General features: G+C 55.4%; 1 protein-coding gene and 1 pseudogene across 6 annotated transcripts; both read right to left on the bottom strand.

The window, feature by feature from the left end:
- Nucleotides 1-18,855: 18,855 nt before the first annotated feature.
- RBM44 (RNA binding motif protein 44) lies at nucleotides 18,856-52,743 on the bottom strand. 6 transcript variants are annotated; one of them, XM_054700184.1, is made up of 19 exons: nucleotides 52,702-52,743; nucleotides 49,929-49,989; nucleotides 49,342-49,406; nucleotides 46,566-46,833; nucleotides 45,268-45,358; nucleotides 39,857-41,457; nucleotides 39,583-39,641; nucleotides 38,252-38,428; nucleotides 37,595-37,778; nucleotides 37,485-37,507; nucleotides 37,265-37,364; nucleotides 34,972-35,086; nucleotides 33,821-33,949; nucleotides 30,657-30,736; nucleotides 30,486-30,559; nucleotides 27,749-28,037; nucleotides 23,885-24,030; nucleotides 23,604-23,747; nucleotides 18,856-19,708 (listed from the first exon to the last, which is right to left on the bottom strand). In XM_054700184.1, the coding sequence occupies exons 5-18, from the start codon at nucleotides 45,338-45,340 to the stop codon at nucleotides 23,624-23,626; spliced, it is 3,174 nt and encodes a 1,057-aa protein (XP_054556159.1). In that variant the 5' UTR covers nucleotides 45,341-45,358; nucleotides 46,566-46,833; nucleotides 49,342-49,406; nucleotides 49,929-49,989; nucleotides 52,702-52,743; the 3' UTR covers nucleotides 18,856-19,708; nucleotides 23,604-23,623. The 6 variants fall into 6 exon arrangements, with proteins under 6 accessions (XP_054556159.1, XP_037380169.1, XP_054556162.1 ...); XM_037524272.2 differs by having other exon boundaries at nucleotides 37,280-37,364; XM_054700187.1 differs by having other exon boundaries at nucleotides 46,699-46,833.
- LOC119256337 (myosin light polypeptide 6-like) lies at nucleotides 41,469-43,738 on the bottom strand (annotated as a pseudogene).
- Nucleotides 52,744-54,609: the final 1,866 nt, after the last annotated feature.

The raw sequence follows: 54,609 nt of genomic DNA, 5'->3' as shown, positions 1-54,609 counted from the left end.
TCCTGTCGGGGTTCGCCCTGTCGCGGGTTCGCCCTGTCGAGGGTTCACCCTGTCCCGGGCTTCGTGCTCGCGCTCCACGCCCCGCTGCAGCCCCCCTCGCTCAGCAGAGGCCCCACACCGGCTGCCCTTCTGCCTCAGGACCTCTGCACACGCGTGCACGCTGCTGCCAGGCCTGCACCCCAAAGCCGCCTCTGCTCACCCCAAGGGACAGAGGGCCCTTCTGAGGCTTCAGCGTCACTGGTCTCCCTGGTAACGGGCTCCCTCACGGCCAGCCTCCCTGCACCCCACTTTACAACGGCCTTCTGCTCACCGCGGCCACCACACGGGCGCCGTGTTACGGAGCCGGGGGTGCGCCCAGCAGACGCAAGCGGGACCTGGGGCGGCCACCCCACAGGCGCAGCGGGGCGCCCCAGGCAGAGCTACAGCCGCACGGGCGAGGGGCGGAAGGGGTTTGCAGGGACCTGGAAAATGCTAAATAAACGTGACCCGGGCCTGGGTGACCGCCCGCGCCCGAGGCTCTGCTCCGCGGCCAGACTCCCGCGGCCCAAGGACACACGTCCCTCGGGGGGATGGTCAGCCGGGCCTCCCGGACCACACCGAGAGCTCGCACGCGAACGGGACAAGTGGAAAGGCCCCACAACAGGCGGGATCCCCGGCGAGGAAAGCGCCCACGGGGGGTGGACACAAGGCTAACACGGTCCCGACAGGCTGACGGGAAACGGCAGCGGGAAGCCAGGATGTCAGAGCTCCTGGGCCAGAACCAGAACCGGCACCAGCGACGCGAAAGCCCAGTTGTCAATCACCTTCGTGCTCAAGAGGAAGAAATGAAAATCAGTATCCAGATCCAGACACTTCTCCGGCTTAGAGAAAAGCAGGCCGCCTGCTCCCGCGGGGAGTCGCTGCGGGCAAGGCCGAGACACGCCGCGGGCAAACCACTCCGCGCGAGACCCCCGTGCAGAGAAAGCCACGCTGAGGAGTGGAGACGCCGTGACGCGCGGGAGACTTTGGGGAAACGATGAACTATCGACCTGGGAGGTGGACAACCTGGGAAGGCGGGAGATGTTCCCACTCTCACAGAAGGCGCCGGCCCAGGCGGCCCTTCCAGACACTCAAGGCCACAGAGGAAGACGTGGCGCTCCCCGGGTCTTCTGGAAAAAGGAACAAGACCCTGATCCCAAAACTCCTAGGGGGTGGGGTGGGGGGTGTGGCGGCCCCGCCCCCGACGCCCCAGGGACAGGCCGCTGGAGCAGCTCCGGGCCCGGCAGACTCAAGGGTCACTGTAACCCACGCGGCGCTTGCCCGGCCCCCCTCAATGCAGGTCCGCGAGCCAGGGGATAAAATCAGCCGCGGCCCTGACCAGAGAAACCCCGCCCTGTGACCACAGGAGGTTCCTCCTGCAGGTGATAAAATCTGGCAAACCGGCACGTCATTTCCAGGCCCCGCGAGGCTTCACAGTCCCGGGCCCGCCCCGCGCACTGCCTCCCCCCGTCACTTGCCCGCAGACCGAGTCCGCGTGCGGGGCGGCGGCCTGCCCGCGGGCGGCGCTGCTGTTTGCAGAAGGAGGGCTCCCGGATAGTTTGCTGGAAACCCTTTCCTGGCCTGGGGCGGGGCACCCCACCGAGCTCCCTCCGGGTTTGCGGCGGGGTGAGGCGGGCCCGCACAACCACCCTCCCGGACCCCGCCGGTGGACCACGTGTCATTAGTGGAGCCCGGGTCGGGCCCTCCGCGGTGCGGCAGCCAGGGCGGGATGGCCGCTCGCGGGGTCCCTGCGGCGGTTGCCTCCCACAGGCCAGACCTGGGGCTTCAGACACTGGGAGGGCCCGGGGTGCTGGCCAGGCCGCCCTGCCGGCCTCGGGGGCTCGCACCCACTCCTGGGTCCGCAAACAGTCTAGACCCCAGGACGGGCTCAGAGGAAACCCCACTGAAGGGGCAGCCTCCTGTCTGGGGTCCTACTCTGGCTAAACTCTCCACCCCCCACCCCCAGGGCACTGGCTGAGCCAGGCACCCCAACATTCCTGCCCGCGGTGAGGGACAACCTGCGAGGAGGCAGAAGCCAGGCGGCAAGCAAAGATGGGGACCCGCGCTCCAGGGCTACAGAACACAGACGGGTCGGCCTCCGGGGCCTAGGCTCCCCGCCCCCCACTTTCTGCTCTTTCAGTCTCTGTCCTGGCCCGAAGCCAGCCTGCCCGCCCCAGCCCAGACGTCCCAGGAAGGAAACAGGTGACGGGGCGTCCCCAGTTATGGCACAGACAAGGCCTCGGGCCTCAGGCCAGTGGCCGCAAAGGCTCTTCTCGTGTCCTCATTCCCCGCAGAACCGCCTCCATCTGCACCTCAGCACCCACTTGGGCCTGACCCGCTCCTTATCCCAGGGACTGGGAGGGGCCTCCCAGCCTCCTGCCCTGGAGGCGACTCCGCTTCCCCAGCCCCAGCAGGGCGGCCCAGCCCTGCGCCTCCAGCCCTGCCTGCGGGTAGACTCCCAGCCCCCACCGCCTCCCCGCCCTCCCGGCCACCGCGCCAGCCTGCTGACTGACTTCCTCAGGCCTGCTCGGCCCCTGCGCGCCTGGGCCCTGGCAAAGGTGCACAGTAGGGCTGGCGCTTGGTGGTGAGTGAGGAGGCTGGTGTGCCTGCATCACCAGCAGGGGACATCCCCAAGCCTGGGGTGGGGGAGCCCTGGGGCCATCTGGGGTTCCTGCCTGGGAGGGGTCTGCAGCAGGGAGCCCCAAGGCCCCCAGCTAACACGGCCCCCGGTCTACACACTCAGAGCCGCAGGGCCCCGCCGGCCCACACATCCTGCCTCGGATGCGCCCAGGAGGCGGCCCTGCGCAGACTACCAGCGGAGGGGACACCAGCATCGTCCTGTGTTTCTGTCTCCCTCGACCCATCCTGGGGTTCCGCAGGCTGGACAGGGTCAGGCCAAGCCGGGTGGGGGCACGAGTGGGCACTAGTGGGCAGACACGTCGAGGCCAGCTGCAGGACTGGTGAGGGGGTGCACACGGGTGAGGGGCCAGAAGCCCCAGCTCTTCTGCCAGGGACACCACTGGGGGCCTGCAGGGGCGTGGGCCAGAGTAGCCGTTCCCAGGGCCTCGAGCCCACAGTGCGCCTCTGGGCAGCACCCACGGTCCCAAGGTGCTTAAAGGGCAGACAGCACCAGGGACTTCGCCCTGAGACTCCCCAGGAGCCGGTGCTCAGCCCTCCTTACAGGCCAGTGTGACCCTGTGGGGGGGACCCCAAATCCCTCCATCAGCCCAGCTCCTGTGCCGGCATGGAGCCAGGGCCCCTCGCGAGGGCGCTGGGTGGGCAGCTGGGGGCGCTGCTCCTGGGGACGGCAGCTCACAGCGGTGAGGCCACAGTTTAAATTCCTTGGGGCCGCGGTTTGGGGTATCTGTGCCCACAGCCACCCCCTGGGACTAAGCATATGGGGAACCGAGGCTGCTCACCCTGCGGGGCCCTGAAGGCTGGGCGCGGCTGCGGCCCGGTGACACCCAGGCTGAGGAGGCCCAGGGCAGCCGGCCACACCAGGCCTCCTGGGGCTCCCAGCCTGGCCGGGTCCGGCCTGACAGCTGGGCGCTATATTTGGACGTTAACACCCCAGGGTTCAGCTGTCCGTGTGACGCAAGCCCAGGGCCGGGGGGATCGGCTTTCCCTCCAGTCCCCCTGCACCCCACCGGGTCAGCCCCTCCCCTGCTCTGCCCTGTGGCCCCGGTGGGCTTCCTGAGACCTTGAGGGTCCCCCCATGGCCCAGGAAAGCGCCCCTCCCACTTGTGCCCCCCAGCCCTGTGGTGTTGGGAGCCCCGAGTGTGTGGGGGGAGGGCAGGGCCGTGCAACCTTCCACGCTCGGAACAGGGGACTCTGAGCCGGGCCTCAGCGCTTCCACCTTTACAAGGGGCACAGGGATCTCAGCTGCCAGGGAGTGACCCGTCCACCCGCTGCTCTGCTCCCCTCCCACGGGCCCTGGCACCCGCGGCGTCGCTGACTGCACAGCTGGGGGGTGCTTCTCCTTGGGGTGCGGGAGGGAGGGAGGGTGAGAGGGCGCTTGGCTCCCGGCCCGCCAAGCAGCTGGGGCGGCCTACGCGGAGCAGGGCCTGGCTCCGAGCAGTTCTCAGAAAGAAACAGCAAGAGCCCCGCCGGAACTCGGCCTGCACGGAAAGCGCCGCGGAGAGGAGCCCAGGGAATGACCCGGGGCTGTTCTGGCCCTCCCTGGGGTCCCCGCCATGGAGTGGTCCCCCGCGGCCCAGGGGTGTGGCAGCACGGAGGGGTCACCCTGGCGTGGTGGGGAGCCGGGAATCCCCAGGGCCCTGAAGGTGACCCCAGGGGGGTGACAGTGTCCTGGGCCAGCTCTCGGCCCCTCCGGGAGGGGGCCAGCGGCGTCACTGTCCTCCCGGGGACTTGCCCGCGCCCTGGGCAGAGGTGCGCCGGCCAGCAGGGTGGTCTCTGGACAGGGCCCGGGGGGTGGCCCTTACAGTGGGCAGAGGGCTACAGCCGGGCCCGTGCCCTCCGACTGTTGGGGCTCCAACTGTGGGGCTCACCTGAGGGGGGTGAGGGGCTCCCCAGCGGCCATGGTGCTGGGGGAGGGAGGCCAGGCCTGGCCGGCTGAACCCCAGCAAACAGCTGCTGAAGCGAATGAGACATCTGGTTCTGAAGCCCTCGCCTAGCCCTTTAGCGAGCTGGACCAAGTGGGGGAGGGTAGCGCTTCCCACGTCACCCTGGCAAGGGAGAAGCTTCTAGTCACCACCGGGGCGTTTCTGGGATTCAGAATCCATGAACCCTGAGCAGCCCCAGGGCTGGGAGGATGGGACAGAGGAATAGGCGTCCTGGGGACCCCAGGACTCAGACCCGCTGGCCGCCGGGAGCGTGTGCACCCTCTGGTGCCGATCAGCCCGAGGGGCCCAGGCACGGGAGCGGCCCACACCCACCCCGGGTCCTGGCTGCGGGTCTGAGCATCCGTCTTGAGCTGCCCCGGGCCCTTGCACCAACCCCCTGCCGCCCCGCAGATGGCAGGTGCTGGGCCACGTCCTGTCCCCACCTTTGCCATCACTTCCCGGCCCCAACTCTAGCAACACGCCGAAACGGAGGTCACACCGGAAAAATAAATCAGCACCTCGTCCGCCTTCTCTGACGACAGGAGGAAAACCCAGAGACGGACAACAGCTCAGGCGCCTCGGAGCGCGGCTGCACGAGCGCTGCCCGCCCGCCGCCACGGCCCCGAGACGACACCGGGCCACGTCCAGGACCTGCTTCAAAGAGCGCGCGGAATCTGAAGACACACGTCACGGGAAGCAAGAACCTGACAGACCCCACAACTCGCTCGAATTATCAACCCTCTACAAAAACGCGCGCTGAGAACCCGCCGGAGCAAGGGGCGGTGCTGTCAGGGCCAGGCGGGGACGCAGCCCAAGCAAAGCCAGATGCAGGAGAGGAGGGCGGAGGAGGACGGCAGAGACTGGGGGGCAGGGGGAGCGGAGGGGAAGGGAGGAGAGGGGAGGGGAGGGCAGGGCAGACTAGGAACTCAGCAACCGGGGGCTCCAGCTCTGCCGTGGAGAGGGGCCCAGAGCACGTGCCGGGCAACGGGAGAAGCAAGTCCGGGGAGGAGAGCTTCAGTCCGTTTCGCATTCCACAGCTGGTTGGGTGAACAACAGCTGCTCCAGGGCCTCCCCGGTGGCGCAGCGGTTGAGCGCTGGGCTGCGAAGCTGCCGCAGCCTCTGCAGCGCCAGTTCGATCCCCGGCCGCCGGCGAGGGTCCCACATGGCGCGCAGACCTCTCCTGGCGCCTGCTGCTCCCCTCAGCAGTGTACTTGGTCCTTCTGCCTGCTCTGCTCCCCGCTCTGGCTCTGGTGAATCCTCTCACCCTCCCGCGCTTCTGACTGTACCCAGTGCTTGTGTAAATAAATAAATAAATCAAAAAAAAAAAAAAAAAAAAAAAAAAGAAAGAGAAACAGCTGCTCCACACGTCAGCCCCAGGGAGAGGGAAAGGGCGCCTCGCTGCATCTGGCAACAGGAGGGGAAGCGCGACAGGAAAGAATGAAGACAAAGCCGTCTGCGGGGGGCGCGGAGTGCCGGGGACGCCCCCTCCTTCCCGAGGGCCGGAGCGCCTCGCAGCCGGCCAGCCAGCAGGCCCTCGCCAGGGACCGCGGGGACAGGAGGGTGCGGGGGCTGCGGCGTAAGGACGAAGCCGCCCCGAGAAACACCGGGCTCGCGGGGCTGGCGCGGGACGGTCCCCGAAAGCAAAAGCTGCCTGGCGTGACGAGGAGAGGGCAGGCCACCTGCTGCGGGCGACGCGGCACGAGGGCAGGGAGGCCGCTGCTACGAGCAGCGAAAGAGACACAAAACGCACTGGGAGAAGAGCAGACGCGGCGGCTCCGTCCTCAGGCCTGAAAGACTCTCAGAAGCGCGTGAGGAGCCGCGCCCGGCAGGGGGGGTCCAGGCGGGGCTGGGGGTTCCGGGCAAGTGGACGGGCACCGCGGTCCAGGGTGTCGCGGGTCGGGCACGAGCGCCCCGAGGCGGCGGTACAGGCCCAGGAGGGGGGTGACCCACCCTGCGTCCTCACTGCGGCCGGGGAAGCGGATTCAGGAACCAAACCAACGAAACGGGGGAGCTGAGACCCAGTCCAGGACGGGCTGCCGCGGGCGGCGGTGAGGGACGCGGCGGCTGCCCAGGGATGAGGCAGGGGGAGGACGCGCGAGACGGGAGGTCCTGGGAGACGCCGCGGCTTTCACAGCCCTCGTCGTGGGAGCAGTGGCGAGAGAAGAGGACCCGGAACCTCGCGTGTGTCTTCAGAAAGAAGCAATTTTTTTTAAAAGGGAAAGAGAGGGAAGAGCAAGGGGCGGAGGCGAGGAGCAAGGGCTCCCAGGGCAGAGGACCCCGCCCCGCGGAGCGGCTGCGCCTGGACGCGCGCGGGCCCCGAGCGGCCAAGCCGGGCCTTCCGTGGACGACGTGGCGTCTGGACGAGAAACACGCCGACAACTGGGCTCCGCGGGGCACTGGCACCTGAGGGGCCCGCGCCCCGGCCCGGAGGACCAGGCATCTCGGGGTGACCCCATGACCGCGCCGCACAACGCGGAGATGAAGCCGGCAGGGGAAGCCACACGGGCCGGGGCGGGGCAGGAGGGGAAAGGCGCCCCGTCTCCCGGCTGGCGGCGCAGGGACGTCCACTCCAGCTCCCGAGGAGCAGGCGACCCCGGCCCCGCGCGAGCCCAGCCTCGACCCCACGGCCGGCAGGCACGGCCCGCACCCCGCTAGGCCGAGGGGACCCTGGCCCTGAAGCTCGGCTGACTGGGGAGGAAACGAAGCCCCGAGTCCAGGCTGGGGTGGGGTCGGCAGGACCGGTGCCCCGTGCCCAGGGGAGCCCCACTCCCGCGGGCAGCTTCGTCAGCCCTTTGCTAAAGGCGCCTCTGGAGGTCGCGCCCAGCCAGGCGGTGCCAGGCCTCGGGGCCCGGGCCACACGCCGCCCGCGGGGACGGTGCTCCCGGGACCCGACGGAGGATCTTCTCCTTGAACCTCTCAGCACGGCTTGCTCTGGGCTCTGGCAAGTGGCTCTGAATTGCTTTCGGAAAAATAGGCCGAAAATACATTCCAGAGAGTCAACCATGGTGCGGATTCCAGAGCAAGCGCCCCGGCCGCAGGGTCTCCTGAGCCGCGCGGGCTGCCGGGGGCGGCCTGGCCCAGGCGAGCGGCGGCCCCGGGAGGAGCCGGCCCGCAGGACACACAGGAACCCCGGCCCGCGGAGGGAGCACCACGCCCGTGCTGGGACCACCCCGGAGGATGGAGATCAGCTTTCATCCACGCCCTAACATGGTCAGGAGACAGATGTCATGGCAGGGCGCAGCGCAGCTGGCTGGAAACGGCAGGTCCCGCGGAGGCGCAGCGACAGGGGTGCTGCAGCGCGGCGGTCTCGGGGCCCGGGCGTGTGGAGCCGCGGCCGCGGGGCATAAACATCGCCAAAGTAAGCACCGGGGACCCCGAGAGAAAATATTTAGACTCAAATGACAAATGCTCGGCGGTACCATATTCAAGAGTTTATACAAGAAGATTGAAAACACCCCCAATGACCCCGAAGACCAGCAGCCGCCGTCTGGTCCGACGGCCGCACTTGAGAATAAACAACTCAAGCTGCAGGACGGACTGCGGCTCCCAGGGGCGGGGGTGGGGTGGGGTGGGGTGGGGTGGGATGGGTGTGTGCACAGCAGGGGGGCCAGGGCGGCTGGGGGCAGCTGCGGGGAGGGGTGCCGGGAGCGGCCGGGGGAAGGGGGGGCTCTCGATTTGCAAAAATCAAACCTCCACTCGCTGGACAGGCCTGAACCAGGGGGAGAGGCCTTTCAGAGGCTGCAGGCTCTCCTACCATGGCCTCCGGGGCAGCGTGGCTGCCTCCTCCGGGCCGGAAAGAAGGGGTGCCGAGGGAAGGCAGCGAGGGCCCTGGGGCGGCCCCCGGGGCGGGGGAGGGAGGGCCAGGGGACTGCACCCTGCTTCCAGCAGCTGCCCCACAAGGGACTCCTGACGCTGGCCTCCGCAGACCATTTTCCCAGGAGCTTTCTGAGAAAGAAAATGGGGTTCCTCCTCCCCCTCCCCCAGAGCCCCCAGCTCGATGGTCGATGGTCGGGCACCAACAGACCCTGTCCCGAGGGGCGCGAGACGTCCTCAAGGGCTTCCCATCCCCAGGGGGACGGTTCCGCTGGCAGGGGTGGGGGGCCGTGCAGCTGGGTCCGGCAGGGCCCCAGTCTTGATCTGGGGTGTCCCTTCCCCCAGGGACTTCTCTCTCTGCCACTGCTGCAGGGGCAGCCCTGGGCACGTGAGGAGGAGAGAGATTCCAGAACCGTCTTCCCTCTCACTTCCCTCTCTTCTCTGGGCACAGAGGGGGCCCAGCCCCGGACTGAGCCTTCCCTCCTCCTCCTGCAGGACCTGCCGCTGTCCCGGCCCTCACCTGCACCCCTGGCCTGGCCCTCACCTGCACCCCCTGCTGCGGGGCCAGGCCCTTTGGGACACTCTCCACGGGCAGCCCAGCCCCACAGGCTCTGCCGACGCCTTCCAGGGGGACTGTTTTGACTGGGCAGGGGCCGGGATCTCTGCACCCTTTTCTCTGCCCACCCAGCAAATGCCCACTCCGGTGCCTCCCGGCCAAGCCGAGGCCCCTGCCCTACGCCCTGCCCACTGCCTGGCAGCTTCATTGGCTTCGCCCCCACAGTGGGGCCTCCCTCCCCACTGCTGAGCCAGCAAGCAAGACCCTCCTGCCTCCCCATGAGCCCCGAGAAGGCCCGGGTGGGGGCAGAAAGGCCCGGCTGAGCGACAGGCCCTGGGAGCGCCCGGCAGGGGCCTGAGCCGGGCCTGGGCTCGCGGGGCTCAGGCTTATCTTGCCCGAGAGGTCAAGGCGGTGGTCAGCTTCCTGGTCAGCTTCCTGGGCTCGAGGGGCAGCTGGAGGTCTGGAGACACTGAAGGCCCCACCCCCACCCCAGGGCCCCGCGGAGGCACCGCCTGCTTCCTGTCCTGGACACAAATGTGGCCCAGCAGGCGTGGGCCTTACCCTGAGCCCACGGGGTCCTGGCAGCAGCGCCAGAGCGCTGGGGGGGCGTGGACAGGCGGCCTGGGCCCAGCCCTTCGGAGCCAGGGGAGATGGGCTGGCGTGGGGGGTGGGGAGGGAGGGCTGGCCTGGCCTGACAGGAAGACGCCTCCTCTCAGTTCCCCTTGGGAATCAAAACAAAGGCAGCTGCCCCAGGCTATGGCTGGGTTCTGGAGGCTTCCCTGACTCGGCTGGGCTCCTGGCTGGGCTCCCGTAAGGGACACAAACAGGCTCTTTGTTCTGACCACAGGGGCTGCTGCCGGCCGGGCCGGGCAGGTGCCGGGGGTCCGGATGCGCTGCCCAAGCCGGCAGTTCTCAGCAGCTGCAGCCGCAGGACTGGCGCTCGCCATGGTAGAACGTGCCGGCCCCTGGCCTTGCTGCCAGCCTTCCCTGCTGTGCTGCCCCCGTCTGCCCCGTGCCAGCCCAGAGCCCCAGAGGGCTCCCCAGGGAGACCCCAGCCCCTCGGGCTGAAGGCCATGTCACCAAGGTGCTGCCAGTGGACAAGGAGCGTGCACAGGTCTGGAAGCTTCGGGGCAGAGGGGAGAGGGGCTGACCAGGTGAGGGGGCTGCTGGATGCCTGCTGATGGCTAAGCAGGGGCCGACCCCCCGGGGGGCCCCTCAGAGCCTGCCCCCTGCAGGAAGGGCCCCTACACCACCTGGCATTGCTGCCTTGAGTGAGGAAGCCCCAAATGTACTTCAAAGCTGACCATTTTCTCGTGAGTTCTGGAAGGTTCCTCCTCCTTGTCCTGCTCTCCCTCCCTCATCTCTGGAAGGTCTCTGGAAACTCGCGTTCCTGATGACGCATCTTCCCATGCCCTCTCTGGCTCCGCAAATTAGATCACATTCCCGGCTAATACGCTAAACGATGCCGGATTCCATCAGCAGACCAGGGCAGCCCCACACGAGTCCCCCGGGGCTGGCAGCTGAGCCCGCAGGGACCCGGCGCGGGGTGGATGGGCAGACGCCCCACATATCCAAAGGAGATAGCACCCAGGAGTCCCCTCGCGCTGTCCCACGACAGCCCCACAGAGCCGGCCGAGAGTGGGGTGGCCCACACAGCCTGGACACAGGCGGGCGGGCAGCGCCGGCCACCACCAGGGGGATCTGCCGCCACAAGCCTTGACTGCTGGACAGCAGGGACTTGTGGGCTCCTGGCAGGCTCGGAATGTCCCTGCTGCCCCCCGACCTTAGCTGGGACCAGCCACAGCATCTCCCACTGGACACAGCCAGACGGCCCCTCAGCAGCGGCCTGTGCTCAGCCCCCGCCCCCTGGCCCTGGCGGTCAGGGACGTGGCCTCCTCCCGCCCCTCACCCAGGGGCCCCAAGGGTCCTCCCACCCCACCCCGGGGCCATTGGCGTCCCTCCCACAGCGGCCACCGGGACTCACGCGAAGGTCTCGCCCCAGTCGCACCACAGCGTCTCCCCGACGGTCTCCATGTCCAGCTGGAAGCGGGCGAGGCAGAACTCCCGCAGGAGGGCGCCGTACCTGTCGTCCTGGCAGGCGCTGGCCGCGAGCAGGTGGTGCGCTGCGGGAGAGGGGGCGTCACCGGCCGCCCCGTGGGCTCCAGTCCTCCCGCCTGCCCGCCAAGGCCCCCGCCCCGCCCCCGGGCCAGCGCTGCCCGCGCCCTGCGAGGTGCCCGTTTCTCCCCTGAACCCTGACACGGCGCCCCACACCCCTACTTCGCAGCCGGGAGACCGAGGCATCGGGGGACTCGCCGAGGCTGAACCTGGTCCTCGTCCGCTTGGCCACCAGGCTGCTCTGCCTGGGCACAGGGGGACGGACCAGCCGCCAGGCAGACCCCCTCCGAGGCCGCCTGTCCAGCAGAGGAGACCTCGGGTCAGAGCTCAGTGCCTGCGGGGGGCGTCCCTGCCCCGCTGCCTCCCCGTGGGCCGAGCCCACTCTCTGCCCCTGTGGGGGGCGCGTGGAGGGCAGAGCTATCCCCCAGGCCGCAGGAGACCTCTGCCCAGGAGCCGCGGCCCCACCTGAGTGCATGCCGCTCCCCAACAGCCCAGGCATCAGGGGCTCCTGGGCCCTGAGAGGGCGCCCCAAGACCAGCCCTGGGCGACCCCCACCCTGGAGTGCTTCTGCTCACTGTCGAGGCCAGCTTGGGAAGGGGCACTTCGACATCTGCCCACTGGGACGCCCTAAGAGCCCACCTGCCACCTGTAGAGGAGGCACCAGGGCTCCCCAGATTCAGGAAGGAGCCCCAAGTCTCCTGTCCAGCCTCGCTCAGGCCTCCACAGCTGCCCCGCCTCCCCCAGCCTCTGCCCTCTGGGCCCCTCCCGCTCCTCCTGAGGCGAGTCCCCCGCGGGCCCCGCCCTGCAACCCCACGTGTGTGCAGGCCACGGCCCGGGTGAGAGGAGGAAGGGGCAGCGGGGTCAGAAGCCGGGCCCTCCAGGGCCCCCCGGCCGCTTTGGGGCGTGCATCACGGCCTGGGCTCCCGGGTGCACACGGCTGGACCCCGGAGCGATGTGAGCAGTGGAGGACTCTGTGCAAGGACCTGGGGGACCCCCTCCCGTCCCTGGGGCGCAGGGGACACAATCGCTCAGCAGCCAGCGGGGGGGCAACAGGGGGCGAGCAGGTGCGGGACCATCCCCTCCCCGGCCGTGCCCAGGCTGGGCTGAGCTCTGCGCGGCGCGGCCCAAGGCTCTGACCCTCTGTCTGCGTGACCTGCCCGGGCCTGGCAGCTTCTGGGCTGAACCCGCCCCGTCCCAGCCGCACAGTCCCCAGGGCAGGGCCCTGCTGCCCACGCCCAGAGGCCCCCCTTTCCCTCCCGCCCCGGAGCCGCGGCAGACCCTTTTCTCCCGCCGCCTCTGTCGGGCCAGGCCGGGGGGTGTCGGGAAGGGCCTGGCTCCCGGGTGTGGGCTGCGCGAGGTCTGCTGCGCCGGCCGGCCAGGCTCCCACACCTGAGGAGTGGCACCCCCGCCCCCACCCCTCAACGCGGCATAAAGCGCCAGCCTCCGGAGGGCGCCCTGGGCCAGGGCAGGCGCTTCCCGGGAAGCAGGACTCGGGAAGGCAGGGCTCCCAGGGGGTGGTCGGAGGAACCCCGCTCCCCAGCGGGGGACACCTGAGGCGAGGAGCAGCCCCCCCAAAGGCAGGAGGGGCAGGAAGGGCTCTGGGCCAGGGAGGGCGCCCCGCCCGCCAACCGCGTGGGCCCGGCCTGGGCACAGGGCAGCTGGGCACCTGGGGCGGCTGCGGAGCCCTGGTCCAGACCTGCGCCTCGGACAGGGCGGCCCCGCGGCCACCGTCCACGCCACGACCGCCGGGAAGACCTTGGACACACGTCCTGCTCCCGGGCGAGGGGCCTGCAGCCCGCCTGCGGCTCTCAGGGACTCTGCGCCCCGCAGCTCTCGTGGCCCCCCGGGTTCCAGCTTTCGGGCCCACAGGCCGTGACCCCGGGGCGGGCGAGGAGCGGGGCCTCAGCCCTCGGGGCAGCCGCCCACCCCGGGGTCTCCAAGGGACTCGCCCTCAGCAGCTCGCAGGACCCCGGGGCCTGGCCTGCGGCCGCCGCGCAGACACAGAGGGACGCAGGGCGGAGGGCGCGCCCGCGGCTGGCGGCTCGGTCCCGTCGGGTCCACCGCCGTGGGCTGCGGGACTTGTGCCCGTCGCGGTTCGCGCCGCCCGGGCAGAGCTGTCTGAGACGCGGGTCGGCGGCTCCTTCCTGCCTCGGGCTCCCCTCTGCTCCCCGCGCCGCCGCCGAGCGCCACGTCTGTCCCCGGGCCTGCTCCCAAGAGCCATCTGCGTCCTTCCGGGCTCTGAATCACTGCCTGCCCCCACCCAGGGGCGCCCCTCAGCCAGAGCCAGGGGAGCCGCGGCCCAGGGCGGGCGACGTCGGCAGAGCCGGCTTGAACAGGTCGCCTCAGCCTTCCTCGGCTGATGCCAGACCCCAGGGACCCGGGCCCGGGCAACTCTGCTCACCCCGCAGAGCCACGCAGGCCTCACGTCCTCCCCCGCCGGGCGCCCCGCTCTCCCCAGGGCTGTGCTCCCCTCCACCCCCTTGAGCGCCTGCTCTGTGCTAGATGTGGGGGGCCCGCTAGCGTCCCCCTTAATCCATGAGAGAACGAGATGCCACATGAGGTGGGAGGGGAGTGGCATGGCGTGAAGCCTGGACGGCGGGCAGCGGTGGGCCTCTGGGCATGAGTGGGGGGCCGCCGACAGGAGGGGGAGCCCTGCAGGTCTGAGAGGGGAGAGCAACCCGGCCCCGGGGCACAGGCTGGAGCCCGGAGCCCGCAGCAGCTGGCGGGAGGCGGTGGGGCCCACAGTGGGGCACCCGTGCGGCATGAGGGGCGCTTGAGGGGCAGGCAGGGCCAGAGGAGGAAAGTGGGGGCCCTGGGTGGTGGGGAGGCGCCCCAGAGCTGCGTTCTCTGGACAGGGCGGGGCTGAGCAGAGCGCAGTGGCTACCAGCTGGGGCCGGACAGTGGGGTTCTGGCCGTGGGCCACGTGCACCCCGGGACGGCATGGGGGGCCACCCATACTCCGGGATCGTGTGTGTGGGTCACACGCACCCCGGGATTGTGCGGAGGGCCCCACGGGACACAGTCCGGCGGGAGAGGCGGGGGTGGCGCGAGGAGGCCCCTCCCTGCCCGGACGGCGCCGCTGTCCCGGGCTCTGCTCCTGCCCAGCCGCTTAGAATCCGCTTTGTAAACGCGGAGGCGACAACGAGACTCTCAGCGTTGGAGAAGCCCGAGAGGAAGCGGCCGGGGAGCAGAGCCTTTCCGGGAACAGTAACCCCTTATGCTGGCCTGAATGGGGACTTGTTCTGCGGCGCCTCGGGCTCTGCCTGTGTTGACTTAACCTCCCACTCAGGACCAGCGAGTTTTCTGGAAGTGCGGGGGGTGCGGGTCACCCGTCCCAGGGGAGGGGGCTGCGATGGGGGCAGCCCGCTGGGGGCTCCTGCGGTGGGGGGGCTTGGGGACCCCGCAGGAGGGGCCGCGGGGAGGTGCATCCCCAGGGCTGCCCTCCCAGCCCCGCAGCGCCGCTGCCAGGTGGAGCCGAGGCTCCCACGCCCCGGGCGCCCGCCGAGCACCCCCAGGCGGGACACGGCCAGCTCAAACCCTCCGGGCTCACCGGGGGAGGGAAACGCTTGTCCCCTCACGGGGCCCGGACAAGCCCCGAGGGGGGGGGGGCCCTGCCCTCCAGGGCCATCCTGGCGGGCAGCCTGGGGAGCGGCTGAGGAGACGCCAGCGCGCGGGTGGACCCGGGCCAGGTGGCACTTCGCCTGAAGGTTGGGGACACTGGCAGGCCAGCCCTCAGGGTCCGCTCTGGGCACCGGGGTTGAGTGGGGGCAGGGCCCACACCCCAGCCGTCGGAGGCCAGTTTTTGGAGCCTGTAGTTGGTTCATTCTGGGGGGAAATCAGGAGGAACCGACTCCCCGGCCCGCTGGGGTTCTCCTAAAGCCTCCCGCTGGCTGACCGCACGTAGGCACAGGGGCTGGCCCGGCTGGGGAAGGCAGACGAACACCCAGAAGTTCTCCCCACAGCACACACGCCGCGTCCACGAGCACTGAGCACCCCGGCGATTTGGGCCCCAGGACCAGAACCACCCCAGGCTGAAGACAGCAGGACCCCGGGCGAGGCAGGTCTGCGGGGCCACACGGCCCTGCCCGCCTTAGTCACGGACTTCAGCGCCCGCGGCAGCCTCGCCACAAGCCCGCCACCCCGTGTGGCCCCCACAGGCCTCGGGGAGCCCGTTCCCGGGCAGGGAGCGGGGGTCGGCAGGTGGCCCGGCAGATGGACCCCGGCCGTGTCCCGAGAGCAGGCCCGGTCCCCGGGGCCGCCTCCTCTGCCGAGGAAGAGCTCGGCGGGGCTGGGCACGGAGCCTGGCAGAGCGGGCGGCCGTGCCCGCGTCCTCTCCGCGCAGAGGACACCGCGGAGCCCAGGACAGGGAAAGCCACGGGGACTTCCACGCTCGCCGGGCCGCTTGCTTGGGAAACCGACAGCCGCCCCGGAGCCGAAGGAGCAGCGGCTTTTCCCAAAGATCCCACGGACTATTCTGAGGCCAGCGCCGCTGCCAGGGCCGGGCGGAGGGGCCGGCGTGCCCACCTCCAGGCCCCGCTGACCGCGTGGAGTCCTGCCTGTTTCTCGGGCGGGCCGGCTGACCCGCCAGCTCCGGGGTGTGGGGGCGCAAGGAAGGTCTCCCCGTGACTGCCACAGCGTTCTCGCTGAGCTCCGGGGCGGGGAGCGGGCATCTGTCTGCTGGTTGGCCCACAGAAGCCGGCACCCCCGCCCCTGCCCTGGCAAGCTCCGGGGCGAGCTCCCGCGCCAAACGGCGCCCGCCGGAGGGGGCCCTGGCGTGAGGTCTGCGCCCTCAAACCTCAGCCGAGCCGGTGCCGGGAGGAGCCTTCAGCTCGCTGGACCCGGCAGGTGCTGCGGTTCTGCCCCGCGCCCCGGCCGGCCCCGTGCCCAGTGCCCAGCCCCGGCCCGCCCGGCCCGCCCCGGCCCAGCGGCCCTTCACCTGCTGGGGGGCGAGGCCGCACCCCGCGTCTCTGCCCCGCCGCGGCCCCCCCCATCAAGGCTCCGTCTTCAGCCAAACGCGCGTGGAGCGCCCGGCCCCGCGCAGGGAGCGGCCCGTAGGGGCCCGGAGGGGCCGAGGCGGCGTCTCCCCACGTCCCGCGGCTCCCGTCGCGCTCGGGAAAGGCGGGGGGCGCTGCCGGCGCCCCGGCCCCTCTCCGCCCGGAGCCGCCCCGACGAAGATGGCGGCCCCGCCGGGGACACCCGGCGCCCCGCGGGGCCGCGCCGCCGACCTGGGGTAACGGCCCGGCCGCTCCCCGGCGCCCCGAAACCAGCGCTCGGGCGCGGAGACGGCCCCCGCCCCGCCCCGCGCCGCCCCGGAGCGGCCCCCGCCGCCCGCCCGCCCGCCCGCCGCCCCGCCGGGCCGGGGCCTCCGAGCGCTCGCGCCGCCCCGACTCACCCAGCAGCAGCCAGAGGACGCGGCGCGGGACGGGCCCCGCCATGGCGCCCGCCGGGTCCGCGCTCTGCCCGCCGCGGGGAGGAGGCGGCGCGCCCGGGCCCTGCGCGGGGCGGGGCGGGCGGGGCGGGCGGGGCGGGGCGGGGCGGGGCGCACCTGCCGGCGGGGCGCGGGGCCGAGGCCCGACGAGCCCCGCTTCACGGTCGGGGGGCGGCCGGCGGACCCCGCGTCCCCGCCTCGAGCGCCCCCCGCGCCCCCGCCCCGATTCCGCCCGCGGGTCGCTCGCCCGGCCGAGGCCGTCCCCTCGGGGGCGGACAGCGGGGACCCCCGGGGGCCAAAGCTGCCCGCGAGCTGGGGAGACCCAGGGATGCAAAGGACGCGCGGTGGGGGCGGGGGGGGAGACGCCCGGGCGCCCCGGGACCCGCGGGCAGCGCAGGCCGGGCTGGCGGGGTCCTGGCGGGGTCGGGGCCGCGGGGACTGGGGGGCGGACGGGAGGGGGGGGTGCGGGGAAACCGGCTGCTCGGGGCGGGTGGGGAGGCCGGGAGGCCGCGCGGAGACCCCCAAAGTCAGAAGGGGACCCGTCACACGCCCTGGGAGGCGCCGCTGGGGACTCCGCGTGGGGACCTGGGGTGAGGGGGCGAGAAGCTCGGGTGTCCCTTCCGGCCAGAGCAGGGGTGACCCTGGGCGCGGGGCGGGGCAGACATCACTGCGGGCGGGGCTCCAGCTCAGGGGTGTCCGCGCTCCCCCGGCGGCCCCCGCCAGCACCGGGCTCCCGAGCTCTGGGCAGCTGAGGCCCCCCAGCCCCCCCCCACCGTCCCCCCCCCGCCTGCCCGTCCAGGGGCGCCGGCGGCCCAGCCGAGCCCAGCGGCGCCCTCCCCCCGACGGCCCCGCCCCCCCCCCCCCGGGCTCCCTCCTGGGCCGCGCCCCGCCCGCCCGCCCCGGCACCGGCACCGCGACCCCCTCGCATCGCCCCGTTTGGGCTCCGGGGCCCGCGTGGGAATCGGGGGACGCGGCAGACGCTGGCAGGGCCGCCCCCCCCCCCCGCCGCGTCCAGGCCGGGCCGCTCCCGGCTCCTGCCCGCCCTCCGCAGAGGCGCGACCGCGGGCGCAGCCCTCCCGGGTGGTCCTCTGGCCCTCGGCCGCCCCGCCGGCCGCGAACGGCGCCCCCCCAGGCGGACGGCGCCCCCCAGGAGGACGGCGCCCCCCCGCGGGTGCTGTCCTGCGGCCGCGTGCACCGGCCTGGGGCGGGGCCGCGCGAGGACCGTCCAGTGGGCGCGAGCCAGCCCCACGGCCGGCCCAGGAGGCGCGGGGGGAGGTCCGGCCCGGGCGGCGAGGACAGCGGGCGGCCGGGGTGGGGGTGGGGGCCTGTCCCGCCGGCCCTGGCCACGCGGAGACTCCGCGGCCGGGTCCGCCCCGCCGGCCAGCTGCCCCGCGACGCGGGCTGGGAACCGCCGGCGCCACTTGCGGGCGACAGTCTCAGGGTCCCCAACACCGCAGGCCTCTGGTTCTCTCCGCGGCTCCGCGTTCCGGCCGACACCGCCCGAACTTGGCGCCATCACGTAAATCCGCTGAAACGATGGGAAACTGCCCGCTGAGGGTATCTAGAAATCTGGAACCACCGCCAGCCCGAACTAGAGTCCACAAACCTTTCCTTAAATTAACGCCAGCGATTTTGAAGATAAATGCTGATTTTTTTTTTAGTTACAGCTTCAAAAGATCCGTGATTATTTCCATGCCTGCGTTTAACTCGGGACGCCGAGTACAGGATGGACCTGCCGGCCACGACTGAGAGCCTCTGATAAAGGCTGCCCTAGCTTCTGCGGAGACATCCTCACTTCAAGCGCCCTGACAGTCCACAGGGCTCTTTGTGGATGTCCCCAAGTCGAATGCAGGGACGTGGTCCCCGTATTCAGAAAGGGCATTAGACGCCGTCCAACCCCTCGGCAGCGTCAGCGGCGGGCTCCTCAGCGACGCCGAGTGCCCAGGGGCGGCCACCACCCGTGTTCCGCCCTCGGCAGCGGCTCTGAGCGCAGCATGTGTCCCCACAGGCAGGAAGAAAGCGCGTGGCCTACATGCTAGAAACATAATGTGGGGCTCACACCAATGAGCCTCAAGCTGCATCTAACAGCGCCCTTTAAAATCATGTTTTTTTACATTCTGGACCCAGTTCCTGGGTGAGTCTGATAATAACTACAGACAAACAAATGCAATTAAAAATTTCCTAAGAGATACTTATGAAATCTAGAAGTGTGGCCTGCGCTGTGCCCCCCCCCCCACCGCAGGCTGGCGGTCCAGTCACACCTGCAGAACGCCGCCAAGCCTGCAGAAGGCGTCAGTTGGGCTGTGGTCCCAGAGTCTGCCTTTAGCAAGTAGAGAATTCATCAAACACAAATGTTCAGTGGGTAACTTTTAATCTAGTCCTGTCAACTACACGCTGACTATTCTGAACATTTTAAACATTTGAAGAAAATGTGTAAACGGCACCTTTAAACAATGTTACTTTACACAAGTAAGCAGTTAAAGAAGTTTATGTTATCAGGTAAGGCACACAACCACGCTGAAAGATGTCTGCTTTACAACCTAACCTAACACCACAGGGCCCTTGACAAGACAAACAGGAGCAACACGCAGACCCTGCAGGCCTTCCCCAGAGGGCGCTGCCCTTCCAGACAATAGGGAGCCGCATCTAAGTGCTTGGAAATGAAGCAGTAACAGTGCATTAAATGTAACACAACAGCAATGTAATTATCTTGGAGTCTTAAAAATATACACGCTCCAAAAAGTGCGCCCCTGCAGATTCGGTTTATTTACCCATTATCTTAGGGCCCCATGTCAGAGCTTTGAGACAACTCAAAACTGGAAATAAAACAGGAACTCTGGGATACATTCATGGGTGAAAACCACAAGTTCTGAAACAAAAATGCTTTTGTCAATATTTAACAAAACTGATTAAACAAACACATCTTTAAAATGGACATGCTCGTTTGTTCTTATCCAAGACATGCAGCTTTAAGTCTAAGCATCAAGTGTGAAATAAAGTTTCCAAACATTGAAATTACCTTTTCATTTTACAGAGGATTTTCATATCGTAGAAATACCAGTGACTGAACTTTAAGGGAGGTCATAAAGCAGATTACAAACGGTAAATCCATTTATTGAGCTATTTAATCACATCACCTTGTTGTTATCACAGTTTCCTAAATGCTGTATGTGGAACATTCTCTGAAGGGTGGACCTCATGCTTTCCAAAGAAATCCTACAGGTCAAGGAAACAAAGGGGAAATCAAGAATAAAACATGTTGATAATTAAAAATCTGATATTCCAGAAAAGTGTGCTAAGTCACTCTCTTACCACAGCAGGCACAGCGAGCACGCTCACTCGCCGCATAGATGAGCACCAGCCACACACACCTACATAAAACTCTAACCCTTGTCTAGGGAAGTCACTACACTGTATTAGATCAGCCACAAAAACGGGTCACCAGAAATTACATACACAGAGAACTAACCAGGCTGTGTTTAACAGAGAAAACCAGATCATCACCATTGTAAAAACGCGAGGCAACATTCTGAACAGAAATCACTCAAGTGAGCTGTTCAAGGTACTTCATTTCCCATGAGGCACTGAAGCTAGCATCATCAAGGCAGACTCGCAAGTACTGGCCTACTCATGAGTATTACATGAAATTATTTTTAAGGCATGACCATGGGAAATAGACCTGAAAAGGAAATTCTAATATGCATCCTGGAGAAAGCTCTGTATTCACATAAAATCCTACACTTGTGACCTGCCTTAGTTTAAGCAGTTTTCCCCTTATTTTCAAGCCCATTTCTCTGCTTTATTCTTGTCAATTTGTCACTATTTGAAGTTATCTTGGCAATTTATTCCCTCCTCCTCTCTAAACATACGTAAGCTCCCTGAAGTCAGAGATTCGATTTTTTCAGTGCGGAATCTGAGCACCCAGAAGGTGCTGGAAGCCCGTGCCCTGGCATGTGGACCTGGGGCTACGCGCATGAAAATTCACTGCCCTCATGAGGAGGTAAGGAATGAGGAAAGCACTCAGCTGGCTACTCGGGAACCTGGAAGTGAGCACGGTCAGGCAGAACAGACTGGAGGGGGTGGCAGCTGGGACGGCGGCTGAAGATGTCACTGCAACGCTGTCTCGTGTGTGGCTGCGAAGATGCAGAGGAGTACAAGACAGAAAAGTAGGAATTGGGTTTCAGAGAGGGCAGCTGTGCTCAGGGTCACTGGGTGTCACTGCCCCGGGTGTTTTCAGTAAGTAGATCAAAAAAATGAAAAATAATCATAAATACGTATTCTTTCCAATTAAAATATAATAGTGTGGATTTTCAAAATTCTACAATTGACTTTCTACCTCTTTTTTCTTGTATACCAAAGATCTTGCTTCCTAACAAAATCAACACAGATAGTCTCTCCATCTAAATTTCAAAATAACAATATGCTTCTACTATTGGACAATTACATACAATTCGGGGTTATCTTTGCACTGCTAGTTATCCTCAGAATATATGACACTAACGTGTATATTTAAAATGTGTTATCAATGCAGCAAAATAATTCTTTACTCTGAGGTGGTCATGACGAGCTTAATATACTGTCAGTTTCATTAACTTTATTTTGTTTGCCTTGCCTTTTTGAGGACTGGTTTCCCTTTCCTTTTTCATTGTATTTTAGCACACACAAGCCCTTTGTTTCCTATACCAAAAGTAAGTAAATGATTTTCAGAGAAGTCTTCCTTCCACCCCCAGCACTACCCTCATTTTACCAGTTTTTCTTCCCAGAGTTTCTTCTCACAAACACAAGCCAGCCCGTGTGTGTGAACACTGTGTCCTTCCTAATGCTCAGTTAGCACACGCTGCGCATCATCGCTAGTGCTTCCACCCTGCACGCCACACACACACACAGGTCTTTCCCAAGTGTTTTCCCCCAGGGGACACTCAATCTTTTATAGGAATATTTATGTTTAGTTATTGACATTACTGGGTTTTTATCACCTTTCTAAATACTTTTGACTTGTCCTATGTCTTTTTTTTTTAAGATTGATTTATTTATGCATACAAGAGCTGGGGTACAGGCCAGAGGTGTGGGAGGTGAAAAGGATTCACCAGAGACAGAATGGGCAGATTGACCACTCAGGCAGATTGACCGAAGTACACTGCTGAGGGGAGCAGCGGGTGAGACAGAAGTCTGCTGTGCCATGTAGGTTGCTCCCTGGGATCCCAGGATGCTCCCTGGCCGTCTGGGGATCGAACTCGTGCTGCAGTGGCTGCGAACTACTTCATAGGTTGCGTCTTAACCCTTTGCGCCACCAGGGAGGCCCTGTCCCATGTCTTTTTATAGTGCTTTTTATTACTCTATATACTTCCCCCTGTATTTGTGTTCTCACTTTGTGATTGATCATTGTTAAGTGTACATTCTCATACACAGACTGACTAGTGAGTGTAAAACTGCTGGCAGAAATAAGGTGACCCCTGGGCCTCTCCAGAGGCACAGCAGTTTGAGCACTGGGCTGCAGAGCCGCCCGCAGCCTCTGCAGCGCTGGTTCAATCCCCGGCCACCAGCGAGGGTCCCACATGGCGCGCAGACCTCTCCTGCTGCACCCGCTGCTCCCCTCAGCAGTGTACTTCGTCAGTCTGCCTGCTCTGCTCCCCTCTCTGGCTCTGGTGGATTCTCTCACCCTCCTGCACTTCTGACTGTACCCAGTGCTTGTATAATTAAATAAATGAATCTTTAAAAAAAAAAAAAGAAATAATGTGACCCCTAAAATACAACTTCTTGCAACAAATTCTTACCTTCATTTCCTCTAGGTACATGGCAGAAGACGTACCCCAGACATTTTAATATGATTTAGGGAATAAATTCTGAAGCTGAATTACACCCTTCTGAGGAACTAGCTATTTCTGGTTTAAAGTTACTTCTAGAGCACAGCCTGTCGGGAACCGCGCACCTCTGCTGAGCATTCACCAAGGTCCCGCCGCCTGGCTTCAGTGCTATTAGAAGGATGCCTGACGTTTCTAGCTGTCCCTCTGCAAATACTGCCAGAAGAAAGGGGTGCCAGACCCTGGGCATATTTCCCTGGGACTCGTCTGCTCTGTACCCTTCATAGCTCTCGAGTGCCTTCAAGCAGGTTTCTTTACAATCATTCAGCTTTTTAGATGTTCTCCATGGAAAGTCGGTTTTAATCGCCTAGTTTTAATTGGGAACAAGATCCAATTCACTGTTTTGTAAAAAGGGATTCTATGGTTTTATGTGGTAATTTAAACACACACACTCTCTCCCCCACTGACACCTCCTTTCTCAATTGGTGGAGCTTATGTTCCTGCCTTGAATGGCCCCCACAGTGACACTCATCTAATGTGGCAGACACAGTGGGGTGTGACTCCCGAGGGCAGGCTCAGAAGACATTGCACCTTCTATCTCGGCCCCTCCCTCGGGCATCAGCTGCCATTATGTAAAGACACTGGAGCTGTTCTACGGAAAGGGCCATGGGGTAACTGCCAACAGCCACAAAGAGGTCATCTTAGAAGCAGGTCCCCAAGTCTCAGTCTAGCCTCCCAGTGGCGAACGCTCAGGCCTATACCCTGAGAGCCCCAGAACCACCAAAGAACCACCCAGAACCATGCTAAGCCACTCCTGAACCCTGCAAACTAGGAGATGAATGTTGTTTAATTTGATAAATTTTTGAGTAATGGGCTTTGCACTAATAGTGAATTAATAGGATAGGTTTGCCTTTAAATTAACATTATTTTAAGCTTACTATTCTTTTTATTTGAAAAGAAAATGAAATCAATAGCTTATAAATAATAACATGTAACATTTTAAGTAATAACACGTAAATATAAAAGACACGATTGAGGGCCTCCCTGGTGGCACAGGCGGTTGAGCACCACACTGTGAAGCTGTCCACAGCCTCTGCAGCGGCGTTGGATCCTGGCCGGCTGGCGAGAATCCCACACGGCACGGCAGACCTCTTCTGTCCCTGCTGCTCCCCTCAGCAATGTATTTTGTCAGTCTGTCTGTTCTGTTCCCGGCTCTGTCTCTGGTGAATGCTCTCGCCCTGCCGCACATCTGGCCCGTACCCCAGTTCTTATATAAATAAACAAATCTTTAAAGGACACGATTGACTTACCTTTATTGCTTCTTTTATTCTTAACTAGAAGCAGAATTTTTCAAAACAGATGAAGTCATTTCCACAATAGTATTAATAGGTAAGCCGTTCAGAAAGCCTTTATGATTTATTCTTACTTCTTGAAGAGCATCGATAATATGGTCTCTGTGTAAAAGGAAAATGTGTGTGAGTATCTGTCCTTTTGCACAGTAACACCTGCTTAATATAGCTAAGTTATTGAATTGAACTGTATTTCTACATGAAAAATTTACAACCAGTTAAAATATAATTGCAGGCATTACCTGCTAACTTCTGGATGTAGTTCAGTCAGTCTCTTCATAATCTTGGTAAAACTACGTAGATTCAATGTATTTGGAGGTATGAACTGAATAGGTATATCAGGCAATAGTTTAGCAGATTCAATCTGTTTACAATTCTTCTTGACACCCTAAGTATTAAAAGGTTTTCTTAAAATCAGTAAACATTACATAGAGAAATTCCAGCACAATTAAATTATAAAATTACAAAAAGTAAAATTAAAATTCCTATGATATTTATTTTTTATTTGGGATTTATTTTATGAGACTATTTATTCCTGGTAGGTTTACTTGAGCTGTGTTCAATAGCAAGTTTTAAAAAACCGCCCAACGTATTTTCTTATAGTAATGATAAAATATACAAGGTTATGTCTAAATCAGCTTTCCTTAACTGGCATTCCTCATCTGAACTGCGGAACATAGAAAAGATGTAAATTAATTTTTCAGGACGTAACTAGAGGCATCCACTCCAGATAAGCAGTAGAGTATTTAATTTGTTGCACACAGTGGACATTTTAGGCTTAGGGTGTGGTTTCATTCTCCTACCCGATGTGACAGAGGTTGGTGTACGTGGTGTCTATGAATGCTCTACATTTATTTACCGAATATGCAGTGAACACTAGCTGTGTGTTTGGGGGGGAGGGGCGGTGGGAAACCATGGATATAAAATAGAACTCCCTCTGTTTACAAATCTTAAAATCCATTTGAAGGGACAAAATCGAAATAACTAATTACTCTTGCCATGTGAGTAGGCTAAAATTGTAGGAAACCACTATAAACCTCAAAAGCGTTATAAAAAAATCAACACTTTAAAAGCCTAAACAAAAAGTCAGAGAAAGATATACAAACTATTAGCTCTGACTTATCAGAATGTTATTACGTCACTTATTTGCTTATTGCCTTATCTCCACTACATTTAAGCTCTTCAAGACCACTGATTTTTGTCTGTTTTGTTCACTGCTACTTTTCCGGTACCTACAACAGAGCACACAATTGGTGTGCAATGACTACTGAATAAATGAACGTTTGAGATACAATAGTTTAAGTGATAGCTGAAACTGCAGAGTTGATGAGATTTCCAACAGAGTCAGATGACTGTCAAACAACAATGGCTACTGTTTTTTGGGTGCCCTTTCCATGCCAGGCACTGTTCTGAGAACTTTCTGTGTAACTATTTAAAGCTCACGGTATTTGTGAGGGAGGAGCTATCCCCTCACTTAAGACAGGGGTGCTCAGATGCAGAGGTCAGATAACTGCCCAGGCACGTGACAAGGGGGGAGCAGAGCCAGGTTATGGATGTGTGGCTCTTTATCACCACTATTCTCATCATAGATAACGAATTATTTTCTAAATGAACATAAGGAATACATGTCAAGAACGTGATGAAAAAGGAAGGTGACAAGTAACTCTGGAGAGGTAGAGCGCTTGAGGGCAGAATCTAACAGATGACCACGGAGCTTTCCTCTGCACACACTCTAAGGCAGGCCTCTCCTCCTCTAGCCTGGGGTGCCCCAATGCCAACAACCCCTGCCCCACCTAGCGCGAAGGCCCACCGCTCCAGCTGACTGGGCTGAGGGTGCTGTCACCCGAACTAACAAATGCCAAGATCACAGATGGGTCCTGTGAACGCATGTGGAATCGGAACACAGAGCAAGCGCAGTAATCAGTCATGACAGGCGTTCGAACTGGAAATAAATTCGCTGCAGCTGGAAGGAAAGGACACGCAGTCAGCTGGTGGGAGGCGCCATGAGCGGATGAGGCCACCACCCGTTCAGAGAAGCTGGAGAGCGGAGCACAGAGACGGGGCAAGAAACGTGCTTCACACGAAGAGGAGGGGGCGGCCAGGTCCCCCCATCTCCAGTTCAGGACCCCATACTGTTCTCCTCTTCCTCCTGCAGTTAGGTTGGATGAACCCCACATTACACAGTGTCCTGGGATAGAAGGAAAAGATGTAAAAAAAGATGACCCATACCAAAAAGAGCAAATGCTCAAAAGGCAGGCAGGTGGGGACAGAGCAGGGAATCGGCCACTGGTCACAGCAGAAAAAGTCGTTCAAGTGCCAGTTTAGACCCCGAAGTCAGATTATTAGGACAAAGAAGGAATACCAAAGAAATCAAGATACTGAATATAAAAAACTATTTAGGGGAGGGCCTCCCCAGTGGCTCAGCAGTTAAGCGCTGGGTTGCGAAGCTGCCCGCAGCCTCCGCAGCGCCAGTTCCATCCCCAGCTGCCGGGCGAGGGTCCCACATGGCGCGCAGACCTCTCCTGCCGCCCGCTGCTCCCCTCAGCAGTGTACTTCGTCAGTCTGCCTGTTCTGCTCCCCGCTCTGGCTCTGGTGAATCCTCTCACCCTCCTGCGTTTCTGACTGTACCCAGTGCTTGTGTAAATAATCTTTAAAAAAAAAAACTATTTGGGGGAGTTGGACAGTAAAATCAGAGGGCAAGTAAGGATGGGAGCTTCCAAAGAATGAGAAGTCGTGAAAACCTCAGCAGGTCTGGGAAGAGCTGGGCGTGAATGTGAGCGGCGAGAGGGCGCTGCCGGCGAGAAGGGATCGCCGAGGGCACACACAAGAAAGCAGGCAACCCCGGAGTTAGGGCGAGATGGGGTCAAGGACAGAATAAGAGATTACTTTATTTCTTAAGGGGAAAATCTAGATGAATTTATATGACAAATATTTATTCTTTCATACATTTGTTAAAAAGGGATTGGCTCAGCTCTTATCTACAGATTCAAAATAGCCCCAATGCAAATTCAAGGGGGACTTTCAGTCTATACCGACAAATTGAATTATAAAATGTACACAGAGAGGCAAAGAAACTAGAATAAACAAAACAATGTTGTGAAAGAAAAAAGCTGGAGGACTCATTCTGCCGGATTTTAAGACTTACTAGGGAGCTGCACTGATCAGGACAGCACAGCCTATGGAGACAGAGACATACAGGCAGGAGTGTTCGCTTGGTCCATTTTTTTTTTTCCATAAAGGTGCCAAAGGCAATTCAATGGAGAGTCAACAAGGATGCTGGAGTAATTCCACATGCAAAACCCACACCGCACACACACACTATATAACACACACAACCAACACACGTGTGTACCCCCCCCCCATGTCCATCTGTACCTCACACATTATATGACAGTTAATTCAAAATCTTTGTGACCATGGGTTATGCAAAGATTCCTCAGAGACAACACAAAGGTACAAGTTAACAAGAAAACACTGCTCTGAGAAAGACACTATTAAAAGAATGCAAAGAGAAAGTAGTGACTGGTGAAAATATCTGCAGATCATAAACCTACCGATAACGAATTTTATTTAGAATATAAAAAACTCTTGAAACTCTTAAGACAACCACCTAATAAAAATGATCAAAACATTAACAGGAATGAGCTGCTGAGACAATAATGTGGGTCCATGTCAAATTCCTGAAACTAAGTGACAGAGGCCAGGAAAGAGAAGACTGTAAGCACAGGAGACAGCGCGGGGCCACAGACACCTGCCTATTCTTTTTTTTTTTTTTTTACTGTTTTATTTTAAATTTTATTTATTTATTTATTTTATTTTTATATTCCCCATACAATTGCAACCCTCTTATTTTGACCCCAATCCCTCCTTTCCCTGCCCGCCCTCCCATAGTGACACCTCCCTCTTCTCACAGGAGCAACAGGAGCAACTTACCAAAGTAAATTGGGCTGAACACCCAAGGTTAGAAATGATACTGATGCTGTTCCTATTCCCCCTTCAAGACTGCGGAACACACACACACACACACACACAATGAGTTGCATGAAGCTTGTAGCCACAGTACAACATATCCAAGGACTGTTTAAGGGACAGGTCAGAGAACTAACCTTCTGGTCGGAAGGGAAAAACTCACTGTCTTGCTCAGATCCCAGATGCCGTGGCCGGGATCTGGGCAGTCGAGAGACAGAGGTGGCGGAGCCGACTGCTCTGCCGGTGCTTTTCTCCAAATTATCCAAACCAACCCGACTCCCACTTCTGGAGGAGAGTGGTGCTGCGCATTCTCCAGGAGCTTTGACAAGCCGCACATTTACTGGTTTTCCCTTTATTTCTGTTCCGTTCATTTCTTTCACAGCCACCTTTGCATCGCTGCCTTTTTTAAAAGCAAGAGATGCATATCTAAAGCAGGAGAGCAGAAAACCAAAAGGTTCTTTGTTAATCATTTAACACTGCTTCAAACTTTCGTAACTACTGGCTGAGATGCACCTTCACGATAGCCATTCTTAAAAACAGAAGTGACTCTATCCTGGGGTGTCATCTCAACTTGTATAAATATTTCACTCTTTACTAAGGATTTCTGTGGAGATGAACAATTCTGAATTTTTACCTAATTTTTTGAGGTCTTGCATTTTGTAAGAAAATAAATAAAATTTACTATACTTATCTTGGGATTAGGAAGTTTATTTAAATAAAAACAAATTAAAGATGGAAATAAAAGGTGTAAGCATTTCTTACAAATTGTCTCCTATTAATTTTATATTAAAATTGAATGCAGGGGCCTCCCTGGTGGCACAGGGGGTTAAGCACCACACTGTGATGCAATCCGAGGCCTCTTCAGCATGAATTCGATCCCTGGCCAGCCAGGGAACTACCCATGTGGTGCAGCAGACCTCTCCTGCCTCCCCCACTGCCCCCCTCAGCAGTGGATTTCAGTCCATCTGCCTGTTCTGCTCCCCACTCTGTTTCTGGTGAGTCCTCTCACCCCCTGTATCTCTGGCCTGAATTCCAGCTCTTGTATGTATAAATAAATCTTTTTAAAAAAATGAATGCAAAAGGTTTACAAAACTTTTAAATGACAAGGTTGAACAGATGAACAGTCTGGGTTATCCAAACTAAAAAATTTTTGATGAACCCTATACACAAATATAAACTTCAGATGTCTCAAAGGCTTAAAAATTTAAATGTAAAAGGAGGGCCTCCCTGGTGGTTCGAGGGGTTAAGCACCGCACTATGAAGCAATCCACAGCCTCTGTAGCGGCTGGCCAGGGAGAAACCCACATGGTGCAAGACCTCTCCTGACTTGCCTGCTGCTCCCCTCAGCAGTGGATTTCGTCAGTCTACCTGTTCTGTTCCCCACTCTGTCTCTGGTGAGTCCTCTCACCCCCCGCATCTCTGGCCTGTACCCCAGCTCTATGTATAAATAAATAAATCTTTAAAAAAAATGTAAAAGGGAAAATTTGAAAACATTTAGCAGAATATATGAAAACATCCTTATGACTTGTAGTGGAAAAATACGTAGGCCAGCAATAGTTGGGGAATCTCCAACTATTCTCTGGGCATCGTCACCAGAGAACTGAGCTAGCTGGGACAGGCTGCACCTCCGAGGGCACCAGCCCTAGGTGGTGGCCGTGAAAAAGACAGGCAGCAAATCTAAAAAGAGGGATTTTCTAAAAAATCTCGGGGATTACAAGTAAATTTTTATAACCTCCTTGTATTTTTATATCTATTTTCTAAGCTTCCACACATAATGTGCAAGACTTTGAGTAATTAAAAAAAACAAACTTGTATTGCATACTTTAAAGTGCTAAGAAAGTAGATTTTGAAGTTCTCACAAGAAAATTTTTAAAATGCTGTAACTTTGTATGCTGATAAATATTAACAGTACTATTATAATGAGCACTTTGCAATATATACAAAATACCTAATTTTTATGTTGAACACCTGAAAAAAAACACACAAACTTTTGAAGAACTTATCCCCAGACTGAAAGACTCTTTCAGTCAAGCCACTCTTAGGATCCCAACACTACTCTGCTATAATGAAATGCATTAGCATAGCAGCAGGACAAATAAAAAAGCATATGATCTTAAGTTACTCCATTTAACACAAAACGAAACATTTTTAATAAATTTCAATCCCAACTACAAATAGATTCCTTTTGAAATTAAGATTTTCATATCTGAAATAAACAGCTATCTAAACCAGCGAAACAAAGTCATTCCCACTAAGCTCTCGCCATCATTACTTGATACTGTCGAATGTTCTCGCAATGCTATGAAACAGGAAGTAGGAGCACACACGCTGACTACATGCAGATGATGAAGAAGCTATCATACATAAAAGCATCAACTAAGAAGTACTTAAAGTAAAAAAATAACAAGAGTTAAGTACAATTTTCCAGTGCCTACCATGTACCAGGCCTCATTTAACTAATAAAAGCGTCCCGGCTATGCATAAATAAATCTTTAAAAAAAAAAAAAAAACAATGCAAAAGCGACCATGAAGGGACCAGGATCCGCTGCCAAGGTGCAGACTTTTTCAGCAAGCATTGACGAAGCTGGCCCTGAACCCACGCCTCGGCTGTGGGCCTGTGCTCTCTACTGACGCACTCCACGTGCCCCTGCAAAACAGCATAGAGTGCACGGAGACCAGCTCCCCTAGATGTCATCAGCGAGGCAGAAGCCACGACAAAGGGCGAATCTGACCAGACGGCCCCCCTGAGCGACCGCGGCTCCCCACTGCTGCAGCTCTCTGCGGCGGGGCACCCCGGAGGGGACAGTCCGGGACAAAGTCTCTGGCACAGCAGATACCCAGGACATGTGTCTTTACTGACTTTGAGGAACATACCTGTAATTAGTAGCACCACCATAAACTGCAATTTCAGAAACATGGTATTTTTGGAAATGACACCTTAAATCAGCCTGGAAGAGAAGCGGGAAATGTAGCAAAATAACAATGACCCAAATAGACACAATCAGTAGATTCAAAGATGAAGCTAAACAAACAGCCCCGGCATACCTCAGACACGGAGGGGCAGAGGCCCCCCACATGTATCAGGTGGCCTTTCTCTCTGCGCAAGGGGTCAGCGGTCTTCGTTTCTGCGTGCGGTAAAACACAACACACAACTCATGACGACCTTCACAGAACTGATGATTTTTTGGAAAAATGGAAAATTATTTAATATTTCATTTTTTATCATCTCTAAGGTTATTAGCAAATACCAACATTAGACAGGAGAACAGAGCGTAACCTTTAGATTTCAGGGTCTTAATCACATCATCTTAAAAACGAAGCGGCTAGACTGGTAGCTCAAAAATGAATCAAAAGCATTATGAACAGAGCAATCAATTACATTGTAATTCGTTACATCCCATCTGTGAAAGTGTCTCCCTTTTGTCTCTGGCTCAGAGAACTGCTGGCTGAGGTGCAGGGTGCAGGCTTCACTCACATCAGCTGGCTCAGGCTTCCGAGCACACACTCCTGTGCTGGGAAACCACGAAACTGAGAAGCCTTGAATGAGAGGCATGAAGGCGCTGTTCCCAGCTCCATCAGGACTTACCTAATAAATCTGCACCTCAGGCGCTTCATCTATAAACTGAAGGTAAAATGGTACCTTCCCAGCACTGCCAGGACGCTTTGATTAATAAGGCCTGGGACAGTGTCAATGGCAGTGACAGAAATAACACAAGGGCAAAAAAGAAGGGCAGGCAAGCAGCTTGATTTAAACAGTGTATTTTGGAAATCACAAATATTAGGCTCATAGATGTATTTTTTTCTGTTTGATAAAATAATTCATAATTTGTAGACTATGTTTTCCTGGTCTCTGTTTTGACCAGAACCTGGTCTACAGTAACACAGGATTCACTACATTGACGGGCCTTCAAGTTACTATCAAAACCCGCAGCTTGGGCCTCCCTGGTGGCGCAGCAGGTTGAGCGCAGCGCTGTGAAGCTATCCACAGCCTCTGCAGCGAGGGGTCGATTCCCAGCCGGCCAGGGAGATCCCCACATGGTGCGGCAGACCTCTCCCGTTGGGCCCGCTGCTCCCCTCAGCAGTATTTTCAGTCTGTCTGCCTGTTTTGCTCCTTGCTCTGTCTCTGGTGAATCTTCTCACCCTCTTGTGCCTCTGGCCCGTACCTGAGTTCTTGTATAAATAAAAATGGATCTTAAAAACAACCCCCCCGGGCCTTCCCGGTGGCGTAGCGGTTGAGCTCTGGGTTGCGAAGCTGCCCGTGGCCTCTGCAGCACCGGTTCGATCCCCGGCTGCTCCCCAGCCACTGGAGGAGGGTCCCACATGGCGCGCAGACCTCTCCTGCTGCCCGCTGCTCCCCTCAGCAGTGTACTTCGGTCCTTCTGCCTGCTCTGCTCCCTGCTCTGGCTCTGGTGAATTCTCTCACCCTCCCGCGCTTCTGACTGTACCCAGTGCTTGTATAAACAAACAAACAAATAAATAAATAAAACATGCCTCTATTTAAAAAAAAAAAAAATTGCATTAAAAAACAAAACAAAACAAAAAAACCTCACCGCCCACAGCTGGCACAGGGGGTATGCCAAAAATAACTGCTGAATGAATTCCCAGAGCAGCTTTTATTAATGTTTTGTAATTTGTATATAATAACGGGATGTTTGTTACTTGTTGTCATTAGGTAATAGTGACAAAGGCCTAACGCCGAGCACTTCCCACGGCACGGGTTCCTTGTGCACATCATCCAGAGCGCCCACCACCGCCGTGGCGGGTGACTCAGCATTTCCGTTTGCCAGGTGAGGACACTGAGGTCTCACAGTGTAGGTCACAAGTCTAGTAAGCAGCGGTGCTGAGACTCGGGCAGAACCTTCATTCATCTCTGGACACCTGACCTTCTTCGTCAGCTTCATTTAACATGTTCATCTCCTTGGTTTAAAATATACTTCAGAAAAAACGGTAAAATTACTTACCTTTACAATTGGTATTTGTACCCTCGGGTAAGTGAGAAGGGAGCGGGAACTCCTACAGAGCTTAGAAGAGGGCAGGGAGTAAGAATCAAGAGCACAGGAGCTAAAGCTCCGGCCTCGTGGAGACGCATGAGCGCGGGGGGTGTCAGTGCACCACGGAAGCAGAATACACGGCATGTGAGATGGGGAAAAATAATGTACGGAAAAAGTAGTTACAATTAAGTCAGATGACATGCCATTTACTTAAAACTATGTGTATTAAATGTAAGGATAAAAAATACATCAAAGTGGTAAAAACTATTGAGAGTGGGGTTACTGCAGGTTGGAAGACACTTCATGTAATTTTAATTTTGTTAAAAACATCTAAGGATTGGGCCTCCCCAGTGGCGCAGCGGTTGAGTGCCGGGTTGCGAAGCTGCCCGCAGCCTCTGCAGCGCCGGTTCGATCCCCGGCTGCTCCCCGGCCACCGGAGGAGGGTCCCACATGGCGGGCAGACCTCTCCTGCCGCCCGCTGCTCCCCTCAGCAGTGTACTTCGGTCCTTCTGCCTGCTCTGCTCCCCGCTCTGGCTCTGGTGAATTCTCTCACCCTCCCACGCTTCCGACTGTACCCAGTGCTTGTGTAAATAAATAAATAAAAATAATAAATCTTAAAAAAAAAATCTAAGGATTATTTATGCAAGCGGGATAAACACCCCCACGAGACGACTGCTATCACGCAGGATAAAAGCCCACAGAAGCACACAGGAAGACAGGGAGGGAGGGGACCACAGGGGCTGGCAGAGGGCAATGATCACAGGTAACAGAGGAAATCCCAGGTACAAGAAGCAGTTAAAGACGATTTCAAGGTGAAAAACATCCCTAGAAGAGGCTGAATTCCTAAAGAGAGGGGAGCCAATCGGACGCAGTCCAGCTGCCTGACAGAAACTGGGGAGCTTGTTCCACCAGCCATGGACCCCACATCATGCCTCAGGCTGCTGCAGAGTAGAGGAGCCCCGAGGGAGCCTGGTGCCAGCCGTGGACTGGAGGAAGGAGCTGTGGGCCCCCACCGCTAACTAGGTCACGGGCGTGTGCACTCAGTAGGCAGCGTTATGAAGGAGAAACGAACATTTTTAAACTGATTTTTCATAAAGGGGCCCACAAACAGGAATACTGAGACAGTTCACTGGGTGCCCCCAAGTCACCCGGAAGACAGGATACGCTATTTCACAGATAAGCCAGTGACAATGGCCCAGCGGGCAGGCAGGAACTCACCGAGTGCAGACTCCGGGCCCTCTCTGTCCTGTCCCGTCTGACTTTCCTGGATTCCCGAGAGGCCGACCCCAGTCAGGTTCTCTTGAGCATCAAACCAGGCTTCACTCATTTCGGCACAGTTCTTGCCCTCTGAGAATGGAGCACAGGCACACAGGAATTACGTGTAAAGTTCAACTTCTGAGAAGTTAGCTAAAAAGCTTCTCAGAACAAATCAGTATGATGATTAATTTTACGTCTAAATCGGAAATTAATTATTAGCAAAATAAGAGAACCAAACACAGAAACTCTCATGAGCGGCCCAAGTAAAATTATTTCTCAGTCCCAGTGACATGCTGCCTATCATTCCCAGCTTCTTCTGTCTAGTTATCTATACATATATATATATATGTTTTATTCACTCTAGTTTTATATATATATATATATATATACACACACACACACACAAGACATCTATAGCATCTTTATGCACAGAAGGACAATGATTGTCTTTAAGGCGGGTCAAGCAGCGTTACACTCTCCCTGTCATCTAACATGGAATTATTTAAGAATGATGCTGTTTTTTTCATAGAGGATCAAACGAAGAGGAACTATACATAATTTATAAACACAAACTGGACAGAAGAATTTTCAGATTGGAAAACATGAATCAGAAGAGTGAAAGGCTATTATTATTTGCACTATCAGATATATTAAATACCCTTACGATGTCAAATAGATGTAATAAAATAACATTCACGATCAACATTACTCATATTCAGCCAGTTAAAAATGTTTGTTCTGGGGCCTCCCCTGGTGGCGCAGCGTTTGAGCGCTGGGCTGCGAAGCTGCCCGCAGCCTCTGCAGCGCCAGTTCAATCCCCGGCTACCGGGCGAGGGTCCCACATGGCGTGGCAGACCTCTCCTGTCATGCCTGCTGCTCCCCTCAGCAGTGTATTTCTTTGTCAGTCTGCCTGCTCTGTTCCCCGCTCTGGCTTTGGTGAATTCTCTCACCCTCCTGCACTTCTGACTGTCCCCAGTGCTTGTATAAATAAATAAATAAATCTTAAAAAAAAAAAAAAGTTTGTTCTGACTTGACGAATGGGCACTGGGATATTTTAAACCTTGTAATTTGTTTCCTGACAACGACACCCGGTAACACGTTCTCACACTGACCTCTATCGTCAAGTCTCATCTGATGCAGGTCCATGCTGATGTCGCCACCTTTCAGCCCTCCTCCCTCGGGGGAGGCGTGCCGTGCAGCGTGACCACTGTCAGACAGCCAGGACACCTGCGGGTTCCAACAACAGGACTAAGCGCGGTGGGACGCGCACTCCTCACTGCTGCTCAGCCCTCCCGCGTGGAGGTTCAGAGAGCAAAGCCATTCCCAGCCCGAATTTGCAGGGAGCGAGCTGAGTCTGCCAATAAATAACTTGTTGCTTTATGTCGGTCACAGAGTCTAGGAGAACCAGGACTGAGCAGAGTGTAGGGAAGAAAGGCTGGTGCTACCATCATTTAGCAGGCGTGGTGCACACAGGACGTGAAGTATTTGTTGGAGGAATACATATATTTTTCACATTAACATTTAACAGTTACATATTTATTTTAATGTGTGTTAATATGTGCCTTTTATTGATGGGGAGTAATACCGCTTTCCCAAACATAACAGTAAGTTACTTTACATACACATTTATTTCAAAAGAAAAAATATTTAAAGAAAAATAGAACAAATAACAACCTAGGTAGCACAGCTACAGAAAATGGTGAATTTGGCACAGAAATAGCTGTGACTCAGAAACACGCCACGCCACACTGGCTTTCATGCAGACCTGCCAATTTAGTTATTAAATGATATTACATGACATGTAATACAATGTAATCCCAACTTAAAATACTGTTTGATAGACAGAACTAAGGTCATAAAATTGTTTTATCCTGTATCTTTAAAAAATAATTTATTGTTCTCAGGTGAGTGGGTTCTACTATTGGTACCTATACAATAATGGGAAAAATAAGGCCTCCAGAACATTATACATTTTTAAATAGACAAGTGGTTTCTGCAAACTAAGTAAGAAACTTGAGGATATAAAAATCTGGTTTTAGATATGTTAATTCTTTTTGGATAACTTTTTTTTTTTTTTAAAGACTAGGAGGGCCTCCCTGGTGGCACAGGCAGTTGAGCGCAGCGCTGTGAATCTGTCCACAGCCTCTGCAGTGCTGGTTCGATCCCTGCTGGCCTCGGAGCAACCCACATGGCGAGCAGACCTCTCCTGTCTCCCCGCTGCTCTCCTCGGCAGTGCCTTCGGTCAGTCTGCCTGTTCTGCTCCCCGCTCTGTCTCTGGTGAATCCTCTCACCCTCCCGTGCCTCTTGCCTGTACCCCGGCTCTTGTATAAATAAAATAAATCTTAAAAAAAAAAAAAGTATAAAGGTTCTTTTTTTAAAAAAAAAAAAGAGTAGGAAATACAAAATGTTTTAGGGTGGTCATTTAGGTTAATAGAAAGGAATCAAAATCAATCAAATCTCACTTTTGGCTCTGAAACGGATCTTTTTCTTTTTTTTTTTTTTTAAAGATTTATTTTATTTATTTATTTATACATGCACTGGGTATAGTCAGAAGCGTGGGAGGGTGAGAATTCACCAGAGCCAGAGCGGGGAGCAGAGCAGGCAGAAGGACCGAAGACACTGCTGAGCGGAGCAGCGGGCGGCAGGAGAGGTCTGCGCGCCAAGCGGGACCCTCCTCTGGTGGCCGGGGAGCAGCCGGGGATCGAACCAGCGCTGCAGAGGCTGCGGGCAGCTTCGCAAACCAGCGCTCAACCGCTGTGCCACCGGGGAGGCCCTGAAACGGATCTTTCTTAAGACCAGCCAACACCACTACCTCAGGGTCACAGCCTAAGTCAGACAGCCTCCCTCGCACACGGCTCACCTGAGCCCGAGCTCTAACCTATGTTCTATGCCCTCTCACCCGTTAGCGCCCCCCCCCTCCCCGACTGTCACCTGACAAACACACTTCCTTGGGGCAATGAGAGATCAAGAAAACCTGATGCCAGGCATTTCAAAACTGTTGAGATCATTTCAACGGAGGAATTAAGACCCTGCCCTGCCAGCGAGTGGTGTTACTCTCTGCAGGAAGGGAAGGCGTACTAGTTGTAACCACAGGGGAGGGATATGCCGGGGAGGCCGTAAGTCACGTGACGTGCCCACACCCACCCTGACTTACACCTACTGGCACAGGGAACAGCATCACTAACTTTCATCTTCAAAAATCTCTTGGTTTGATGACAAATTATGCGTCACTCCACTTAGTATGTACCACTGACATCTGTTTCATCAGGACGTAATGCTCCTCCTAATCAGGGACAGCCCTCACGTGGTAGCAAAGTAAGCCAGTTGAGTTAAAAGAAGGATGAAATTTTGAAATTTTAAATTTACTTTAAGTCATAACATTAAAAATACACATTTAAGAATTACTTTTAAAAATCTCACTTGAGAGAGAATCTTTTTTAGGCTCGAAGAAACGTCAACATCACTTGTACTTTGATTATCTAGTTCAGAATCTGCTCCTGAAAAGCTGAAAAGATGAATATTACATTAGAGATTTATCAATGTTCTGTTCACTTAACTTAAAAGTTAAGTGAATTAGGCAATTTTAAGATCTAATGAGTCATAAATTAGATGAACCAGAACTTACGCACGGGCGTCTTCTTTTATTAGCTGTGAAGAGAGGAGGAGGAAAGGCCTTTTAGTTTAAAATGTTCCCTGTCCAAATGAAATAAGAAATTGCCCCTACACTATACCTACCCTGCACGCAAAGGCAGAGAAAGCAGAGAGCAACTTTGATTCCATGGACAGCGGGGGCAGCTCTTCCAGTGGCACGCCCTGGTCTATTTTTTCTTTCAAGCTCATGTATCTAACTTTTAAATCTCCCAGAACAGACAGCAGTGCTGATCCTAACTCCTTCTTAGCCGTGTTACTTGATAAATTCCTGTTTAAAAGGTAAGTTCACAAAGCTAAATTATTTAGACCCTAGTCATCCACTTAACAATCATATACTTCATTCTAACGCACCAAATCTTAAAATGTTTTCCTTTATAAAACTAGTGAAATAAAATCAACCACAAAGGCATGTCTTTCCAAGGACAGCACAGGCAACCTCTTATACAGAAACCAAAGAGGAGGTGGCAGAGTGGCAAGCAAAACCCTCCAGCTGACTTCATCTACACGTGAACTTTATAAAGGAACATCAAACCGGCCCTGTTACTGGCCCCACACCCCAGCACGCACTGCTGCCTCCCCATGAGATAAACGTATTTCCCCCAGTCCAGGACTCCTAGACCAGCTAACAAACCCTGTTAGTTCAAAAATGAAAATTAAAGTCATATTCTAGAATTAAAGCTAGCCACAAATTTCTAAGAGATTTTCCTGAATAAAAGATACAGATTTAAAATGAATAATCACCCTTTTAATCCGCCCCAGTTTTCCATTACAAGCGCGTATATGTCACCGCACTGGCGACGGCACATCTGGTAGTGAGCGTCCAGCAGCTGCAGCTCTGCCCTGGCGGCCCTCTGCACTGCGTGTGCACAGCAGCTCAGCGGCAGATTCTTCTCCGTCTCTTGGGAAAGTTGAAATTCCCTTTGAAATAAAAGATGGGATTAGGTACGGCTCTAAAGATTTTTTTGCATTAATGACATGGCTCTATGAACAAATTTTAAATTTCTTACATTTCCCTGTCAAGTTTAAATCATTTTTACTGAAGATGGAAAGGCCGTGGGAAGACAATATAGCTTCAGCAACCAATCATGTCCTAAGTCAAAGCTAAGTGCACTCTATTTAGAAGTCAAGGAAGCAGACAATTCTCAAAGTCATGTATTTTTTTTTTTTTTTACCAGAAAAGAACTTCAAAGTAAAGTACTGATTTTATTTATCCAGAATCAACAGGTTTTCAACCTAAATCAACTCTTGGCCAATATATTTTAATGTGATAAGTGTTGTATATAGAAATTGCTCTTGAGTTATCTTTTTAATAGAAAAGATAATTTACACTTCTCCCAAATAAGGATCATTATTAGAGGCAAGTGTTTTGTTGTGTTCTCTATAAAAAAGCTCCAATCACTACATTTTTTGGGTGTTAGGAGTCCTTGGTAAACAGCTTTTTCCTGGCGGTTACTTCCAGCTGTTACACTACTTCTGTCTCTGGAAACTAACTCTTCTATTTAATTTTATAGGGCTGGATACCAGATTAAACTCATTAGAAAAATGAAGACTAAAGGAAAACGCAAGTGACCTCAGAGCATTTTGACAAGGAACTTGAGTTCTCAGAGATTTCCTCTTTTGTCTCCCCTCCCCCACCTACCGCTTCTCCATGGGTTCTGAATTATAGTGGTCTTAATAAATACAATTATACAATGAATTAAAATCAAGATTAAAACATCCCAATGAAAGTAGCTATCTATTCCTTCAAATATATGAGATTTTTCAAAGATACTGTTTCGTTTGGTTTATGAGGGGATCACATGAAAGAAATGGAGAAATGAAGTTAGTAGGAATTTGGGCTGGATAAAGACGCCACGGGTTTCGGAAGGAATTGCTGATACTGAAGTCTCAGTGAGAGGTGTTTAACAGCCTATATGGTGTTAACATTTATCTGCCTGCAGGTGACTGGCTGAAGTCGGATGCTGCTTGAGGCCCTTGAAGCTGTTACTCTACATGGCTACACACGTTCATGAAAAGCAAATCACTACTTTCTTTTTTCCCCATGCGGATCTGCAAGCGTACATTTGACTTACCTTTCAGGATGTTTCTTTACGTCTACATTATCAAATGTGTTTCTTAAATCCAGGGACACCTGAAAATAGGATTTTAAGTCAAATTAGAAACAGGTACCCGCCGCGCCTAGCGCTGTGGACCGGCTTGGGAGTCGGTGCACTTTCCCTTCAGACAGAGCTTTTTCATAAAAGCCTCGGGAACCCGTTATAATTTAAAGAGTCAAAACATTTTTTATCAGCATATGCTTCTTCATAAAGTCAAATAAAATCTCAGTATTCATCCTAATGGTTTTACCTTATGGAGGACACCCCCATCGGGGTTCTCATTGTCCGCTGTGAGAGATTCTCCCAGGGGCCCCTCCGTCGTGGCTGCCAGCGCGTCTCTGTTCCCCGGGCCGCGCCGCCCGTCTGTGTTACAGGCCACGCTTCTTTCTTTCTTACTTTGCCACTCACCAGGCTGCTTTTTATTCATCATTGTTATCCTGGTGTTACTGGATGTGGAAACCACAGAAGGGCTGGCGCTCGTCGCTCTGCTGGTAGTGAAGCAAGCCCTGAAATCAGTGCTGGCGTCGACGGCCTGAGTGGCGGTGACTGTGCCACCCGCTGCCTCTGTCCGCACCCCACGGCACGTTCCATCCGCGCTCTGAAGGCAAGCTTCACTCTTGGTGTTGCCTTTAGCAGCTTTCAGGGAGGCCTCTTCGTCCACTGCCTGATCATGTCTGGTTGCAACTCTCGGTACAGTAACAGAAAAGCCCAAGGCTTGGTTAGGGGCGCTTTGCAGGCTTTCATAGAGGGAATATGCATCAGAAATTACCGAATCATCAAAAAGGGAGGAGTAGGAAGCCTGACAATCTTGACAGGGCTGGAGCGATGTTTTTAAGGCTTTGTCCTGTGGTAATACACTAGGATTTTCAAGGTCCTGTAACATTTTGTTCTCAAAAACTGCATTTCCGCGGAACTCTTTACTTTCAGGTACTGGAAGTTTCAGTCTGCCAGTACAAATTTTAGTTTTTAATGATGCTTGAGGGCTTAAGAAATCACTCTTAGATTGAGATTCCTGGCTTTCAAGAGGACTACTCCTTAGTACAGTCTCATCAAACGCTGTGTGGTACATTAAACTCGCCTCCTGCTCTTCACACTTGTCATGCACTGATTCGTGATACTCTCTTAGTATCATACAATTCTGAAACTCGGAGACACAAGGTGAATCTCCTTGTCCATCAACATCAACTGAATCTAACGAGGTGCTACAACTGCTCCCTGCCCTAGCACGGCTGCCTCCCAGCTTGCCAGCGCCCCCCACTTCATTACCCGACTCTGCAGATCTAACACCGTCCCGGCGGGGCGTGCTCACTGCCTGTGTCTGGCCGAGAGACAAGCGGCTGCTTCTCAGCTCTTGCTCTTCCGCACTGTGATACTCCTGCTGCGAGTCCTCGTCTAGGTCACCCCTGGGCGTGTCTTTGGCAGTTTCTTTATGCTTTTCATCTGAAACCCTGCAGATTCTGCCCAAATCAACAGTCTTATTGCCTTGATGTTTCAAAATATCAAAAAGCACCTCCTCTCCTTTCTGCATATCAGAATCTAACTCCGAGTTTAAATGAGTAAGATTTCCATCCTTTACTTCCGACTCTGAATAATGGATAAAGTATGTCTTATTCAGGAAAGGAAAGTCACCACTGTCTTCAAACTCACTTGACCGAGAGTGAGCGCTCTCTGAGCTCGCATCCGGGCTCGCGGTGAAAGATGGCTGCGACCCACCTACTCTGTCAGTGTCACTGATTTCTTTGCCATTTGCTCTTTGATCCAGTGCCAGGGAAACCCGAGGAAAGGTCAATTTGGCTTCATGACAATGATTGGAAAGTAAGAGATTTTCTTTCTTAGGACCGGAAGCTTCATCTGAAGAAAAAAAAAAAATGTTAGCAGTAAAATCACAGGATCTAGACATTAGGAAAGATGTCAGCTGTGACCTGGTCCAAGCCCTCCTCAATGGAGGCGCACCTCTCACATCACCCACATCAGACATCCCTGTAGTTGCTGCCACGAACTAGACTGTCTCCCCTCCCCCCAGAACTTGCATGTTGCCGGTAACATGACAGTGACTATAGATGGAAACGCTGGGAAGTAACCGGGGCCAGTCATGTCATGAGGGTGGGGTCCTGGGCTGGGGTCATTCCCCAAGCCAGAAGACACCGGTGAGCAAGCACCACGGGAGGGCGCCACGAGAAGGTGGCTGTCTGGACAGAGTACCAGAACCCACCCGTGCTTACGGCCTGATTCAGACTTCCAGCTCGAGCATTGCGGGGAAGACGGCCTAGAGTTTGAGTCACCAGCGTACGATGTTTTGTTAAGGTGGCCTCAGCCGACCACGCCAGTAGCCAAGATTATTCTCACTCTTTCAGTGGCAAGGTGGTTACCACTGATAAAGCAGCCACTGCGAGAGCTGGGTGCCTCCCACTGCGAGCCGTAGGCACTGCAGAAACAAAAACCGGCTCTGGACCTGAATACTCCCGGCTTTCAGAGTCAGAGACAAGAAAAGCACATAAATGTAAACAGGTAGAGAGTGCTCACTAAGCTGTGTCGAGCAAGTGAGTGCTTAAGAGCAGCAGATGTCAGAGAAAATTGACATTTAAAAAGTGTTTTAAAAAAGGTATTTTAGGAAATCCAGCAGCATATACAAAGCCAGCTGTGTGAAAGAACGTGGTGTTCTCAGGGAAGTGCAAGCTAGCGTGTCAGGAATGACAGGGCTGTGAGCAGAGAGGCCTTTCCTGAGGTGCTCAGGGAGTCTGGCTCCAGAAGGGCCGGGCGAGCGCAAGTGAGGGCAGATACCACCGGCAGGGCTAGACTGAAGGCTCGGAGGGAGACCAGAGGCAGACCGAGCGCGCAGAAGTGGAGCTGGAAAGGAAGTGACTGGTAGTAAGTTCCGTGGTGGATTAGAACTGTAGAGGAGGAAAGGAGAAATTAGTGGCTTTCAAATACTTTTTTCTGACCAAGAACACAATCAGGGCCATCTCAAGAAAATCCACTACACGTGTGTGTATGTGTATAAGTGAAACAAAAATTTTAAAGAACAGCAACTACCCCAACTATGTCCATTGTATTTGGTATTTTCTATTCTATTTAAAAAACTGGTCCAATCAGCGAAACTGATTTCACGGCTCACCAAGTGGTCACCACTTATTTAAACATCATTCGAAGACAGTGGTGAGGTTTACAACTTGGGATCACAGCTGAGTGGGGCAGATGGAGCTGAAGAGAGATTTTCTGAAGAGAAGACTTAGGGGAGGAAGGGGCGAGGGGAGGTGGAGAAGGGTGCTCAGTGCACTGCCGTGTTTCTGGGGGGAGGGTCACGGCGAGCTGCGTCATCTTCCACTCTGCACACAAGCGGGCTGGCTGCGTCGTCCTCGGTTTGCACTGGAGCGCCTTATAGATTGTGGATATAAATTCTTTGTTTTTCATATTTATGATGTAAGTGATTTTTCCTCATTTACTGCTTACCTTATCCCTCTGGGCATGGAGAGCCAGCTTATGCGGTGAATGATGACAGCAAACATCACCCGTCCCACGCTGGGACGGCGCGGGGACAGGCGGCCAGGAAGCCCCTGCGGAGCTGAGGGCACCCAGGGCTCAGGGCACACAGATGTGCCCGTAGCCACTCAGCTCCCTGCCGACGGGCTCATCACAGCTGACACAACCACTGCTCCTCGTGCCCTGCCACCCGCGTCTCTACTTCCTCCGTCGTCTTCTCACCCAGTGTGGGGATTTCAGCACCCATGGTGGTGCCGTTCCCTTCCTTGTCAACACCCAAAGGCCTTCCAAGTATTCCTTACAGGTGCCACAGTCTGCAGCGCAGGCAGGAAGTGCTCAAAGTACAACACCTCAACCTTCATCTCATCACCCTTGGGGTTCCCCAGAACCCTGAGCACCTTGGCAATGGTGGGGTTCTGACCCATCACATTCCCGAATAGGCTGTATAAGAGCTTGCCTCCCTGTTTGGTCAAACAGCTGGAAGGCCTCGAACTCTGCTTTGGTCCATGGTGAAAACATGCATCTTGACTGCTCAGCTCTGTGAGACCTCGCCTATTGCTTGTCTTTGAACTTTTTCTAATACCTTGTCATGCCATAATTTTCTTTCTTTCTTTTTTTTTAAGATTTATTTATTTACACAAGCACTGGGTACAGTCAGAAGTGCAGGAGGGCGAGAGAATTCACCAGAGCCAGAGCAGGGAACAGAACAGGCAGACTGATGAAATACACTGCTGAGGGGAGCAGCGGGTGGCAGGAGAAGTCTGCGCGCCATGTGGGACCCTCGCCGGTGGCCGGGGATTGAACTGGCGCTGCAGAGGCTGCGGGCAGCTTTGCAACCCAGCGCTCAACTGCTGCGCCATGAAGGAGGCCCTCATACCATAATTTTCAAGATTATTTAATCAGTCCTTTCTCCTCTGACATCTGGCTTTTGTATCTCTGCTATTCCAGACAGTAAAAAAGTACTCGAAAATTTATCCCAATCTTGTGTGCATACACGTGTATATGTACCACTTAGCCTTTTCACACTACTTAGTATAAACTTTCTCTTTTGCGTGATGTAGGAATCTAATTGTTCCCCCCTAACAGACAGTCAGTTGTCCTAATGTCATTTGCTGAATAATTCAGGGTTTCTGTTTTGACTTGACATAGTGTTTTTGTCATGCCCTGGAGTTCTAATTGCTTCTTTCTGCACATATTGTTTTGATTACTATAGCACTATAGGGTATTTTATATCTGATACACTGCTTCTTTCTTCCTTTATTATTAAATTTCTTTAAAATTTTTTCCCTTAATTATCTTTTCACAGTTTCTCCTCCAGATCAGTTTTTAAAATCTTTTTGTGTGTGTGTGTGTGTGTGTGTGTGTGTGTGGAACCTTTTGAATTGCATAATAAGTTCTATTGGGATTTACAGGAAGAGATAACTATTATAATCTCCAATCTCAGGTGGCCTTTCCCTAGGCTTCCAACCTTTAATGTATGAATAGAAATGCAAACACCAATATTTGGTCCTATAAGATTGAAAAGTGATGTTATAACTTTATCTTTTATTTGACTCTCTTTAACGTCTCACAAATGCTTTATACACCAATCCCACTCTATTAATACTATCATCCCCAACCTTCAAGTTCATCTGAATCTTAACTTGGACATCCTTTTACTTTTAATCGTCCTCTTCTATTTTAAACGTGTCTCATACTGGATGGGATTTTTGTTTTAATCTGGAATGTCACTAGTTAAAAACCACCTATGTTCACAAGCATATAAAGTTTAGTCATCTTGGTTTTTATGTTCTTGTTATTTTTATTTTCTCTTCTACTATTACCACGGAAAATAAAAATTTCAGTTGTATGTGAAGACAAAGCACCTACACCTGCCGGGGAACAGGGAGCAACCTGTCTACTTCCCACTTGGCACCCTGAAGGCAAATGGGCCTCTCAGCAGTTCCTCAAAGCCCAGCTAGATGCAAACCCTGCCTTCCTGCTCACCTCCTCTCCCACTCCCCGGGCCTAGGGTGCTCACAGCCACCAAAATCCACCTGGCGAGGACGCCAAGCTAACTGGCACACGTGTCTCGGGACAGAAGGCTCACAGAGTAGCAACAATGCAGGAGGGGCCAGCTGCTCCAGTTAAATTCAGTCCTTCTCTCCGCCCAGAACAAAAACAACAGGGCTGGGCCCTCACCTTTCTGGCAGTTCCTTCCATTACTGTGGTAGCCTTTACCAGACACTGTTCCCACCACTGCAGTAGCCTGCATTGCTCAAGGATGTATATTCTAGAAGAAATAAAAATATTGAACTATTATTATACTTGGCATTATATTTAAATGCTGTTAGAAAAACGAGAATTTGACTACGTGACAGCTGTGTCAGAAATTCTAATACCACACAGCTAATAAAACAGCAGAACTTGTGGAACATTTGAATAACTTAAAAAAAAATGAAATGACAGCTATATAAAAGACTGTATTTTAAACAAACAGACATTCTTTTAAAATTTCAAGGGAACATAGAAAAAAATCAACGTGTTAGATCACCAAAAAGTCTTAATACAAAAGAGACGATTAAAAGGCTATAATGTGACCCTATTTCATAATAAACCTGGATCAAAAATGTTTTCAAAACCAGTAAGTAAACTTACTAAAAAGCACTGACATGTTACAGACATAAATGGAATGTCTTTCTGCGATAAAAACGAACTACAGCTACATTGCCTCATCAAGAAGCCAGACAAAAGAAATCACATATTGAATGATTCCTTTTAAAATAAATGCACAGAAAAAGCAAATGTACAGATTTGTGGCTGCCTGCTGAGGAGATGGGAAGGGGTTAACTGTGAACAGGCACAGGGATCTTACTGGAGGGATTAAAATGCTCTAAAATTTGATTTACTGTGTGATGGCTGTAGCGCTCGACAGGCTTACTAAAATAATATAAGAGTACACTTGAAAGGAGTAAAATACCTCAATAAAATTACTTTTAAGGGCCTCCCCGGTGGCGCAGCGGTTGAGCGCTGGGTTGCGAAGCTGCCCGCAGCCTCTGCGGCGCTGGTTTGATCCCCAGCTGCTCCCCGGCCACTGGAGGAGGGTCCCGCATGGCGCGCAGACCTCTCCTGCAGCCCGCTGCTCCCCTCAGCAGTGTACTTCGGTCCTTCTGCCTGCTCTGCTCCCTGCTCTGGCTCTGGTGAATTCTCTCACCCTCCCGCACTTCTGACTGTATGTACCCAGTGCATGTATAAGCAAAAACAAACAACCAAATAAAATAAATAAATAAATAAAAACATGCCTCTATTAAAAAAAAAAATAAAAATAAAATAAAAGATATTGACATTGGTTCTTGGAGCAGCTGCCACACGAGGAAGCTGGTCCCTTGCAGGAAACCAAGGCACCCCATGGGCTCAGTGACCCCAGCCGAGAACAACGTCCAGTCAACCCACAAAATCATTTTGATCCTCTGGTTCCCGGTTACTTTCACTGTCTCTACCTTAAAAAACTGAGGTGTCTTCACTGGAACTCTGGGACCCAGGTCGTATAAAAGTTCTTGATTAACTTGAGGAAAAGAGGAATTAATTTTGTTCTAATTCTTGAACTATTTTAATCAACGCTCTTGAACAAACCATCCACGTTTGCTCTTCCTGCTCCGCGTGAGAAGAGCGCTAGCGTCAGCAGAGCTCCCAGGCGAGGCGGCCCGACAGCCTGTCTAGCTCTGAGCTGTGATGCAGCCACTTACTAAACAGCGTGAACTTCAACAACTGAAAAACAAAATTAAGGGCGAGAAGATGAGCTTTCAAAATATACAGGACCAACCAAAAGTCACGGTTTCAGAAAAAGAATTTTTTCATTGACTTCTTTTCCTTCACAACATTGTCGTCCCCACAGATACTTCTCATTTAATAAGGCTGAAAGAGAACCAGCAAGCAGTCACCTCAAGAATCTAGGAAAGAACTAAAATCTTTAGAAAATGCTGAGGCTACAATGTTAAGACAAAAGCAGAAACGGCCAAATTAAAAGTGACAGAAATAATAAGCCGAGAACCAGTCTTCGAAACGGTATTTACAATGAATAAATAGACACATTTCACTGAGAGAGAGAGATGGAAACAGAAGACAACGGGGAGAAAAGGAGTATTTTAACAAGAGTAAAAAGACACTTTTAAACACTGAGATCGCCTCACATGCCGTGAATGGATAATTTGAAAATTTAGCCAAAATAGGAAATTTTCCAGGAAAATAATTTTTTAAAATGACAGAAACAGTTCGACAGAGAACTACCAACAGAAAAAATTGAAAAGCCCATCAAAGATCTACTCTGTTCCTATCAAGCCTTCTTGGAGCAAAGAGAAACGACAGGCTCCCTTATTCAGCTTAACGCTTGCTCCCCAAATTGAACAGAACTAGAACAGCAGCAGCAGCAGCAGCAGCAGCATCCTACGGTGTCATCCACTCATAAAAGCTTCCTGAGCGGCCCCAGTGCCAGGCCTGGGCAGCGCAGAGGGGAGAGAAACGCTTGCCCCTGTGATGGTCACTGGCCTGCGGTGAGACCCGAGGAACAAGGGCAAGTAAGTAAATCCTGTCACACGGCAGATGCTGCCGCCATGGAGGTAAACGAAGCTCGCAAGACCCAGGAGACAGCTCTGCGGGCGTGTATTTATGTGGTGGAAAATCAAGCAGTCAAGAGGCCCTTTTCCTGTAGGGTGAAACTTGGAAACGCAGCTGCAGGAGCGGGACAGGGCCCTGCGGGCGTCTAGCCAGGCACTGCCGAGACCGCCACTGTCGTCCGGGGGCAGGGCTGCTTGATTTTTAATTCTAGGGCACAGCCCTCTGGGGTGGTCAGGACAATGAAAGGGACCATTTAGTGGTCGATGGACAAGGACTCGGACTCCTGTGCCTCCTACTGGGCTGGTAAAAACACAGCGTGGCCTCTCGGTCATTTCTTCTAAATTAGCGAACACTTGCAGGGGAAGCTGTTCTGACGCTGTCCTTATTCTTGGGGTTCCCTCCCTTTCCCGAGTTGTGGTCTGGGAATTCTTCCTTATCTAGTTAGTTCTTAGGTGCTTTTAAGATTAAAAAATGTTTTTCTAGATTTTAAAATTGCCTTCTATGGGCAGGAAAGTCAAACTACCTAGTCTGCCATTCTTCTTAACTTCTGAATTATAATTTTAATTTTTTTAAAGATTTGTTTATTTTTATACAAGAGCTGGGGTACAGGCCAGAGGCGCAGGAGGGTGAGAGGATTCACCAGAGACAGAGCGGGGAGCAGAACAGGCAGACGGACCGAAGACACTGCTGAGGGGAGCAGCGGGGAGACAGGAGAGGTCTGCTGCGCCCTGTGGGAATCTCCCTGGCCAGCCGGGAATCAAACCTGCGCTGCAGAGGCTGCGGACAGCTCCACAGCGCTGTGCTCAACCCACTGCACCACCAGGTTTTACTTACAAGGGCAACGAGAAAAGGGAGGACAGGGAAAGAGAAAGACTGGTGGACACACAAACCACCAGTAATACCATCTCCGCTGAGACACCGGTGAAGTCAAAAGCCAGAGCCATTTTTTGAAATTTAACTGCACTTCATGTGACATCGGTAAAATCTTTTGACTTATGGACAAACTTTGAAATGATCTGTTTTGTAACATTAACTTACCTGTAAGTGAGAAGCAGTTTTAGGGAAATTAAAAGGTACATCTTCCAACAATCTCACCAGCTGACAAACGTGTCAGTGTTGTGGAAGAAGAGCGGCGCTCATAAAACTTCTCTCTACTCTACCGTATTTTTCAAAACTCCTTGCAATGTGACTATTTCCACGTAGAATGTTCCGAGAAGACCGCATGTGTATTGGTTTCAAGTTCAAGCACGGACTAACCTCCTGAAACACCACCCGGATCTGACCAGTCTTGAGGGCACGGCGCTGTAGGCTTCTGGAATGTTGCTTCTGCATGTTTTCCCGTTCTCGGAATGCTGCCCTCTAATTCCCAACTGCCTTAGCTTTTCTGAACGCCACTCCCTGTCAACCCAGCACAATCCTCTGCTTTGCTTAAAACCCCAAGCTCCTTGCTCAGTGATCTGTCACGCGCTTCCTGGGCGGGAAGCCGAAAAGCTCCTACTGGACATTCCCTTCCTTTTATAAATCACAGCCCCGCCGCACCACCCACTGTCCCGTGTTTACACACAGTTGTTTCACACACAGGGCCTAGCTTTCCCGTTGTTTTATGGCAATGCATCAGGTTCAGGCTCTGTGATTCCGTCACAGCCAGATGTCGCGGCATACCTGGGAGGAGTTCCGACCCCGGCACCATGAAGAGTAAGGAAGACGACGGGCGACTTCCTCAAGATCTGGACGTTAAACAACAGGTGTGTAAATAATCCACAGATCAATTTTCATTCACACAGAAATTAGAAAAAAATTACTAAATGATTACAAAAATACAACCTATCAAATCTTGCGGGGGACGGGTAAGACGGTATTCAGAGAAATTACAGCTTTAAGGGCTTCTAACAGAAAAGAAGGTTTAAAATAAATGATCTTAAAAACCAAAACAATTAGAAAAAATTAAAGGAAAAAGAGCGTAAATAATAGAGGACAATGAACATAACAAAGTTATTTTAAAACGATGAATAAGAATTTATAAACCCTTCACAAAACTGACCTAACAAAAAGAAAAAACAGAAATTATTATATCATTTTTGACACAGGGGATGTCACTACAGAACCTACAGACATTAAAAGGAAAGAGGGACTGTACTACACAACAGCTGTTGAATTCTACAACTCAGATACGCTTCCTAGAAAACAACCTTCTAAAATGAATATAAGAAGAAATTATTTGGATAATCTTATCTCCTAAGAAAATTCACCTGTAATTAAAAGCTTTCCCTCAAAGAAAACTCCAGATGCAGACGGTGTCACAGACGAATTCTACAAATCAATTAAGGGAGAAGTAAAGCCAGAATCAGTCTCCGCCAAGGCGCCGCGAAGGACGCGTAAGGCTCTCACAGTGGAAACGAGAAAACCCACGGCGGGAGCCGAGCCGCAGCGAGTCAGACCCCCGGGCCCGGAGGAAGAGGGCGAGTATCAAGCCCTTTTCTTTACAAACTGAGCCACAGATTCAACACTATTGTAATGAAAATGGTAGGATTTTTTTTTCCTTTGCTGGACGGTGACCAGCGTGCCGAAAGAGGTGATTAGGAACTGGAGAAGAGAGTCCAGGGCCTCCCCGGCGGCGCGCCGGGTGAGCGCTGGGTAGGGGCTGCCCGCGGCCTCTGCAGCGCCGGTTTGTTCCCGCCGCTGGCGAGGGTCCGGCCCCCCCCCCCCCCCCAACACACAGGAGAAAAAAAAAAAAAAGAGCGTCCAGAAGGACAGCCAGGGAAACGAGGAGGACATGTCCCTGTCACCGGAGGAGGCAGACGTGTCTTAAACACAAAAGGTGTTAACGAGAAAATTAATTTGCACGTCAACAACATTCACAAACTGTTCATCAAAGGATGTTACCAAGAAAATTGAAAACTCAAGTCAAAGACGGGCAAACACGCACTCACTGTGTGCCAGGAGACGCGTGCGCACAACTTTAAAAAAGACCATCTGACAAAAAGGGACAAAAATCGCCACACCTGCTTCCCACACACAGCACGAGGCATGCGCGCCGCCCCGGAGGACACGGCCCCGGAGGACACGGCCCCGGAGGACACGGCCCCGAGGACACGGCCCCGAGGACACGGCCCCGGAGGACACGGCCCCGGAGGACACAGCCCCGGAGGACACAGCCCCAAGGACACAGCCCCGGGGGACACAGCCCCGAGGACACAGCCCCGGAGGACACAGCCCCGAGGACACAGGGACACAGCCCCGGGGGACACAGCCCTGAGGACACAGCCCCGGAGGACACAGCCCCGAGGACACAGGGACACAGCCCAGGAGGACACAGCCCCGAGGACACAGCCCCGGAGGACACAGCCCCGGAGGACACAGCCCCGAGGACACAGCCCCGGGGGACACAGCCCCGGGGGACACAGCCCTGGGGGACACAGCCCCAGGGGACACAGCCCCGAGGACACAGGGACACAGCCCTGAAGGACACAGCCCCGAGGACACAGGGACACAGCCCTGGAGGACACAGCCCCGGAGGACACAGCCCCGGAGGACACAGCCCCGAGGACACAGCCCCGGGGACACAGCCCCGGAGGACACAGCCCCGAGGACACAGGGACACAGCCCCGGAGGACACAGCCCCGAGGACACAGAGGACACAGCCGCGGAGGACACAGCCCCGGGGGACACAGCCCTGAGGACACAGCCCCGAGGACACAGCCCCGGGGGACACAGCCCCGGGGGACACAGCCCCGGGGGACACAGCCCCGGAGGACACAGCCCCGAGGACACAGCCCCGGAGGACACAGCCCCGGGGGACACAGCCCCGAGGACACAGCCCCGGGGGACACAGCCCCGGGGGACACAGCCCCGAGGACACGGCCCCGGGGGACACGGCCCCGGGGGACACGGCCCCGGGGGACACGGCCCCGGAGGACACGAACCCGAGGACACGAACCCGAGGACACGGCCCCGGAGGACACGGCCCCGAGGACACGGCCCCGGAGGACACGGCCCCGGAGGACACAGCCGGGGCCCGGCGGGCGGGGCCGTCCCCGCGCCATGGCGCTGCAGCCGAGCCCGAGCCCGGCCGGAGCGGCCCCCGCGGCGCGGCCGACCCTGCCGCACCCCCACCCCGCACCCCCCGCCGCGGGTGTCGGTGGATCCGCCTGCTCTGCCCCCCGCGCTGTCTCCGGGGAGTCCTCTCGCCCCCCACTCTGGCCTGCGCCCCAGCGCTTATTTGCACAATCTTAAAAAAACCAAATGAAATAAAATGAAGAGTGAAACGAAAAGGGCTCGTTCCTCACGGCAGGCCACGGGACGCGAGAAAGCGTCAGGCTTAAGACAACACTGCGGCCCCCCGGGATCCCGCCCGACGTAAAAGGAAACAGGGAACATCAGTGACCACAGCGGCCGGAGGCCCCGCGGGAGGCGCGGGGAGGGCGGGAAGGGCCGCGACGGGCGCCCACCGGCTTCCGGGCTCCGGGGGACCCGCCCCCCGCCCCCCGCCCCGGAGGACGAAGACCCTCCCGGCGAGGCGGAGGCCCTGCGGGACCCCCGGCGGCCAAACCAGGACGCGAGCCCGCCGGGCCTGCAGCGGAGCCCCCCCCCCCCCCGTCCCCCCCCGTCCCCCCCCTCCCCCGCTCCCCCCACGGCTGCCGCCAAGCCCCGCCCCGGCGCCGGCCCCCGAACGCCCGCCCGCCCGCCCGCCCGCGCCTCGCAAGGGGCCGTCGTCGCGCTCGGGTGAAGGGGCATCTCGCCGGGGCTCCCCCACGCCGGGCCGGGGCCCCCGAAACGCCACCCACGCCCGCGGGCACGCGGCCACCCCCCCGCCCCGCCTCGCCCGTCTCCGGCCCGCGGGGGCACCTTCGCCGCCGGGTCGGCCCGCGGCCCCCGCCGGCTGCGGCCCCCACGACGGCGCGGCCCGCCGGGAGCGAGGCCCAGGGCACCAAGGGGGCTTCCGGGGCGTCAGGGCTCCCCGCCCGGCGCCCCGTCGGGAGAAGCCCGGCAGCCCCGACCCCGCCGCCCGCCCGCCCGTCGCACCTCAGAGCCGCCGCCTCACGTGAGCCGCCGCCCCAGCCAGGCGTTGGGCCGGGCCGCGGAGCGCGTCGGGTAACGCCCGCCCAAGGCCCGCCCACCGGCCGGCGCGGCGCTCCCATTGGGCGGCGCGGACCGGGCGGCGTCGTGATTGGCCAGGCGGGCGGCGCGCCGCGGGAGCCTCCGGGAGGTGGCGGAGACGGCGCCCTCTGGGGGCGCCCCGGCCTGGCCACCCGAGGTCCGCGTCTGGGGGAGCCCCTGCTTGTGTCGCCCCGCCCCGGACTGGGGCCAAGAGTGACCGTGGCTGCTGCGGTGGTTTAGGAAAAAAGAAGCAGAGGGGCCCCCTTGGTGGCGCAAGCGGTTGAGACGCGGCCTGTGGCGCATCCGCGGCCTCCGCGAGTTCGATCCCCGGCCAGGGAGCTGCCCACAGGGCGCGGCAGACTCTCCTGTCTCCCCGCTGCTCCCCCAGCAGCGTGTTTCAGTCAGTCCGCCTTTCTGCTCCCCGCTCTGTCTCTGGGGAATCCTCTCACCCCCACACTTCTGGCCCGCACCCCAGTTCTTGTAGCATAAATAATCTTTTAAAAAATTACTAAAAACAGGAAGCGCCCCCGAGGCTGGGCACGCCCCATCCCCAAGCTCCCCCCCGGCGCCCAGGACCCTAGGGTGCCCAGGTTTGCCTTCCCTGTGCTGAGCAGCACGGGGCGCGCTGTGCCTGCACCGGCCGGGTTTGAAGATTTACTGCGAAGAAAGAACGAAATAGCTCCGTAACTGCAGAAGATTTGTGACGTGGTGAAATGATAACATTTCCAGTACACCGGGCTCGGCATAGTTATTCTAATACATTTCGCCTGCTTGGTTTTTGGAGCGTAGCTCCTAGAACTAAATTTAAATTACATATTTAAATGTAATTTAATGTGGCTCATATTTCGGTTGCACGGCACTGCTCGGGGCGTGCCCATGGCCAAGACCTTTTCCTGGTTCAGGTTTTGGCTTAAATGCCACTTCCTCCATGAAGCCTTCCCTGACTGCCTGGCTTACTTAAGCAGTTGCCTCCCCAGGTGCTCACTCCCGATAACTTTCACACCAGGGCACCCTATCTCGTTGCCTGGTTTTCCTTTGCTTTCACAGCCTCTTTCATTCCCTGAAATGTTGCTTGCCGTCTGCACGCTTACTGCCTGCATTACCGCTGGAAGAGAACTGTTAGACCCCCGCACGTGAATACGAACTTGATAATGTTTAGTGAATTATGACGATCTCCAGAGAGGTCATCTCCCAGAAAATGTGCAGGCCTTTGTGATAAAATCATGGTCTCTCTCTCCCTTTCTCTCTCTCCTGCTGATCTTGTGACACCGTCTGCCGATTTCTTCTCGGTACCGTGTTGGGCTCTCCAGGGAGACCAGACGGAGGCCAGGCTACCGGCTGAGGCCCGGAGGCAGGGACGCCGAGCCTAACAGAGTCACCGGCCCACGCGGGGTGGGGCAGGCAGCGCCAACTGTTAGCCAGTGCAGTCGGCAGCCTGTCTCAGGTTTCCACGCTGGGGCACAGGCGCCTGCACGAGTCTGTGACAATGTTTAGTGAGTTATGACGAACTCCAGAGATTCTAGTTGTTCGGAAGCTGTCCAGCAGCTCCATCTTGTCTTGCCCCAGCTCCCAGCCCTCTGAGACGAGAGGGTCGCGGTGGACCAGCTTCCCATGGTCTCTGTGTACACACTGGCCTTCGCTGCGGCGATACTAGCGCTTGCCCCTGTATTCTTCTGCGCTGCTCTCTGCTGAATCTTAACTGCTAGATCCAGGCAACTTTTTCTGGATCTGTCTTCTCTATTACCTGTCCTTTGGTGTGCAGGGACCAGCCCCCTCTTCACATTACCTCGACATTGCCCAAATGGGCCGTGGGGGTGGGGCCGCCGTTGTTTT

The sequence above is a fragment of the Talpa occidentalis genome, unplaced genomic scaffold, assembly GCF_014898055.3.
Source record: "Talpa occidentalis isolate TD23 unplaced genomic scaffold, MPIMG_talOcc4v2.1 talOcc4.3, whole genome shotgun sequence".
NCBI lineage: Eukaryota > Metazoa > Chordata > Mammalia > Eulipotyphla > Talpidae > Talpa > Talpa occidentalis.
This window is presented reverse-complemented; position numbering and strand designations above follow the sequence as displayed.

Excerpts from the sequence above, each read along its gene's own strand:
- RBM44 (XM_054700184.1), bottom strand. The coding sequence starts at position 45,340 with ATGCAGGCTACTGCAGTGGTGGGAACAGTGTCTGGTAAAGGCTACCAC. Across the intron at positions 38,429-39,582 it reads GTAAAGAAACATCCTGAAAG|GGAATTTCAACTTTCCCAAG; the intron begins GTAAGTCAAATG and ends TTTATTTCAAAG. Across the intron at positions 37,779-38,251 it reads AACTGGGGCGGATTAAAAGG|GAATTTATCAAGTAACACGG; the intron begins GTGATTATTCAT and ends CCTTTTAAACAG.